General features: G+C 39.2%; 2 protein-coding genes across 2 annotated transcripts; both read left to right on the top strand.

Annotated features, from left to right (window-relative positions):
• The first annotated feature begins 2624 nt into the window (after window positions 1-2624).
• Window positions 2625-50442, top strand: jam3b (junctional adhesion molecule 3b). The gene is made up of 9 exons (XM_042499969.1): window positions 2625-2705; window positions 40869-40937; window positions 41019-41132; window positions 41217-41369; window positions 42503-42705; window positions 44055-44154; window positions 45754-45883; window positions 45991-46045; window positions 47691-50442. The coding sequence occupies exons 1-9, from the start codon at window positions 2657-2659 to the stop codon at window positions 47724-47726; spliced, it is 909 nt and encodes a 302-aa protein (XP_042355903.1). The 5' UTR covers window positions 2625-2656; the 3' UTR covers window positions 47727-50442.
• Window positions 50443-58612: 8170 nt separating this feature from the next.
• Window positions 58613-64093, top strand: vps26bl (vacuolar protein sorting 26 homolog B, like). The gene is made up of 6 exons (XM_042498975.1): window positions 58613-58957; window positions 61593-61749; window positions 62329-62493; window positions 62627-62802; window positions 62890-63032; window positions 63824-64093. The coding sequence occupies exons 1-6, from the start codon at window positions 58735-58737 to the stop codon at window positions 63959-63961; spliced, it is 1002 nt and encodes a 333-aa protein (XP_042354909.1). The 5' UTR covers window positions 58613-58734; the 3' UTR covers window positions 63962-64093.
• The last annotated feature ends 7996 nt before the right edge of the window (window positions 64094-72089 follow it).

Below are 72089 nucleotides of genomic sequence, written 5' to 3' on the forward strand. Positions count from 1 at the left end.
TTCATCTTGTCAGTTGCTAAAACGGAAGACTCATTTCTGATTGATGGTGTTGCGCAAAGACTTTAAAAAAACTAAAAAAAAAATCTTAGACATTACCCATACCCACAGTAACCCATTATTATCAGTGCCTGCTTTTAAGTCTGCCTTATTTTAGATTTGCATTTATTCAGGTTTTGACAGAGACAATATCTGCTCATATGGATGTGCCTGTGATACACAGCGTACATGAGGAAAAAGGAATGTCTGCACACTAAGCCTATTTTATGCCATACATTTTTTTCTGTGATACATAATCAATTTCCATGCATGATGAAGAAATGTATATAGTTTTATGTAACTTCGCTTTAAGTAAAGCACACATTAAGGTTCACTCATTAAACTTTTTGAGTAATTATATTTAAATTCTGATTTATTTTTTGTCATCCCATAGGAGGGTTTAGTTTGTTTATACCATTTCATATTTACCTCAGTACATTTAGTCTTCTCATGGAAAATCAAGATGGTCTGATTTCAATTATTTAGAAAAAACCTGGCTGCAATTTTTTTGTTTAAATTTTGTTTATATAATTTTTAACATTGCACACGAGAGACTGCTACATATAACACAAACCTAGAGAGCAGAGCCTCAAGGCCACAGTGTTGTCAGAATAACTACATCTGATTCATATTAAAATCTCTCCTGAATTACAGATTTACATGTGTTATGTAATACAATTCATACGCATGCTAGCATAATTAGACATAGTTCTATCTTTAGACATTAATTACCACATTAATGAAGTACACAGTGAGCATTGCCTCTTAGATTTTACTTTTTATAATGCAGTAATGATCCAGTGATTATCATGTTCATTTGTCACTGTCTGTACAACACAGATGCAGGTGTGCAGCCTTATTGTTGTTCAGGAACAGTCTGAAGAGGTCCAATAGAATGTCATAGTTTGAGGAGCATTTATATTCCAGTCTGCATCAGCTGTCATCACAGAGTTAAAACAGGGCTCAGCGGGAGAAAACTACTTGATGTAAGCAATGCATGTCAGTGGAGTGGAGGCCTGCAGAGCTGGGCAGAGCCAACCGTATCCACGATGACAAAAACAGGACTTTACAAGATTGATAAATAGGGTAAGAGAGCTCTGGGCTGACATGGCTGCACTGCCTGTCACTGCATTCCGACATATGAGCAAGACTCCGGTCCCTGACAGGGCTCTATAATTTACAGTCAGTGAAAAATGGTAAGTGAATATTTTATTGAAAGTGAGCTGTATGCAATTGGCCATGGTAGTGTCAGGCTTCCAGGCTTCACTTTTTACATATCATACCTTTATGGAAGTTCAGGTACCCCAACATGCATTACACAATGACACAAATTACACAGTGTTTTCTGTGCAAAAACTCCATCAAGCATCCCTGGAAATATTGCTTAGGAGCTCACAATGCGTCAGTCATACACTGTTAAAAGTGCTGCCTTAACCCTTTAAAACCTAGTTTGACATCGGTTTTCTTGTGCTGCTTTCAGATGCCTCTCACAAGCTATTTAAATAATAAACCTGAACAGTTTTTTTTCAATAACATTGGCAAAAAAAGGCAATGACCCACTTGGCAAGAAATTACTACATAATACTACAAATTGCAAGAATTTTAGTAAATGGTAATGAAGAAAGTGACCTGAAAATTAGTTTTAAAAATGGGGGAGAATTATTAGCAAATTATCAAAAACAGGAGGAAAATGTAAAACTTTATTTAAAATAATTATACATATATATTTACATTTATTTTAAAGGAAGAAAATACACATATATATTTTTTTAATTTTCTGCACTTTTTCGGGTCAGTTTCTTGTTCATTTTTAATTATTTGCGTTTCTTTTTTCTGCTTATTTTCAGGTAATTTTCTTGCTATATTTTGTACCTTGTGTTGTTAAGTTGCTTATTGCCTTCTCCTCAAAGAAATCAAGCCAATTTGCTTGGTTTTCAGAGGTCTAAAATTTTAAGTTGACTGAATTTGAGAGGACACGTTGAGGTTATTTGGTAGTGATTCAACTTGTCTTCAGTCACCAAACCCCCCTAAATTTCACACTTCACCTTTCTTATTAAGGCAGCACATACTAAATGTATAAAGTTAAAATAAATATCTTTGTTCTTTTCAGAGTACTCAACGTTGGATATATAGTGTAAGTTTAATAGCTTTTATTGCCTATATTGTTTAAACTTTTCATCTGTTTTTTCTCGTTTTCATTTTAATAATGAAAACTGTGAATTTGGTCTATAAATATACTTTCTTACTCATCTCTTCTATATACTTTGCGACTCATCTCTTCCAGCTCCCATCAAATGAGACTGGAAGCTGGTGGTTTCCTCTGTGAGCTCCCAGCTGCTGCTTACCTCTCAGTAGTAAAAGCCTCCCACATTGTGTCAACTATAAATTCTGCACTGTGTGAGTGATGCTTTCGGTAGCTATGGAAACCTAATATAATGCGCTCTCCCCTCCCTCCCTCTCTCTCTCTCTCTCTCTCTCTCTCTCTGTGTGTGTGTGTGTGTGTGTGTGTGTGTGTGTGTGTGTGCCAGTGTGTCTCTCCCTCTCTCCATCCCCTCTAAAGCTCTTTAGGCTACTTTGCGCATGTACGGCCAGTCACACCGAGCATTGCATCGACTCCAAGATGGCGAAAACACGTCTGGCTTGCCTCCTGACTCTTCTCTCAACTCACTGTAAGTACTCAAATCACGTTAACTCGCTGTTATTTTCCCGTTTTCTCTTCGGGGAACGTGACCGCAAAATGCTGTTCACTTCTGCTTTTGTTTGGTGGAGATTTGACGGCGCCCTCAGCCAACAAATACACACGTAGTGCCTCAGAAGAACTAACCGTGTGTGGACACAACTAAACTAAGGCAGGACTGACAATAAAACCAGTCCTTCTGACGAGGACTAAATGTAGTTATTAATTCTGTTAAAGAAATGGCACATAGCATATAGTCGCCATTTTTGATACAACTTAGTGAGCAGGACTGGCAGATGGAGCTACGTTCCAGCTCGAGCGATGCTTTAAAGCAGCCATTATTCCCCAAATCCATCCCTCTTCTTCGCTGTTAAGTCTTTATGTGGAATAATAAACTGTGAATGTATAAAAACAGCAGGGCTAAGTGACCGGAATGTTGCATCAGTTCGGTTAGTTTCAGAGAGCGGTTAAAGCCACCACGTTTGTCCTCACTCGGAAAAAAAGTTTCTACCTCTCAAGTTTGGAGAGAAACTCGGTGTTTGTGAATTAAATATGAATGAGGGCAGTTTGGTTGCTCGTGCCGTTAACTATTTAACGCGGGTTAGGAGCCGCGGTGATGGCAGGGATGTTGGAAGTAGTGATGCGAGATAACGGTTTTTCCTGCGGTGGAATAAAGCAGGCTGTCCGCGGGAGGAGCCAACCGGGCGGCCAGGCCAGCGAGGCTGCTCTCCCCCCGCCGCCTCCGCCTCCTCCTCCCGCTGCTGCTGGACCCCTTCAACCCGCAACACCGCGCGGCTGCTCAGCACCAACAGCCGGCGGAAAATCGATTAGTTTCAGTCGCCCACTGTCAAAGAAAAGACTCCGTAAATACCCCAGTGTATCAGGCAGACGGTCAGAAGCGATGGACGCACACCTGTAACATCGCAGCACTTCAGTTTCATTTGAACGCACGAGCCGACGCAGGCTAAAGTAAATTACCTGTGAAACTAAGTCAATTATTTACTTCGCCAGTGTAATCACAGTAACATCTTTAATAGAAAAGCACCGTTGAAACCTGGATCGACATCAGTTTTATTACTGCATTTAGATGCCTTTCAGGAGCTATTTAACCCTTTGAAACCTGAGCAGATTGGTTCGATTTCTTTCGAAAACATGGGAAAAAGTCAATGACCAACTTGGTAAGAAACGTCCCACAAATTGGAGGAAATGAATAAATGATGATAAGAAAAAAAAGTTTTGAAAATAGGGGCAAATTATTAGAAAATGATCCAAAAAATGTGGGGAAAAAATCTCAGAAAACCATATTTATAAGTACTTTTTGTTCACTTATTTTTAGGTAATTCAGATATTTTAGTTATAATTTAGATATTTCTGTTGTAACTTTTTTTTTTTTTTTTTTTACTATTTTTGCTAATTTTTTGGCCATGTCATGTTAAGTTGCTCCTTGCCTTCTGAAAGCAATAAAACCAGTTTGCTCAAGTTTCAAAGGGTTAAGTCACTTGTTGCTGAGCTATGTAGTGATTTTTTAAATCTATTTTTTGGATAAATCAAGATGGTTTTATTGTTCTTTTTTCTTTTCTTCTAACCTGATGAAGGGTCTCAGCTGCTCTAAGACTTTTATAGCCTTGCAGTTTTTAAAATCAGGACCATTTTAAACTATTTTTGCATAGGCTGTTGTAAATGTTGATACATTTGCTGTCCTTTATTGCATCTCTGCACTGTAAAAACTGACAAGTGGATTTCATGTAAAAAAAAAAAAAAATACAGAAAATCGACTGCCTTAAAAAAATGTACATGTAAATTTACACAAGATTTAGTTATATTGACTTGATTTTGTTGTTGTTGAAACTTAAAAGTGACAAGTTGAATTAAATCAATCTTTCTAAGTTGTAGCAACTCCAGTTAACCAAGTTTACTGTATGTTTGTATTCTTTGGTTGCAAACCAGACCATATTTGTACTTTATTAAATATGTGAAGAAAACAGAACTCACAAATCTCTGAACTTCATCATTGGCAAAATCCTTTTTGTGATGATCAAGTTGAGTCAAGTTGCTCACACTTAGAAAGAGCAAGGGATTTTTTCAGTTGAAACAACTTTACAAATTTATGTAGGCCTAAATACAGCTAAATTTTGAGTAAACTTAACAATGCGATATAAAGTAAACATAAATTATATCATTCTATTAATATTTTAAGTAAGCTCAACTTGTCAGATCTTACAGTGTGATACAGATAATATATTTTATGCCTGGCCACAGGTTTAAACATCTGAAATCCTATTTAAATTTAATTAAAGCAGGGATGTTGTAAATTTTGTGCAGTGTAACAAATGTTTTTGAGAAACAATTTAAAGAAAATTTTAGTACTAAATGTAGAAACTTTGTATTCTTTTCCCGTTAATGCATGAATGGCTGTAATAATCTTGCTACAATAGTTGGCATGAATTGTGTTGATTTTCTCTCTTGGACTTAGCAAGGTGTGAGAGGACAGACCTCCAGATCAAAGAGAAGTACAGACATAAGAACCTCCTGTGATCTCTCACGTGTGTCAACTGGCTTATTCTCTTTGCTTTAATTAGGAATAGCAGCAGAGCTTGTTTGAAATCTGTTGCTGTGCTATCAGCACTGTCTCTCCTGACACACCTCGAGGCTGTGCGGGATTTTTTTTTTCAGGCGATACATTTCAAAGTCAGTACTCTTAATGATGTTCCCCTGAGTAAATCTGTGACATGGCATGGTAGCAGCACAATTGACGTTTTCAGGAGGGGGCAGTGGGCTGGCGTAGATTTAAGAATTTCTTTTGTCTTGGCTGGACAGGGCTTAGCCATGTGGCCGACTGGCTCCCAGCCAGCAGCACCACTGTCTTTAGAAACAGGACAAATCTGGCTAAACTAAAGCTGGCCACAAGTCCTGTTGTGAGTTTCTATGTGGTACTGATACTAATAGGAACTGACTGTAATTGGAATTCGTCTTGTATTTTGGAAAAGCTCTGCTCCAAATTTAGTTTTTGATGTTTTACAACGCGAGGAAGAAATTCACAGGACGGAATGTGTCGTTTGCTTCGCTTCTTGTTCTGTAGGTCACACTCTGTGTTCCTTATGTGTCTGTGAGATGTGCTTGTTATTTTCATGACATTCTTTGGTAGCTATCATCTTAATGGGCACGTCGCCCCAGCCAGTCCAAGTAAAGGCTAAACCCAGTCCGACTCAACATAGCTGCAAATATCAGCCCAGTCATCTGTCAGCACAGCGAAAGACGAGGGCCATTGTTATTTTAAGTACGCGTGCTTCCAGCAGACTTTCCAATCTGATCTAATGGAATGCATCGACATTTTCCATTGTTGGCTTAACCAGAGCCATTTCACTTAAAATATTCCAAAGAAAGAGGTACACACTTAAAGAGGACATCTGCCAGAAGCCTCCTGCCAAGAGCATGGCCAAGATATGTGGGAGCTTGGAAGATGCTCAGACTGGATTAATACCAAGCAAATATAAACTTTGAGATCACTGCTCTCTATTAAGAAGCACCTGTGGACATCTTTCAGACTTTATTGCTGCATTTTTGAAACAATGTGGATCAACAACGTAAATCTTTATAATAAATACATTTGTAAAAACATAATTATTCACAATTAATATATGAAAAAGGGACGCACGAAATAAATATTGCTTTAAGCTTGATTTACCAGCTTTCACACTGGCTCAAGTGTTGAAACTGATTTATCTTAGTGGAGAATTGATATTTTTATGACTTGACATTATCCTTTGTTTTCACTCATGGCTGCCAGCTTAATCTAATTCAAGCCCTCTCTTTATCAGACTGGATAAGATAAGGGAGAAAGCTGTCCGCTGGATTGTTGCTGAGGCTCCCCTGTGTGCTCTCTGCCGATAAGTCATTGCATCACTTAAAGAGCTTTGAACATCCGCTTACCCACACACAACTGGGGTGCTCATCGGGTGACGTTCCCCAGCACACTCTTCAAATATTTGTCTATATTAGAGTCAAGTGTCTGCACTTCCCTCATTGTTTTGCATGTGTGGCATAGCCGTTTGGCACGACAGGAGTCGGTGCGCCCCAAGATAACTGTGGATAGTGGCTCCCTTAGGAGGTGCATGTTGTCAGATGTTTCCCTACCCACCCAAAGCTTGTGAGCAAATGTTTGGAGCACTCTCTGAATGGCATGTACGGCCCCTGTGGGCAAGTCACATACAGTCTGACATTTTACTGCAGAGACAGTAAATGGCAGAGTAAAACAGAGACAGACAACAGAAAGGAGTCCCTCGCTGCTAAGCATTTGTTTGTTACAAGTCAGGATTTCCTCTCTGCAGACACCCTGGAGTGAGAGGTGTCAGTGACATAACACATCAGCCCCATCGCCCGGAAATTGGGTTTTTTTTACAGCTAATGTGAAACAGAAAATATGTTTTTAAGGGAAAGAAAATGCTGAATGTAACCCAATCGGAAAAGAAAAATGCTGCATTGTTCATTTCTGCATTAAATTTGCATGTATTTATGTAGTGGATACATTGAGACTTAACATTCCAACAATGTTATTGTAGGTGGTTAACATGTGGTAAGGTTGGGGCACACTTGGTTATGGTTAGGAAAAGATCTCATTTTGGCTTAAAGTACTCAGTTTTGGGTGAAAAAACATGGCTGGAAAAGTAGCGATGTCTTAGTAAAAGACAACCACTTGTACTATCCCTGCTGAAAAAACAGCGATAAGTTGCTAAAATCACCCATGTTTGAGGGCTAAAAAGCAGCTGAAAAAGCAGCCTGTTGTTCTTCTTTGTATTAGCCGCTCATTGCTAACAGCTGCTTTTTAAATTTACCATGGTGGGTCGCATGCATAAACACATCTTCAAAATATCTTTCCGGCTTTGTCTTTTTACAAAGACTTTGTTTTTACTATGTCTGTTTTCAGCTCAGAGGTGAGACAAGTCTGTCCCCTTTTTCCACGATTGGACATCATATACTAGCGTGCTATTAGCGCCTTTACCTGGCAGTGTAAATGCTGTTATTGTTAGCTCATTTGCTACATCACTTAAGAAATGTTGATATGATATGTATGAAACATACAAAATACTGGTTTGCAAAAACGTACAATTGCAACATTTTCTTCTGGCCACTGTGCTGCCAAGTGAATTACGTTTTCTGTTGAAATAGTGAGTAAATGTTGATAACTAATGAACCTGGCAAATCCCCAAAATGTTGATTCTAAATGTATCCGTAAAATGTTCACTGAGAGCGTAGTTCATTTGTTTTCCGGCAAGATTGGAAATATTTTGATTATTACCTTTTTGTTACCATTTAACCAAAGTCCCCATCTTAACCTTAAACAAATAGCTTTATCTCCCTAAACCTATGAGACAGGAATCTGGACTCGCAGGATTCTGGTGACACGGTCCTGCACTTTGCCAAGTCGTCACCACAATGTGATTATGAAAACAGTATACTAATAAACCAACTAAATTTCCAGAAGACAGGGTTGAGCACATGAATCATAGCTGTCATTTTGGCCTCTACTCAGCTGTAACAGCAGGAAGGAATTCTGCAGTTCAGGGTTTGTTTATGCCTTGTTGTGTAAGGACTTTTACACAGTCACACACTTTTGTCATATTTCTCTGTTAATGGCAGTAGTCGGCCATGTGGATATCTGTTCACCAACAGTCTCTCCATGGGATCAAGTCAAAGTGGCACATGCTCTTACTGTGGAATGACCTGAAACAGCTGAGCAGGAGTGGGTGGTGGTGTTTTGAGCAGCGTGCAGGCGTAACCAGAAATATCTGCTGCGTCCCTCCCAAACCTGAGTTAGCAAATGCAGCATTCCAAATAGAAAACACATGGAGGCAGAACCCTCCTCATCATATGTGCACAGACTAACAATCATAACCACCTGTTTTCCTAAGAGATAAAAGGGCCCCCTGTTGATGAATCAGCTGAGGTCAGAGCAGAGAGGCAGAGTTGTGAAGAAAGCTCAGCAGTGTTGCTGGTCGAAGGCGTTCAGAAAACAAGCAGGGTGTGACGGTATACTTCCAGAGAAAGAGATCCATTTTAAGTGGATACAGAGGAGGCTTCAGCTCTCTGTCCTGCTTTTTCACTAAGCTACAGCAGATGCCGAGGTTGAAAGGCAAACACTAGCGCGCTCACGTATGGGAATGGCATGTGCGTGCTTCAAATGTCAATAAGACTGCCATGTGAAAGAAGCATTGGTCATAAAGCAGAAGCAGCCTCCAGGCAGTACAGACTTACTAAAACTCTACATGAAAATATTATAAAGCTGTGGGTGTGGTGAGGGAATGTTTCTTGTCTGATTTACAATCAGAGTTTTGCAAAGGAGAGGGATTCACGCTAAACATAAAGTAATCGTCGTCCTGTTTAGGATAATGAGGTTTTGGAAATGACGGCTCTTCCTGAAAAGGAGGCTAAAGTGCTTGTTTGTTTTAACAAGACATGATTACACTGGATGTTTAGGCTACTCCAGATCAACAGGATAATCTCTAAGATGCCTCTGTGCTGTGTGCCTGAGCTCAGGGCAGCACAAGAGAGGTTTCCTGTTTGATGATCTTTATCTGTGGTCACATGTTCCCTGGAGGGAGGAAGCGCCATCGCAGTCCTGCCACTCGTGTGTTTGTTGGATACTGACTCAGTACATCAATAGGTCAAAAGAGACCGCCATTGATCAAACATTGGGATGCTGTCAGCTTAGTGAAATAATTAGGGGTTTCATTAATGACATGGTGTAGGCAATGAAGTACATGTGGCTGAGTTGCTGTCGCTCTGAGAGGAAAAAGCTCGAGGCTGCGCTCCCGCTGAGAGTCATAACCAGATAATCGCTCCGGATTCATCTTTTGTTTACCAGGCTGTAACAAAAGGGCAATTACTGTCTAAAAATAGCCACAAGGCAGAGTCATCTGACAACCTCAGGTGTTTGATCACAGTTCATTCCAAACCATTGGACCCACCATTAATGCATCTATAGTATGAGCTGAACAAGATCTCAAATAACCTCATCTTCTTTCTTTTTTTTTTTTTTTTTTGTTGTTGTTACTTTTCATGTCCAGGAAACTTTTTATTTAAATGTAAATGATAGCAGCTACTATGGAAATAAAACTACATAAGCTCAACCCAACAATGTAAGGCCCTCCGAAACCTGGATCAACATCATTTTTCTTGTGCGATGCCTTTCACAAGCATTTAAACTTTAGAACCTGATTTTTATTTATTTTATTATTTATTTTATTTTATTTTTATTTTTTGGAAAACACCTGAAAAAGGCAATGAGCTATTTGGCAAGAAATACCCTGCAAATTACAAAAATAAGTACATTTTGATATCGAAGATTAAGTTCAGAATTAGTATTATCTTTAAGCACTTTTATGGCCTTTAATTGATAAGACAGCAAGACAGATGTCAAGAAATGGGGATGAGAGAGTTTAGATGACATGCAGCAAAGGGCCGCTGGTCGAATTCAAACTGTGATGAGGAGGACACATAACCTCTGAATATGGGGCGTGTCTTCTATCAACTGAGCTACCCAGCGCTCTATTGTTTTTGTTTTCTACTTTCCTATTTGTTTTTTTTCCTTTCATGTGCATCATCAGGTCATTTTCTTATACTCCCTGTGTTTTTAAAAGAAATGAAGACAGGTTTCAAAGGGTTAAAGGACTAATAATAAGACCCAGGTGAGCTCTAATGTCAAACTGAAATATTAAAATCAACTCTAAAGGTAGCCTGTCTGTCTAAAAGCTTTGCTGCTGCGTTCTGAAACAGCAGACAGGCTTTTAACCTTCCTTTGAGTTGACAGAATTTCAGTTACGAATAGAAATAAAACTTTAGGACATTAAGGATTAAAAATTACTTTTAAGGCATTTCTTGGCAAAAGGAAATATGACTGCACAATCTTTTTGACCTGTTTGTCCAAAATTAGATGTGCAGTCTTTAATTTAAAAAAATCCTGCTTGTAAATCTCATCCTCTGGATTAATAAACCACCAGTGAAATAGAATTTGACTCATCTGATGACACATTGCCACAATAATTAGAAGGGGGAAGCGTGGGGCGACCATAAACACAACTGTGTGTATGTGTTGCCATGGAGACAAGACCCCAGCTCTCCACCTACAGCTCCCAGAGATGCTGAACATTATGTCCTGCCTCTCATTACAGGTTGAGGAAGCTAAAGAATGACTTTTGGCAGATGTGTGTGCAGAGTCTTTGGGAGTCCCCTGCTTTTTTTCATAGCTTTAGAAGAGAATAACAGTGTGGTTCTTGTTTACAGTTTCAACATTTTTAATATTTTTGAGGCAATAACAGACAGGCTGCAGTGTGTGGAGATCTTAAGCTGGTATACCACTACAACAACTTCCTCTGTTGATCAGGAGCAGTTGTGTTAAAGCTAATTTCCTTTTCTTACACCTGGTAGCTCTGGGCTTTTCCACACTAACATCCACCATCTTTGGGTTCATGTCAGGCCTGAAACACGTGGAGGCTGTGAGGAGTGTGGATGCACCTGTCAGACATGTGGCTAATAAAATAAAAAGCACATAACATCTCCTTTTCTGAAATAATTGAATAATTGAACATGCTGTGATGTCCATGTGTAAAACAAGGCTGTTTGGCAGGAGATCGTGCTAATAGTTTGGGGTAAATCCAGCCAGTTTAGCAGTGACACTTAATGTCAGACAGGGGACTTGATGTGAGTTACTGGTGTCCTCCGAGGAGGCTGAGCCAAATAGGTTCAAAACAGCTTAGGGCAGGAATGATAGATGGGGCACGGTCAGTGAGCGAGACCTTGATACTCTCAACTTAAAAATAAAGAAAAAGAGGAAATTATTTATTACATGCAGGCAGGCCTGGCATTCTCAGACTCAGCAAGCACCCAATATAGCTTATGACAATCACGTCCAAAAATCCTTCCTTTCTAATTGAAAAGGACAAAGTAAACATGATTAGAAATGCATGTCACACTCTGATCTGAAGCCTCATCTCTTAACAGAGGGACTCAGTAGCTCTATACTTGGATGGACAGTTTGCAGAGAGGGGATTTCAGAATGCTTAGGGTCAGACATGACACAGAAATCTTGGTGCTCATCCAAATGAGTTATTAGTGATGATTAACTTGACTTGTGTGTGTGTGGACGTGTGTGTGTGTGTGTGTGTGTGTGTGTGTGTGTGAGCGCGCGTGTGTGTGTGGGGGAGAGAGTAGTAATGATGACGCAGTTGATTCCTCTGTTAGATGGTACTTGCTGGTCCTCTGTCGGCTTTGTGGCTTCATCAGCTCAGGAACACCTTCACTATTTGAGGTACAATTAGGTAAAAGCTCAGCATTGTCCACAGTCATTCTTAACACCAGCTCAAGTTCATCTTAAAATAATATAGGACATTGCTGACTGTCCAAATAAATCACAAATTAGATTTTGGTTCAAATGAGTTTGCTGCCTCAGCCTGCTCTGCAGTTTGATACTTTATTTCTAACCTAATGGAATTCAAATGTCACTCTGACCATTTGTGACAAGTCCCAAGACATTACACTTAAGAGCTCAGGAGGCCTTTCCTGTTTGGTCCGAAAGATATGTAGTCTTCTACGAAAGGAGTAGCTCAATATTTTCACTTTCTGGCAGAGAATTACATGAACAGATCGATTTGACTCTTATTACTGTCATATAAAGCTACCACCATTTAAGCTTCATATTAGGGCTGGGCGATATGGCTTTAAAAAAATAGATAAAACTGCAATATTTTAGGATGTATTGCAATACACGATATATTCTCTAAACTAATGTAAACAACTAAAATACAAAATTATTTATTGAACTACAGTTATAATAAAGTAGCCACTACAATACAAGTTAAATAAACTATTGCTATAATTAAGTAAATACAATAATGTTATAATGAAGTTTTAAGTGCTTTTATAGTAAAGCTAAATAATGTTTTGTTAAATAAATGAAAGCGATACCTATAGTAAAAAACTATAAACTTACCAGTTAACATGGTATGTCTTACTGTTGACCACAATTCTCCATTTTACAGGAGATTATTTGATGGTGGGAGGACTCTTTCTTGACTGGGAGCTTAACTTTCGGGAGTCTTCCAAAAATTTTGAACTATGCCCTTAAAAGTTAATGAGAGTAGACTGATATGACTGATATACAAGTAATATTTTGTCATGCAAAAAAGCGCACCAGTACCGTCAGACGTATGTGTGCTTTCAGCTGACTACACAGATAGAGTTGGCAGATTGTAACCAGACCAACTGGCCATACGGTGTGAAGGCTATCCCTTCTGGGCTACTTAGTGATAAATATGTTGAGATTGAACTGGAATTGATAGCACTGTTATGCTATTTTAGAGCTTGCCAAATTATCTTTTGGTACAGAGTGATCCAAATGGCATTGATCTGAATGGTATTGATCTCTTACACCAGTGGCTTCAGGTCAAATGGTGAAAACAACAGGATGATCATGGAGAACTCCATGTGAGTCCTCTCCCTCTGCGTCCACTAAAACACTCACATGGGCCGTGTGAAGAAGTGTCCTCATTCAAAGCATTGTGAGATGGAACAGGAATAAATAGTTAAAGCGAGGTGAAATGGGCGATATCTGGGAGCATTAATGGAATTTCTTGATTCTGTCAGAAAAGATCACGAGTGCGCGAGTCAGCCATGCTTTTTATTCTTTGCTGTGAATCATGCTAGAGGGAGCAGCTCAGCACACACAGAGCTGTTGCCACATGTGTGTGAGGGCATAGTTGGGGTAAGTAAGTGCCTCAGATATTTGTCAGGATGCCAGACATAGGCGACGAGTTTGTAACACGGTTGCTGGCCCCTGTCTGAGCTCCAATCGAGGGGGCTTTGCATGTGCTCAGTTTCTGTGTCATAGAGAGCAATAGAGGGGAAAGAGGAGAAAGCAATTTGGGTGGATTTCATGGTGACTCAGTGGTTTGTCAGGCATTTGTCATAATTGTAACAGGTCACTCCAGATGGCCAAGCCTCAGAGCTGATCACAAACTTTAGTATTAAATTGTGTTCGTCCTATAATTTTATCTACAGAACCTACATGGTGACTGAAGTTACCATTAACATAAACAAGACTGTCCACCAGGCAGCAGCGCTTAGAGAAGCAGAATGTTTTAAATCTGTTTTCAATATACTGGACTCTGGATTGACCTAAATGATGGAAAACAGGAAATGACATTACAAGAAACAGAGGATGAGCCAGTAAAAGTTCCATGCCCATCTGTGTTAAGGGATTTCCTGGTTCTTTTGCCATTAAGATTGTAATTAACCTAAATTGTCAGTTTCTCAACATTAACCCTCATATCCTGTAAGAGAGCAGAGTCATTCCCAAAATGACCATGTTATCTACTCTGCCACTTCCTTTCACATGACTGCTCCAATTCCAATCAGAATTCTATATTTATATAATGGTCATTATCAGAGCTTAAAAAGTACCCATGAGTCGTATCATTTGGGATTTCAGCCCGTTCTCATTCCAGAGTTGTTAAATACCACTGCTTTGTCAGTTAATTTGGTGTAAGATACTGACACCAAAAGCCACCTTTCTCTGCGGTATGATACACCATCAAGCACAAGAGTTTGTAATGTGGACAGAGAGAACCTGTCACGGTAGTATGATACACCACTTGACATCATCAGGTTGAAACGCTGCTGGTAAAAAAGCTGCCGCTAAAAACCTAATGTAAGGAGCTGGAAGTTTGCTACAAGGCGGACGGGAGGGTTGGTGGATTGGTCTAACCAGCTCCGGACTTTCACCCGGGAGCTCAGCATTCTCTTCACATATAAATGTAGAGCCAAACTATGTTTTTTTCTTAATCTAATGATGTGCTTTTGCTGTCGTCAGGCATTGATTGTCATGTACTAGTAAAATAGGCTCATGTCTTCTTCTTCTTCTTCTTCTTCTTCTTCTTCTTCTTCTTCTTCTTCTTCTTCTTCTATTGTTGTCATGCTTTTGTTGCCTAATCCTAACCATGTTGAAATGACTTGGGATGATTTTCCAAAACCATCCTTACTGTGTGGAAAGATGCAAAATAAAAACAAATGCAGTCAAATCTATGTAATTGTAATGACATTCAGAGCGTATGAACGATTCAGATCCTGATTCAAAGGTTGTCTGTACACGTGTGTGCGTTGCAAGTGTGTGGTCACGTGTCACGTATAGAGAGAGGGAGAGAGATAGAGAGAGTGAGTGAGTGTGCGTGCTCGGAGAAGAAATGAACAGTAAAGTCATCAGGTGTCAGTTTGTCCATAAATACATACTGCAGCTCCTCAAGACAAAGTAAAGTTGCTTCCCATCTGCTGGGTAAAATGAAGGGGGTCAGCACTAAGTGAGCATCAACGTCTGATGCTGAAATGTTATCAACGAGGCACTGAGTTATCTAAATATTTTATATAGGAGGAGTGTAGTCGGTGTGCCCTTTAGTTTATGTTAAATGTTGCAACACAATGTACCTAAAAGAAGATCAAGTTTAATATTAATTTTTCAATAACAATAATAAAATACACACTTGTTAGCAGATAAACTGCTTGACATTAAAATCCTAGCTTTATCAAGTCTTGATTGAAACTTGAGAACCACTTGGAGTGATCCTGGTGGAGCTGTTTCACCATAGAGCACCTACAGGACAGTTTTTACACTTAGAAACATAGAAATTGCAGAGACACAGTTCTACCTTGTTCCTCGGGTGTTTGACTAATATCTTGATTAGTTGCAATCTGCATCTTGACTTGCTCATATATACAAACAAAGCCAAATCTCAAAGTTCTCCTCTTGAACCCAGGAATGCAGAGAGCACAGATGTGCGCTTCCTAAAATATTCAGCATACAAAAGCAAAGAGGCAACAAATAATTTATTGAGAAAATAAAAAACAACTGCAGAAAACACGAGAACAAAAGCCATTTAGTCGGCAGGGGTAAAGTTTACAGAGCACACACGAAGCCTCAGAATATGTGTGTGCCTTCTGTGGGTGGTGAACAGGAGGGAAAGCATACAACAGGACACCAACCCCTGCACTCTCTGCACTCCACCCTAAAGTTGAACTTGGAGCTCCCTCACAGCAATTTTTTTTCTAGCACGGTCTGGTTTGGGCGAGAACAATGATCTTATGGTTTCACGAGCTTCCACCACACTTTCAGAGGGAATCTGTATCTCCGTGCTGAGGAGCCTCCTTTCGGCCAGTGCTCGCTGTAATGAATCACCCACTCACACCCCCGCCGCTCCGTCCTGCCCTTCCCTCGCCGAGGATCACTCATGCAGAACTGAGCGACTGCACAGTTTTATCTCAGATCATCAACACTCAAGATCATCAGTGTTCGCATCTGTGGGCGGCTTCCTTTGGGGCGATTGTTAGTGTGGTAAGAGAAGCTGAGCTCTGCAGAGAGGGATGAGCAGTGAAGGGCTGCTATGATGTGCTGGTATCCCAGCTAAAGGTTGCAGTCACATCTGACCACAAGTCCTTATGAATGGGACTCAGGCACTTATGCTTGCTCTATTATACTGCTTTCCTCTCAGCATCGAGATGGATGCGTTTAAGCAGATTGAGCCTGGCGTCGGGCCAATCAGTGGTAGTCATGGCTTATCAGGGCTGGGCCTGCTCAGCACACTTCCATCGGATTCACTGCAGTCTGGATGTTCCTTACTGGGGCCAACAGGCTGACTAGTGACTCGGTTTTGCTTGCGGTTTCTTATTGATGTAATATTCTGCACACTGTGGCTCACTTGTAATTAGTTAACAGGCTATTTTGCACACGACTGAATCATTACTCATTTATGCTGCATGTATCTGAATGCTTTTGGCAGAGATAAACTTCATGAGGTGAGGATTTTCTGGATAAAGCACCCGATATGTGCAGGATTTGTATTAGCATGTAAACACCAGAAATAATTTATTTGTTCTTTTAACCTTTTGCTCTGTGCGTCTGTTTGTCCATGTTTCTGGATGGTTTTAGTTATCCATTTTTTCTGCTTTTGGTATGATTTAAAAAGGGCTGTATCCTACTAGAATTATGTCAGTCGAATCGGATTTGGCTGCTCACTCCAAACATTCGCCAGTTCGTTTTGTTTTCCATACAAAGTGTTAAAGTCTGAACGGGCTCAGCAGGACACTCAGTGTGACAGCAGCAGTTTCATAATATTGTAAACAACGGGTAGTAAATGTGTGACAACATTTTTTGTCAACACTAGATATCAAACAATAACCAGAGACTGTATCGTATTAAATTGCTTTAAAGCAGAAGGTCTCTCCTCTCTCTTCCTCTGTGCCGCTGCCTGCATGTCTGCAGCTCCACTGAGTAGCGTGGAAGTCAAGAGCACTCATTTCACAGCAAAATCTGGGGACCAAAACATCCCCAGAAGTACAATACACAGCACACTGACTAGCCAAAACTTGACTCGAAGTTGTTTCACTCAACCGAGGGTCTCTGACCGATGATGCAAATTTCCAAGTTTCAAGGGGCAGCCCAAGATTTTACTGTTTTACACATTCCAACCTCAACAAGACATAGACATGGTCGCTTCTCTTGAACATGGCAGTACCAGCCCTCCCTGCAGCCTCCATTAGCAGTGGCACAGCAAAAACACGACAGCAGCTCTCATTCCCACTGTCACACAGTCCTTATTCACTATAAAGCACACTCCTCTCCGTCTCTCCCAGAGTCCTCTGCTCCGTCAGACTGGGGTATACAAAAAGCATCACCTAGTTGTATGGCGCTGTCCAGGATTTAGCCAAGTTTCAGTGATCCAACAGATATTACAGTTCTTAATATCTTTTTGGGTGTTTGCAAATTTTGACCTGGCTAGCTAGTAGATAACTAGCTAGAAGTCATCAGAAGGAGAGTTTACAGCCTCGTGAGTTGATTTCCTCATCCTGATGAGTGACTCTTAGCCACACACCACCATTGACTAAAGTCAACCATAAAAAGCACCAACACTTGCAAACACTTGCACATTAAGCAAAAAATTAGCAAACATGTAGCACAAATTTAACAGAGCTGATAGAGAGGTGACTAGGAACATTCAGATCTGCGTTATAGAAAGTGCATTATAATCTGTTTAGTAAATATTCCAGCATTCTTAGCTCCAGGAAAAAAAAAGATTCAACTGAAAAAAAATTCAAGTAACCGCAGAGCAGACCTGTCTGACGCAGGCACAAACAGCAGGTGAAGAGGTCGCCAGCTGTCCTTTATTCTTACCATGAAAGCACTTTGGAACTTTGCCATTGTTTCCCGGACCTGTAGGTCACTCTGTGACTGTGTACAGCACACCTTCACTTCCTGTGTGAGCGTTCACGTGGTGCCACAGTTCACGTTTGAGCCTTGAAACAGAATGGGAGGTATGAAATGTTCCTACGTTGGGCTGTCTGATGCCTCTGTCTGGTATTTCCCACGGAAACCCATCAAGGATTCCTCTGTGAGCAGGTGATGGAAGCGCGGCTCCAGTGGAGGGGGGTTGGAGGACGGGGGGGCTCAGATGCTTTCCCTCCCCAGCTGTTGTTGAAGCAACATTCCCTGTCTGAAAGCTCAGCCAGCCTGTGCAAACTATGTGAGTGCAGAGTATGCCTTTATGCACATTTGTTGTTGGAGGGGGCTTGCTGGTTGGCAAATTCTTGCTTAGAAATTGCACACTTTGATGTCTCAATATTTATTTTTGTTTTTTTGGACATGAATGGCAAAGAATGTCCATAAACAACTGTCTTTTGAAATGAGTCACAGTCATTATTTATCCTCAGTCATGTGTCTTGCAAAATGGAATTTGGAGGTCTGTTTTCAGTGGCTTATGAGAATGCAGCTCCACCCTTTTAATTGGGAGTTATGTCAGTGAATAAACAAGTTCAGACTAGATACAAACTTTTATGTTTATATCATTTAAAAACATGTAGAAATGTTACATTTTTAATTGCAGTGGTTAAAATAGCCAAGTCAATAAATAATTGTTTGCACATCAACCAGAAAGCTTTCCAAAATAGCTTTAAAACAGAAAGTTGTTTGTCTTTTTCTTAATGATCATACCCTTTCTGCCATTACTTTCTCCACTGAAAGTCCTGTTTAAAACATGTGGGGGCATTAAGTGACCCCCAGCCCCCTCGACCACGCCTGCCTGTCAAAGCTCATTTCACCTGTGACCAGTCATCCCCACACGGCCACACACTTTTGGCGACCTCACATTCTGCACTCCTCCTCATGTACTCCACAGTAGCGCTTACTAAGGAACAATGAAAACTGTTAGAATTGCTTCCCACAGCATTATACAACATGCGGGCCAGTTGCCATAGTTTGTTAGGGGCTGCTTTAAAGGAAATCTTTGTCAAAGAGTAAATCTGTGCAGCAGTAACTTGTTTGACCTTTGACTCTTAGCTTGACCATGCTGACTGACTGGATTTTTTTCCTCACTAAGTCAGCAGGCAGTCCCTTCTGTGTGGTATGGAACATATTAAAATGTAATCAGCAATCAGAGGCTGATTACATTTCTTTTCAACCTGTCTTCTCATTTTTATTTCTTTAAGCAGCTTTTAGACTACATTCGAATGTAGAGCCCTCACTAATGATGGACCTTATTTAAACTGTATATCAGCAATAACAGCTGTACCCCACTCAGAATTATGCCTGTCGACTCAGATTCAGGTGTTTGTTTGTTGTCAGAATTTAAATTTAAATTCAAACAAGTGCGCAGGGCTCTGATGCAAATTGTACATAGTGGCCAAAAGTGTAATTACACTGTCCGGGTCTTCCTTTTCCCCTTTGACTTACATCAGGAAAGAGACGTCTGTAAATCAGTAATACTATGTAATTTTTGTAATAATTTTTGGTGAAAACTCCTGCAAAACAACTAATTTTACTGTCGAGATTTAAGCCATCCAGTCTGATAACATTTGGAAAGTCTAAAAGAGCCCCAAGATTAAAATTTTTTAAGACCGCCATCTAAGATAGCGAAGCGCTAAACAGGAAGTCAGTGGCTCCGCCAGTGGAAGTTAGGTAGCTGGGGCACACTTGGCCATGCTTGGCTGCGCTCAGCCACTATAACTCTCTAGTGTGCATGGGTCAGTAGATCCGGGTATTTTATACACAGAAAAAAAGCTTTTTTTGTTTCACCAATGATCAGCTCTCAGATAAATGAACAAGGTCTGCTTCCATAACTGTATCCAGATTCTTAATACATCCATGGATTCAGCGGGACATTCAGGGGACGTTCAGCGGGACGTTGGTTGGTGGTTAGCAGGGCGGTGTCAGTTCGTAACAGGAGGATAACGACAGTTTACTAACAAAGCGGCAATAAGTGACAACTTGGAATGAGAACATGGTGACTGTTTGCAGCTCCCTGTACCAAAGAGTATCGTCAAGAACGCTCACTCTGTGGCAAAATCTGGGGACCAAAACTAGCGACAAAAAACAATAACTAATACCTGTACTAGACTTGAAACATCTCAGTCACCTTAGAGGTCTCCTGACTGATCATCATGCAGCCTTATGGGAAACACTCAAATCCAGTGGCATGTTGTGTGTGGTTCTTAGAACATAAACAGGTTATTTTAAGAGTTATGAGTCATCTGTTGGAAAAATAAAAATCACGCCAATTGTGGTGACATAAACAAGAGCTCTAAGAACACATTTTTATGGCTCGTAAACCTGTGAAAGAGAGGCTTTCTGAAATGATCAGCTCCATCAGTGATCAGACATGCATCATGTGAATTATTGCTGTGCTTTTCCAGCATCCCGACTTCCACTGCACAACATGGCTTTTGTTCCAGAGAGAAAACAAAGGCTGGTTAATAAGCTGGGCTGTGGGATGCCACTGTTATAAGAGTAGACTTTAGTAACAGTGGGATTTGTCCTGGGTCTGCTGTTCCCGAGCTGATAGCATCTTGATGACTGTGCTGAATGCTGCTGGGAGCCCCTATTATGAAGACTTTATAAGCTTCCTGCTGCCATCTCACACATTATGCTCCTGAGTGCTACAAATGTGCAACTACACAGCTCAAGACATGAGTGCATTTGGCCTCGCTCTTGTTGTGTGTGTTCAATGCACTGTTTCATTTGTCTGTTGGCATTCATGCCTAGCTGCTTAGTGTCATTTAGCTGAGATGACTCCCAGTGCAGACGCATTAAAAAAAACACTGAGCTCCTGTCCATGCTGGAGAGACGTGCAGGTCGGGGGAATATAGAACTCATGAAAACAGTTAAAAAGAAAAGTCAGCAGAGTTGTGTGTAAAGTTAGTGTGTCCCTAAAGGCTGCACCCTTTCAGTTCAGCTCTTTTCAGCCCACAGCGGGCATCCTTGGAGCACGCAGGAAGCGAGGCAGATTAAACCTTTTGGACCTGCTAAGTCAACATGTCTCTGCTGTGTGCTGTTGTATTATTGTTCAGTTGTCAGTTGAGCCTTAGCTCATCGTGGTCAGCTACGCTTACTGTCCACGCACTCAACAATGAGCGCTTATCTCTGCAGGCTGTGGCAGAGTGGCTCAGCTTCCCCTCATCTCTCTGTCAGTGTGCCGGCCCAATGAACATTATTAGGTAAAAGAACTGCTGGCTGGTCAAAAAAAAAAAAAAAAAAGAAAAAAGAGCCATGTTAATATTCCAGCATCCAGATTAGCCCGATATCTGCAGATGTGAGCGTTTCCAAATCTTTCTATGTTATAGAGGAATTATTGGTTAATCCTTTGTGACATGCTGATGGAAAGCTTTAGGAAAGGGTGAATATTGAGGATTGAATGTGTGTGCGTAGTGTAGTGTGTGATTGAGGGTGTAAGTATACGCGGTGGGGGAGGTTTTGGCATATCTGGTTGAGAGGACAGGCAGCAGCATGTTATCCAGGGATTTACCATCATGTCTTATTATCTGACCATTGTTGACTCGCAGGGGGGATATTGGTTAGTGCACAGTAGCCATAGTCACCTATAAAACCCTGCTCTGGTGATTGATTTAAAATGCCGTCACAATCAGTAGACTCCTGGAATCATGAGATAATACTACCCATAAGCCACTGCTGCAGCCGTACAAATGTTTATTTTCATCACGCTTGAAAAAGGCCTGCGTGGAAATTGCATTCCTAATTAGGATTAAGGAAGGGGTCAGGCAGCCTGGACTAGAATGTGAAGCATTTGCAATGAGCGCCGCTGATGCCATCTGTGCAGAGTGTGGTGAGGAGCTAATTCTGGCACAGAGTGTGGCGTGATTTAACACAGTTTTTTGCGGTAGCAGCTCCAATTCAAGCATGGGATTTGACTCTGTGACTGCAGCCCAAAAAACTGTTGCAGCGAGTTGAATTTGCCCCCACCCCCCTCCTTTAAGCTGACGCCACGGAGCTCCCCAATTCATTTGGACATCCAACATGTGTGGCATGTCAGATTGTTCGCATAACAGAGATGCTGCGCCAGGGGAGGCCCGCTCACCCTCTTGGCCTCATGCTTCGATCTGTTTTGACAAGGCGTTCTCACTGTCTCCCTCAAGAGGCTGACCTGGGTGAGAGAAACGAGCGGCGGATTATTTGATAATGAAGTATGGTCAAGGTTTCCCTGTGTGCCTGTGAAAGGCTGGGAGAGCTACCGCTGTGTACACTTCTTACCTGGGGGGATACCAATTAGCAGACAGTGGGGGGCTCTGGCTGGTGCTGACAGCTGCTATTAATAGTGTCCTGATATTTGAATGCTAACCTGTTCTCACTGTCAGGAACATAATTGCAGAATATTACCCGCAATGGTCTGCATCATCATTAAACTGCTGCGGCATCAGCTGGAGTTTCAGACTGACACAGAAATTTGCCATGTGTCACTACTGACAGGTTTTTTATGTCCCATCCAGCTCTTGTTTTAGATTTTGTATGGACCTCACCATAGTCACTGACACAGTGAACACATAGTATGTACTGTTTTATAAGTTCATAATGAAACACCTTGTAATTACACAGTGTGTGTGGGTGATGTATCAAATATACTTGATGTATCGCAGCTTGTTCCACGTGGGATGTATTAGATGACTTTATTACGAACATCAAGTAAAAATTGTCACATAGTGATTTTCATGCCACTGGCCTGAGACTCGCTTTGGTTCTCTCGCTCACGTTTAGAGCTTGCTGCCTCTCACACACACAAAAAGCAGTGCTTTTGCAGCGCTCCAGACCATGACTATTTAGTCACATTTTGCAGCATTGGAGCACCGGTGCAACTTGCAAATACTATTAAGCTTACAGCTTACAGTAAATAAATTATCACATTAAACAGCACCATGGTCACAGTAATAACTTAATGAGTTGTAGTGGTGGTAATGTGAGCACACAAGGTTTTCGTACGTGCAGAGCTCCGACTGTGACTATTTAGTCACATTTTGCAACCGCGGTGCACCAGTTCGACTTGCATATCTTTGAATAAAATGAACTGGAGAGCTGTTAGTTTGTTGCCTGCTTACAGTGACTGAATCCTCACAGTTAAAAGCAATGCAGTAATAGTTAAACTTTCTACTTACACTAACATTAAACTGATAGTCTGGTAACCTTTCCAGGCTGCACCTTGCTGGGATAGGCTCCAGCCCCCCTGTGACCCTTAAGAAGATAAGCGGTTACGGATAATAAATGAATGAATAAACAATTCTTATTTTCAGGTGATTATAAACTAATGAAAGCATAATTAAACATAGTCATGATTATTCTGTTTCAATTCTGCCCTAATCCTACACACTGGACCTTTAAATTCTTGCATTTGGCTTCCACGAAACAGAATTCATATCATTGCACAGGTGACAGACTTAGTCACGTTGCTAATAATTCAAGTTCAGACAGGCAGAGGAGGGGCCGCAGTGTTTCAGCAGAGAGTGCAATACTGAAATTACACTGCATCTCAAATATAACTCTGCAGTATCATGTTTTCCATGAGCGCCTCGTGACAGCATTTTTCGTCAATAGATTTAGGTCTAACTTCCACGACGTATGGGGTCAATGGTTATTGTGTCCTCAGTCACAACAGCCTTCAACCATTGTTCTGTTTAATTAAGCATTCATTCACTCCATACTGCTGCCTGAAACTGTGTCACAAAACAAAGGTCTCCATTGGCATGCATGACTGCTGCGACCATACAGCAACCAGGAGCAGACTGTCTCACAGCCAAGATGGCTCACATGACTAAATGAATGAGTAATATTGTCATTGAACATCTTTCAGTAAACATCAGCTGGCAGGATGAGAGGTTACACAGCTAAAGATCAGGAGCCTCATGTTTAAAAGGTTGTACACTGATTGTCCAAGTACAATATTTCTTTATAATGTTCATCAGCAGACTGTGTGATCAGTCTTGCAGTTATGTTACAGCATGTGTAATACAATATTAAAGGGATTAAAAGAATTATATTTGTACAACAGCATATAAAACAGTGATGTAATGCAAATGCCCAACATGCAGTCAGTCAGTGTCTGTTATATAGTGTTACAATGCCACTTCCATCTGTTTTATGACTGATATTGCAGAAAGTAGACAGTGCATCCTGTCAGTGCATGTATGTTTTGCTGGCAATAGATATGGAAAAACTCAATGAAAAAAAAAATCATGTGTGACAGTAGGCAGGTTTCCAGTAACCTGCAAAGTGGGCCAATTGAAATTGTAAATATAAAATAGGCCTAATGGAAACATGTCAACATGTTCCCAAAAAACTCCCATCTATCACAAAAACATGTTTACGATCACATGAGGTGGTATTTCAGGCAATGTGAAACAGCCATATTTGGCAAAACTGCAATGGAAACACTTGTTTGGGTGGTATAGGTCACATGATGCTATGGCTATGTGCTTGTCACTAGGAACTGGCTCCTTCATGATGCAGCAGGAGCTACAAGAGCTGTTATTACATCACATAACTCTTCAAGTTTTGAATCCACAATTACTCTGTGAAATTGTGGACTATCAGCTCCCAGAAATCCCTCATACGTGGCTGCTCCCACATATAAGGGGCTCGCCATCATACACCTACGTGGGCTTGGATTGTACATAATGACGGCTAGTGTGGTGGCTGCAATAGAAATGAAGCCGCTAATGTTTGAACATCCATCACCATGCTTCTTGGAATGTTATCTCCAGAAAAGACGTTGCAGAACATCACTCAATGGAAACACAGTCATCTCGTCATTGTGTTTTATTGACATTTCAGAAATATTGCTCAAGTTGTGTGCAAATCTGTAATGAAAACCTGTCTTGTGTTCAAGATATTTGTCAGCCTCAGATAGATTAAAGGTGTTTATATGGACATTCAGAGGTACTTAAAGAACAGCTGAATCTTCTGCAAGAATGGGTCAGAATTATTCTTTATGATATTGACAAGTCCAGGGTTTAGCAGTATACCAAGATATTTCATATTTTTATAAACCCACTGGGATCTCCATTCATGGTAGTCTTGTTTTTTTGCAGTATCGTGATACTGGGGCACCACTTCAGATTTATTCAAATTCGACTTGAATTTACCCTGAAATTTCAGAGAGTGTATTCACTGTACAGAGTCAAGGGGCAACTGAGTCTTGGGAGTGTGACATTACAACCAATATATCATCTGCAAAAATCAAGCGTTTGTGGTCTTGGTGCAATCTTACTCCTTTCATACCAGAGTTGGCTCTGATTGCTTCGGCTAGCTGTTTACTGCTATAATAAATAGCAGCCCTGTTTTGTTCCCTTGCAGACCTGGAAAGAAGCTGACCTCAGTCCATTTTTTACAGACACTGCAGCTTTTCCAATGGAAATTGTACCCCCGAAAGTGGGGATTTTAATCCAAATATGATCTTTTCTTAACCATAACCACGTGGTTTTTGTGCTTAAACCTAACAACCCAACCTCAGTATTGGTGAAACATAAAGTTTTAATGTATCTGCAACATAATAACATGCAAATGTAGGGAAAGTGGTAGGAAGAGTGGTTGTTATTCACTGTGACATCGCTGCCTCTCTAGTGGTGATTATGGCCCCAAAACCATTCAAATTAACAGCGCTCCAGTTCATATTTTAAGCCAAATCATGATCTCTTCTTAACCATAACCAAGTCATTTTTGTGCCTAAACATAACCACGTTAACCACAGCATTGTTGAAATGTAAAGTATCAACATATCCACTGCATAATAATGTGCAATATCAGTGCTTTGCAGAAACGTGTGTTACAGCATGTTTAGTATTAAAGGGAATAAAATTATTTTATTTGTAAAGCAGTATATAATATAAACAGTGATATAACGCACACTCCTGATATCCAATAATGTCAGTGTCTGTTCTATATAATTACAACTTTGATTCCAACTATTTTAGGGTGTGCAGAGAGTGGACAGTAATGCTGTCAGTACATGTTTGTTGGCAACAAATATGGCAAAATTCAAGTTCAGTGTGTAAGATATTTGTCAGGCTCTCAGGAGTTGACAAGAAAATAATATTATAGGCATTTTTGGAGTCCACCTTTCTGCTTTGAAAAACGCCTAAATGGAGAATAGAGCAACTGAATTTATTCACTGAGAAGATATAGAACTGAGACCTGTGTCCTGAGAGAACAATTTCAAGTTTTCATGATAAGTATTTTTAGACATGCTTATTTCCTAAACAGCCATTTAGTGAATATGGAATCATTGAGTTTCCTGATGTGAAGTGATGGCTAAACACAGTGACTAGCATGGTGGCAAGCGAAAGGCGCTGCGTGTGAGGTGGGAGAATAAAAGTTGCTGTTCTTACTCTGTGGTCCAGTCCTGTGAGCTAGTCGTACTTAGCTTGAGGTCAAAGTGAGAGCGGGCCAGATGTAGACGCTAACACTGACACAAAGTGACAGGTTCCCAGGCATTCAGTGACACCATCAGCTCCCCCCTCCCCCGTGCTCTCATTGGCTCGGGCCGAGTCTTTGACCCTGCCTGGATCAGAGGGCTCACTAGCAGTAAGGCACATAGGCTGCCCCGGCCTCACTGGGCTCACAGATCAGGGCCTGCAGCGGCCTCATATGGAAATGCAGAATAAATGAATACACAAGGAGCCCTTGTGGGGAAAGCTGAGCCGTGTCTGAGTACACCTGCAAAAGATAGCATGTGAATGAGCTCCTGATACCAGGATACAACTTTCAGTCAGACAGAATGAGTTTATGCACCGGAGGTACAATCGTGTACCTCAGGCGATTCTTCCCAGCTTAACATCATATAAATGCAACTTTTTAGATGATTAAAATGTAACTTTTGCAATTGCAGTACTCGTTTCTCTTGACCTCCACCTGCTCTCCATCTGCAGGTCTTTACTTAACTCTTGTGTTTATTAAAGCTGATTGTATGCAGACCACTTAGCATTCTAAACACAATGTTCTGGCTGCTCTCATCTGTGAACATTAGAATTCTGCAGGCTGTATGCTACATGTCAACAAGAAGGGGCACTGTGACTCTAATGTCTGGACTGTAAATATGAAGCTACTATGAGTTAGGGATGGGGATCGTTCATTTTTATTCATATTGATACTATTATCGAGACTCCTTAATGATGACATTTCTGTTATTTAGTGGAAAGACAAGCTGACAATACATTTTCAACAGGACTGGTCTAGCTTTTATTGCTTAACAAGTGACTGTTTCTGAACAGAACAAAAAAATGATTGCCTTTAATAAACATGGAAGGAAATGTTTTGTTTGTGTTTCAAAAGATAATTTCATTGAGGGTCTGGCTTCTTCCTCAGTCTCTATTTTTCTCTTCTTAAATTCCTCTGTCACCAACCTCTTCCGTCTCTTAGCCTCAGCCATTGTATCAAACTACCCCCAGACCAGCTAACCTACACAAGATCATTTACAAAAATGCATTAAACTCATACAGCTATATAGGAGCAAACTTGGTTTATTTTAGCTGAAGGCTGGTATGTGCCGTATTGCTGCAAAACTGCACGCACATCTTGTATCTTCTTCTTCTCATATCATTGTTCATAAAGTGACATAGTATATGAGCTGACATTGGCACGTAGAGGGGAGGGTTGATGGGTTATTACCTAGGTGTGTTGCCTGTTAAGCTTACAGGCCACTGCAGACTGTTGTTCAAGACCAACAAACAACAGCACCAGCTGTGATTTAGCGATTCACTGCTTTGTTTCCAGCAGCTTTTTGGGTGTTTGTAGCCGCCAGTCTTTGTGTTTCCAGCATGGAAATTGCCACGACATGCAGCTGTTGTTTTTTTCTTTCACTGAGACATCGCTGTGTTTGCTGCCAAGATACTACCACAGAAAGTGGTTGTTTTTTACTGAAACATTATTGCTTTTTCAGGGGGGGCAATAAATGTGGGTGTTCTGTAGCAACCCATCACTGGGCTTCCAGCTGGGATAGTGCCGTAAAAAGCAGTTGTTTTTTACCGACACATTGCAGATTTTTCATTGGGAACTGTACCCCCAATACTGGGTATTTCAAGCCAAAACATGATATTTCCTAACCATAGAGAAGTGTTTTTGTGTCTGAACAGACCATATGTTAATCACCTCATTGTTGATATGTTAAGTTTCAGCATATCAGCCACATCATAATGTGTAAATAAGGATAGTTGCATGAAAAGTGTTTTTTTTACAGACATTGCTGCTTTTCCAACAGTGATTATATCCCTAAAACCAGGTATTTTATACCAAAACATGATCTTTCCCTAGCCGTAGCCAACTGTTTTGTGTGCCTAAACCTAACCACACATTAACCACATCATTGTTGAAATGTTAATATGCAAAAATGGTTTGCAGAAACCCGCGATACCAACAGTTTTTTTGGCCATTGGGTTGTTAAATCTCATTTGTTGAATCTATGCATAAACTAAAGCGTAAAACCAACAATTTGTATTTTTTAAAACCTGCAAAACTATTATTTGAATAGCTTGTGTGCCAATATTGTGTTAAATCATCAATATTTTATAGTCATGTTTTCCAGTCAAATCTCAGACAAAAATGGGAAAGCAAAGTAACGTCTCTTTCCTGTCCTTTACAGGAAACCTCTCAAACTTTGACCCAAATACCAACATCATGAACATAGCAAACCATGGGTTTACTGGACCACTTCACCCCTGTTCAGCATGTGATACATTTATATGTAGGTTTTATATAGCTGCATATCTTACGTGCACTTGACAGGCTGCTCTGGGTCCTTCCATTTATGCGCTCAAACATGGTGACATTTGCTCAGCAGCTGAAGGAGCATCTGATGCATTTATACCACAGAGTCTGACTTATCTTTCTTTTAACCACTCGACATGTCCCTCGACTTAATCCTTTTGACACAATTTTGGAGGTTTTGCACATAGATTGGCAGCTCTCCCCGAGGCTCTTTAAGTCATGTAATAGATAAAGTGAATGTAGACTACAACGTGACAACACTCCAGTACTGGGTAAACGCCTTCTGCTTGTGTCTTAGATCATTTTGTAGTTCAGCTGTAGCTCAGGGGAACAAAATCTGTCGTTGAAGGCTTCAGTATGCAATGAAAAAAAGAACTAAATTGTTTTTCTTGAACCAATAGAAAGTGATTTCCCCAGTTGATCAAACAAAGAGATTACTCAGCCTGAAATCATACCATGTTTATTTTATCTCATGAACAGTTGGTCTGTGGTAATCTGGTGCGTTTCGACAGAGCTGTGCTAACATAGAGACAGCAGAAAGGTAAAAGTAGGTGTGAGAGGGGAGAGGAAAGTTGAACATACACTTGTGGATGTGAAGAGTCCGACACTGGTGGATGAGCACAGCTGTGACGATACAACCTGGGGTCATTCTTGCTACCAGCTCAGCCCTAAAACCTCTCCCTCGTTGTCATTATGTCACCAGCTTACTATTTTCATGAGGAAGACCTCTGGGGTCTGTTTAGTCACTTTCTCCCACAGCTACCAAAACAGGTGGGATTCTGTCTGTCGTTGGTCACTGTTGGGGGTGGAAGGGGAAACAGCAAGTAAGACAGAAAAAGAATCCGGTTACTATGGAAATACCAGTGATATTGCTATGGGAACTGGAGCAGCAGAGCATGCTTTGTTAGGATCTCGCTGTAATCGTCTCTCAGAAAGAAGCTTATGGTAATATGTGATGCTCTTATGAATTAATTTGTCAGGCTTTGTGTCCCAGCTGACATCATAGACTTTTATCAAATGGAAATTAGCATCTCCTCAGGGTAAAGCATGCAAGACGTGAGAGGGCTGCGGCAATACGCTACTCAACTTTTTCTTTGCCTCCAGTAAGCGCCCTAGTGCCATGGTGCATGGTCTATATGTCTCTAATCAAAGGGCCCTTTCACTAATGATACACAATCATATTCATACGTTTATAATTTGGCATCATATTCCACTTGAAGGCTTCAGTTAAGTGCTTAATTGTAATACATTTGTTTACAGTGAATAACTTCTTTCAAACGATAATTAACACTAGGTGGGTTTCCATTAACCCTTAAATTGTGTAAATTAAAATTGCAAATATAAAATATGTAACGTAAATGTAAATAACGGAAGCACATCAGTTCTGAAAAAAACTTCCATTTATTGCACATTTTTTTATGTTTGCATGAGATTGTATTTCAGGGGATTCGAGACAGCCATATTTTATAAAACTGCAATGGAAACACTTTTTTTGCCTCTATAGGTCACATGATTAAGGAACTGGCTCCCTCGGTCATGATGCAGCAGGCGCTACAAGAGGTGGTTTTTTTTGCATCACAGGACTCCTAAAAGTTGAGTGGATAATCTGTTTTGAATCCACAATTCCTCATATGTGGCCGCTCCCAGGTAAAAGGGGCTTGCCTTTACGTTATGGCTCCATAACACGCCAACGTGGCCTTGGATTGGAAATAATGATGGCTAGTGTGGTGGCTCCAACAGAAGTAAACCTGCTAATGTTTTGAACATCCATCACCATGCTTCTTGGAATTTTATCACCAGAGGAGAAGCTGCAGAACATCATTCAGTGGAAACACAGTCATCTCGCGATTGTGTTTCATCGACATTTCAAAAATATGACTTAAGTTTTAAGTGATATTCTTAAGTTTTGTGCAAATCTGTAATGAAAATGTGCCTAGTGATTATTTCAGTTGTTCTTGTGATTAAAACACTGTAGCATAATTCTCTACACCCCACACAACAATTGGCATGGTTTTATCTTTTGTTTCTTCCGCTTTTCCCTTACAACACTTTGGATATAACCCTTCCCTGACTTGGCTTCATTGTGCTCAGGGCTCACACTGAACTTTGGAGGACTGTGACCAGTAACTTAGGGGTCATGAGTGCACTGCCAAAAATACTCAAATAGTTTGGAGGAGAACACAAACATTTACACCCCTTAGAAGATATTCTACAGAGAAAAAGGAAACATAAGTAAAACCTCACAGGAGACATGGCAATCACATCGTGAATTGTGAAAAGCAGGGCTTTAGCCATCTATTCAGGGTTTCTTAAACTAGCAAGTCATAAAGTCTCTCTGAGGGAATTCAATCACAGGAGTACATGTCATCTTCTGAACTTTACAGACTGCTCTGTTATTTAACTTTACCCACTCCGTCTGATGTCGTGTACACTATAAAAAGATTATATTTGTTTCAATTTATAAAAGTTAGTGTTCGGGCCAACTTAAAGTTTTAAGTTGACTAAATTTAAGACATGGATGTATTATAGAGAAGTCTGGATACAGCCATGGGGGCAGGGCCTCCTATGGGAGCTGCTCAGTGGCGCATGCATGGATGTATTACAGTGAAGTGGATTTAAGAAGACAAGCTGGATCATTACAATATTACCTCAACTTGTCTTCTAAAATTAATTCAACTTCAAGTTCAAAGGCAGTTCAGACAACTCTTTTAAGTTAAAGTTAGTACATACATTACCGCTGACATTTACAGTACTGTTTAAAAGGTCCATAAATAGATGAATAAAAAAATCTAATAGATTAAATCTAAAATTCAATTATTTTTTCACAATTTCACATGAATTTGGACTTTGTTACTGACTTGCTTTTTTATGAATACTTTTCATTTGATTATTCTAAGTGTCATAACTTGTCAAAACTGCAACAACGTTTTGCATTGCTAATGACCTGACTGCTTGCCTGTGTTTTCTTGTTGACTTTGGTAAGCTTTTAATGTGCTGATGATCATGTTTTGTTTTTTTTTTGCCTGTGTAATCAAGATTCATTATTCAGAATTTGTGGAAGGAACGAGCAGCATGAGGTGATGATTTAATGAAAGATGAACTGGTGCGTTCAGTTGAGTCTCCCCCACCATTTACATTTCTCCACCTCACTCCTCGCAGCAATACAGTTGTTTGCTCCCTTGGTTCACTTGTTTACCTTGTTTAAATTGGAAACATGTTGCTGAATACATATCATGGGTATCTAGGCCATGTTATTCATGTAACATTAGCTCCACGCTGTGAATATATAGTATACATGTTATTATATCCATGCACCTGGCTCTACACGTGTGTACAGATGCACATGCTCATTCAGCTTAAGGTGAGATGTCCCTAAAAGGACAGTCCACCCATAAATCAAAACTAGATATTTTTCCTCTTTCCTACAGTACCTTACCTGCAGTGCTATTTATCAATCTAGATTGTTTTGTTGTCCGTTACAGTGTGTTGGAGATACCGGCTGTAGAAATGACTGCCTTCTGTCCAATATAATGGAACTAGATTGCACAAAGTGCCAAAAAAAATACATTTTTAAAAACAGCAATGTCTCTTTCCAGAAATCATGATAAAGTTACTCAAGATAATCTCTCAATAATCAGACCTTATTGTGAGCAGTTTCATGTCTACAGGGCTGCCCTTTGAAAGTCTGAGATTTAAATCATCAGTCAGAGACCCTCAGTGAACTGGGATTGCTTAAAGCAGAGCAGTCGATTTTTTCCTATGCATTATACTTCTGGGGACGTTTTGGTCTCCAGATTTTGCTGTGGAATGAGTGCTCTTGACTTTCACACTACTCTTTGGTACAGGAAGTTGCAGATATGCAGGCAGCAACACAGAGGAGGTGAGAGGAGAGACCTGCTTAGAAGTGGTGAATTTTCAGCTCACAGCAACTTTATACAACACATTTTCTGGCTTTTGTTTGATGTGTAGTGTCTGCAAAAACTATTGCTACACATTTACAACCTTTTGTTAGCACAGTTAGCTTGTTTACTATGACATGAATGCTTCTGTCACACTGAAAGTCCCACTAAGCCTTTCAAACTTTGTATAAAAAACCAAACAAATTGTTGAATATTTGAATTGAACAAATCTGGTATAATTCTGAGTAAGCCCAGGTACAGCCCTACTTTCTATTGAACCACACCCACAACCTGAATTACCACGCAGAAGGAAGTGTGTATCTACTCATGGATGAGAGGCTTGTGCTCATGACAGTGCGAGATGTGAACATTAATGATGTCCTCCTCGGGTGAGCTCTAACATTAGTTTGCTCAGTGGTGCTAAGTGAGCTAGCAGTAAAGGCACACTTCCTTCTGTGTGGTGATATGGTTTGCAGGTGTAGTTTATTAAAAAGAAAATAGTTCCTACATCAAACTGCTCACAACTGCAGTTTTTCCATTTATTTTTATTTTATTTATTTATTTTTTGGTGCTTTAAGCACCACAAGCTGAGTACCATCTAGTTCCGTTATGTTGGAGATATCTGCGGTCGATATCTCCAACACTCTGCAACTCACACCAAAGGTTATCTAGATTGATAGATAGCATGTAGGTATGAAAATATATGTATTTTTGACTTGTGGGTTGACTGTCTCTTTGATAAAGCGCAGAAACTGTGTGACACATACAGTATATTCTCTCATGTTGTCATTTTTATGAACTGTTAACATTTGGAGGACACAGCCTTGGAGATGTCAGAGGTTGATCAGGTGTTTTATTGGGGTGACCGCTCATTTCTGTTGGACTAGGGATGAAATGAATTGCTCAAACTGCTCCTATTGAACACACTGCACATACAGAATCAGTTGAACCCAGCAATTCAATAAGAGAATATTAACAGAAACCTGTTCAGTCATGTAAACAGCACGTTGATTTGCAGAAAAGCAGGCTTGCCTGCAAGGCTGCGTGCAGCTCAAGCAGCACTCAAATACGTGAAGTTTCCAAACAGCCACTGGTTGATAGTAAGTGAAACAGGGTGCTTGTACTTTGATGTGTGAGCTTCCAAAGGGGCGTGGGAATATTCTCCACAGGCACGAGGCAGAGATGCTCCACAGGGAGTAGCACTAGGTTGCTTAATTGAACCTTTCTATTTATGGTAGCGGCCTCACCTCTCTAGATTCAGCAGGCAGCAGTACAGGAAACAAGAGTGCTTTCCCAGGAGGAATAACAGAAAAAAGGAGGGATTCATTACACAGTGCAGGCATCAGGAAATACCCAGCTCCTCTGTGCCTATTGTATTATTCAGTATGTAAAACCTGTGGGCTTTATGAGGGCATTACACTAAGATTACAAACAGAACCCTGCACCCATCATGACCAAGGAGGATTAAAAAAAAAACTTTGGTGCAGATTTTCAGATTGCCAGATCTCACACAGCTGTGACCAAACAAGAAGGAAAAGATAGAGAACAGAGACATGAAATTATTGCCATATGTAGGTCACTGAGCACCTGCATGGTTTAAAAGATAATAATCTACATAACACACATCTTACACACACACGCGCACACACAGTCGAATAAGAGATTTCACAATGCCATAGTATGCAGTTATCATTGGTTTCACTGGTGTAGGAGATGAGGGCAAGACCTTAGAGGCTATTCAAGGAGACACAAACAGGATGAGTATAACATGATCAGGGAAGGATGTGTCAGACAGACTGGAGGAGAGATGGGAAACACTGCTCTCATAACACACACTCAGCACTTCCTGAGCTTTCATCAGGCTCAGATACTTTACTGGACAGTCCAGCTGTTTCTCACCGTTGGCCAGTTTGAAAAACAAGCAAGCTTAGCTGAAATGGTACCCAGAGGAAAGCAGGGGTTTAATTGATTTCTCAAATATTTGGAAAAGGGGAGTCAAAATGTCATGATCACTGCTATCAGCATCACGAAAAAACACTTCTAATGCAGTGTCGTTTTATGTGTTCATCCACGCTTTACTTACTGTCTGTAAATGATTAGGGAGTCAGCCTGCCCTGCCTCAGAGACCGCAAATTATAGGGCTGCTTTAATTATTTTCATCAATCTATTCATCAATTTATATTTAATAACTGACTTTTTCCCCACTTTACACATTACTTAAAACTGAATGTTGAGCTATACAATGACTGTGGTAATATTTAGTGTCTTTAACCCTTTAATACCTAAGCAAATAGGCATGATTTCTTTCAGAAACATCACAAGAGGGCAAAAAGGAACTTAACAAAGTACAGCCTAAAAATAGCACGAAAATGGTAAAAAAGTTAGTCATTTTCTGCAACCGCTTGTCCTTGTAAGGGTCGCGGGGGGGCTGGAGCCAATAGTAAAAAGTTATAAGAAAATTAAAGTTAAAAAACAAAGAAACTGCTAAAAAAAATCCAGTTATTTTTTTCAGTAACATAACTGTAAATATATAATCAAGAGAATATTAGTGTAATTTCCCCCAGTTTTTGATAATATGTACCATCATCCCCAGCTTATTTTCATATAATTTTCTTTTTTGCAGTTTCTTTCACATTTCTTTCCAACCACAAGCTGAGTGTCATCTATTTCCATCATATTGGTGAGACGACAGACATCTCTACAGTTGATATCTCCAAAACTTTACAACTTACACCAAAACAGTCTAGACTGATAGATAGCACCACAGGTATGAGGAAAAATATGTATTTTTGACTTGTTGGTGGACCGTCCCTTTAAGGACATCACACCTTTAGCAGCATGTGAATCTATACACACGTGTAGAGCCAGGCGCATGGATATGAGAACATGCATGCTATATATTGCCTGCATGGAGCTAAATATGAATTTTTGATTTGGGGGTGAATTGTCAGCGTGTTGCTTTTTCATTGCACTGTCCTTTAAATCGAGAATAAGGTAAAAGGGTGACAGTTTAATCAGTGATAATAAATAATAATAATAAACTTTATTTATATAGCACTTTTCAAAACAGTTACAGAGTGCTTTACACATAAAACTGTTAGAAAGATAGAATATAATAAAAATAATACTTGTGATAAGGATGCTAATAACAACAATTACAATAATTATCAATATTGTCAGCGAATTCAATAATTCGAACAAAATAAAATTGTGATAACGATAATTGCAATTACAGCCTGAGAATGCTAAACCAACCCTGAGAAATGTGAGGAACACAATCAGCAAGAATTCAAAGCAAAAGTGAAATACAACAGTTAAATAAAGATAAACGCACCAGAGGAAAAATGAATATGACAATATTACTAACGAACAGTCACTGGAACTTAGCAGTTATATTTTTAGACAAAGAACCAAGGTGAGTCGTAACCAATGATGAGCCTGGGCCAAAAATCATTACTTCAGTTTTATTGAGGTTTAGTTGAAGGAAATTTTGAGCCATCCAGTTTTCAATGTCTCTTATACAGTTATTCAGTAGGTTATCACTGTTAAAATTATTGGGATTAAAAGACAAGTACAATTGGGTGCCATCTGCATATGTGTGGAAATTTATATTGTGTTTTTGAATATGTCCCAGGGGAAGCATGTAGATTGAGAAGAGTGGTCTGAAGACATACCCCTTGGGCACCCCGCAGTTCAGCTTTGCACATGAGGACTGTGAGCTGCCTAAAACCACACTAAAAGATCGGTCATGCAGATATGAATAAAACCAGTTTAAAACTGAACCAGGCCAACCCAGTGTTCCAGTCTGTCCAGTAAAAAAAATAGTCGACAGTATCAAAGGCAGCACTCAAATCTAAAAGAAGTAAAATAGAAGATTTTCCAGCATCAGCAGCAATCAGTAAATCATTAAAAACTTTAAGATGGGCCGTCTCCGTGCTGTGTTTTGCTCTAAAACCTGACTGAAACTTCTCAAAGAGTTTGTTTGTGTTTAAAAAAGCGATAAGTTGTTCAACCACAATTTTTCTGAAACTGGGAAAGAAAAGGCAAATTTGAAATCAGTCTAAAATTTTCCAGGGAGTTTGGGTCTTCATGCATCCTGATGCTGGAAACTCTGTTTACAAAGAAATTTAAAAATTCTGCACATTTCTCGGGAGACGAGTCCGTAAAAACACTTGTAGGAGCTTCTGTGACATGATTGATTACACTGAAAAGAGTCCTTGAGTTGTTTGTGTTTTTATCAGTCATATAGCAAAAATACTTTGCTCTTGCATTTTTTAAATTAAATTTTTTCATACATTCCTTCAAGATGTCAAAGTGAACTGTGAGTTTGGAGGCTTTCCACCTGCGCTCTGCTTTGCAGCAGTCCCTCTTTATGGCACAGATACATATTGGTACATATTGCCTGCTTTTTCTTTTTCAGTGGTGATTTATGGTGTAAAATTTATGTACAGTTCTTATTAAAATCATTTAGGAGCACATCAACATCTTTACAGGGTTCTGCATTAATTGAGGAGTAAGCAAAAGCATCTATGAATTTGGAAGCAGAGCTGGAATTAAAAATACGAGCGCATACATAATTCGGGTTATTTTGTGTTCTGATTGCTTTGGACACAGGAATTAAACATGATGCATTTATGATCAGACAGAGAAAAATCATTGCACAGGAAATTTTTCAATGTGAAACCATGTGTGAGGACCAGGTCAAGAATGTGGCCTTTGCTGTGGGTGGGACCAGTGACCACTCTGCTTAAATTAAACGATTCAACAATATTTAAAAGCTCATTAGCTAAATGATTATTGGGACAACACACATGGATGTTAAAATCTCCAACAAGTAGAACTCGGTCGTAAATTGGCATAATAAAAGAAAGAAGCTCTGAAAACTGATCGGACCTGACACAGATAAAAAGCAATAACCAGTTAATCTTAATTAATCTTATCATAAAGTCACTTCATTTTTAAGATGGTGTCACTTTTAAGGAGTTGGAAAACATCTGTGCCCTCTTGTTCAATATATTCAAAAGTTTATTTTTAGTTTATTACTGTAACATTGTGCAGCATCATATACATTCAGAATTATATCAATAAAGGAATATTCTATTCAATAAAGGAATATTCTATAATGCAAACATTTAATGCTACTTTCCAATTTTTTTTTTTCAGTAAAACAATAATTGTGATGATTTTTTTTCATTCAGAAGTCATTTGAGGTTAGTTCCTCTTGTTTCCCAGCTTGGATTATAATGTAGCTGAAGCTCGGTGCCTGTGTTTCTGAGTGGGGGTTTCATGTGTTTTCCTGGACAGCTGTTTCCACGGCAGACCTCTCCAGCTTTTCATGTCTACGTCAGGCTCACTTAGGCACCTAATCTGCACTAATACTCTCCGAATTAAGGAGGCACACTGGGACAGAGGGTAAACTCCATTAGCTCTGTCAGATTTATCTGAGTGATGCATTTAATGGAAAGTCATGGAACTAAATTAATCACCTGGAATAATTTATTGTCAACTTTGGATTCTATTTCATCACGTCCTATTCTGATATTTTGGACTCCATGCAAACTTGGCCTAGTTAGATTTGGTATGAAGTTACACAGTACATGCTGTAGATTTGCAACTTAAAGCCAGAGGTAAACACTGACATACACAAGCTTTTGTCAGAAACAGCTAAAGCATATTTCTCCATGCTCATGGATGAATAAGGGTTAACTGACAGGGATTCTTATTTTCTGCACTATTCTGTAAACGTGGATTCAGTTATATTTCTACCTTTCGGTGTAAAGAACACATTACCCTTTAGTCACTTTTCATCAGAAGAAGTTTGCAGTAGTACAAGCAGCTCTCAGAAACACTGGAAGTTGAAAAGCCTTCCTGCTCTGCACACAGCTTTAAACTGCCTGGGACTGTGTGCATCTCTGCATGCAGCACTGCGGAGAGAAAACTAAATAGGTGACAGGCTTAGACGGGATTGCTGCTGTTTTGACTGTCACCCTTCTGACAAAGAGTGCAGATTCTTGTCTGTGCTTCTTTGCAGATCTTTGTTGAAGTTCTCCGTTAGAAAAAAAACACTACTTTTTTAGGTTGACACAAACTTTTTCATTTGCTGCTGTAGAGATAAAGTTATTCCTCTTGGGATCAAACTTTGTTGTCTTTGCTGCTTTTGCACAGTACAGAATAAATCAAATGATTTGATGCAAAGTCAAATCAAATATTAATTGAGTAGTAGCATGTAGCTTCAAATTATACTGCAGTATTTTAGGGAAATGGAAGGTCAGTGATTGTCAGCTACAGAGCGGCTCCCTGGAGCCTGAATGTTTGACTTATCTGTAAACTTATTATTTGTCATCATCATATTTGATTTCATGTGAAAAAATTGCATCTCCGGCTTCATGTAGAATTAATCCCAATTAGCACATACATAAGGCATGTAAAAATGATTTACAGTGTCAAAAACATTGTGTCCAATACAAGAATATTAATAAAGTCTGTGCACAAGCTTCAACCTTAAACTTTCCAAGCATCTCCTGAGGGTAGATCTTCTATTGTCAGACATAGGTGTGACCTACTTTTGACCTCCATGCAATGTTATTACTGTCAGCAGCAGCTAAAAACAAGCTGTCGTCTTGTCATGATCTCCAGAAAGACTGTAGGCTAATCAGCTTACCCTGTCTGCTCTAGCAGGTGACCCATAGACACTGCTGGGAATCCACATGGCAGTTGGTGAAGTTTTTTTGAATGAGAGGCTAATTAGTAGAAGACTACAACTATATACTGTGTGCACCATTCAGGATCCCTTTGTGGTCATATTGTGCCTCTGTGGTCGTTGTGCATCCCTTTGGGTTCATTTTGCATCCTGTGGTCATTTTGTTTTACTTTATGGTCATTCTGCATCTTTTTTGTGGCTATTTTGTGTCACTTCGCAGTCATTTTAAATCTCTTGGTCTTAAGTTTGTATCCATAAGTATTCATTCCACATCTCTTTGCAGCCATTTTGCATCCCTCTTTGGTCATTTTGTATCCCTTTGTGGTCTTCATTTTCTTTAATTTTTGTGATCATTCGGTGTTCCTTTGTGGTTATGTTGTGTCACTTTGTGATAACTTGGGATCTCTTTTCAGTTATTTTACACCTCTTTGTGGTCATTTTAAATTTCTTGGGAGTCATTTTGCATCCCTTTGTGGTGATTCGGCATCCCTTTGTGGTTTTCTGTGTCACTTTGTGATCATTTTTTGTCACTTTGTGTTTCTCTTACTTTCCAGAAAGAGATGTTAAGTCCCATTGAGAGGTATCACAGCCTGAGTGGCCTGTGTGCTGTGATCCAGATGTACATGACAGCAGTTATAAATCATTTTGTAATTAACTATAGCTTCTTTCTGAGCCTCAGCCAGGGGCTGGCAGCAAAAATGGACACTGTGCATTCCATAGATTTGTCAGTGAAAGTACAATCAGCACAAATGAGCCTGCATCCAAGAGCCAGAGCATCATTTTATGAAGTGTTCATGAGCTTGTTCTCAGTTCACATTCATGTGGAAGTGACTTTGTGTGTGTTTGTTTGTGGACCACAGGCTCAGGATGATTCAGCAGTGCCCCCTCCCAAGGCCCTAGCCCTCTACCACATACCAACACAGATCTTTCCGGGGTGCTTTTGCACCATTAGTCCCACATAGGCAACATCATCAGGCTCAGAGTGAGAGAGAGAGAAACAGGGACACTGAGCAAGAGAGAGACAGCGAAAGAGAGAGAGAGGAGAGAGAGAGAGGAGAGAGAGAGAGAGAGAGAGAGAGAGAGGAGGAGGGGTGGGAGAAAGAGTAGGGCTCGGCAGGCAGTTGAACTACTGGCATGGTGAGCTTGCCCTGAAAAGGGCACATGCCTCCCTGCGCAATTATCCACTGTGCATAGAAACAGCACCCCCACCCTCAACACACACATACACACACACACACACACACACACACACACAATTGTTTGACCACACAAATAACAACACAACTTAACATTTACCTTCATTTCGATTGTGTCTGAGAAATTTAAGACGAGTGAATTTATAACAAACATCTTCAAGGAGAGTCTTGAAATGAGCACATGATCGGACGTCAGCGGGGAATGTGCATATAGCATGTGATCATCACTGTATCATGAAAATTCATGTTCTGCAGAGTCTCATGTTGCCTCTTGTCTCTTGTTTTGCAGGCTACTATAGCGTGTTAGCAGTGGTCCTGAAAACAAACAACGAGTCGCCATGGACTGATGAGTTTGACAGTAAGAGCTACTGAAGAAAAACTGTTTCTTTCTCATCAGGCTGAAATGAATATAAAATACTTTTTTTTTTCTATCCTGCAGAAATCGAGTTGTCTTGTTTGATTGAGTCCATTTCTACAACCAGCCCTAGAATTGAGTGGAAGAAGATAACAAATGATGGACCAAGTTACGTGTACTTTGACAAGAAGATCTCAGGTAATGTAGAAAATGCACAAACTTTCTATTCTCGTTTTGTGCACCTTTATCGCTGACACTGTGGAACCTGTTTTCCTCTGACAGGCGACCTGGAGAACAGAGCGGTGATCAGAGAACCTGCCACATTACTGATCACCAACGCCACAAGATCAGACACAGCCAAATACCGCTGTGAGGTCACCGCCGCTGATGACCAGAAGTCATTTGATGAGATTGTGATTGACCTTGTTGTAAGAGGTACTTTCAAAAATATGAGCAAGACATCTGAAAATATGATAAAGATTCTTCTAAAAGCTGAAAACCAGCCATTATCGTGGCCTTCAAGAGAGACATTGGGCTTAGTGATTCACACTTTAGATGCTGTAAGATGAAACCGTGTTGTAGGTCGCACCAACCCTTTGGCATACATACGAGGATGTGTTATGACCAGACCTGCCCAGCTGCAAAGGCGTGTTCTGGGCTATAAGAGGAAACCTCTGAAACTGCATCTGCTTGGAATCGCAGTGCTAAAGAAAGCAAGCGCTGCGTGTTTTGGTGGCGTTTTTTGGCACGGGACGAAAATCATGTACCCGTCCGCTCCTGTCAATGCTTTCAGTCCAGTGAACCATAAGTGGTCAGGGTGACACTGTTTTTTTTTAAAGCATCAGAGTCAATCATAGACCAAGCAGCATCATGAAAGAATGTGTCCATTTGTTTATCGCTGTGATGCTGACACAAGCAGGGTTCACAGGGTTTATAAAGTCTTAAAAGGTATTACATTCATCAATCTATAAATAAGGCCTTTATTGACATTAAAATGTCTTAAATCAATCTCTCAAAAGTCTTAAAAAGGCTAAAACATGTGGCCTTTAAGAATCAGTTTTTTTTCTGATGTTACATCAGAAAATCTCAAAACAATTGGTAGTATCTTTTTTTATATATATAATTTACCAATTTTAATGGCACGCAGATCAGAATAGAGGAACCAACACTACACACATAATACACATTTACAACATTCAAGATATCCATACTTATATGATAATATATGGTCATTGTTTTCCACGTGTTCCACTCTCGAAAGTTTTAAAATTTTAGGTAGACTAGGTAGGTAATTTTAGGTAGACCATCTAACTTTTTAACTTGACCAGAACAGTCATATTTTATGCTGAAGTAAAAAAAAAAAAAAGTTGTCTCTATACCAAATTAAATTTTTTTCTTTAATTTGGGTTATTGTAAAAAAAGGTCTTAAATTCAATTCCAAGTGGCTTTAAAAAGGTCGTCAATCTAACTTAAGGTGTAGGAGCCCTGACATCATAACACATGTGAGGTGTCAAGCTTCCCATGAAGACTGCGTATAGTGATGATGATCATGTTTTCTCTCACTACAGTAAAGCCAGTGGTGCCAAAATGCAGTGTCCCAAAATCAGTGCCTTTTGGGAAGTCAGCTGAGCTGAGCTGTGTGGAGGAGGAGGGCTTTCCCAAGTCTCAGTACCAATGGTTCAAGAACAGGGAGGAGATTCCTGATGACCCAAAGACCAGCCTCAAGTTCTTCAACTCCTCATACACGCTTAACGCAGAGACAGGGACACTGGTGAGTCTGTGTGTGTGTGTGTGTGTGTGCGCGCGCGCGCATGTGCGTGCATGCATATGTTTGGACAAGGACACGCATGAGTGGCAAGGGCGGGGCAGCAGGGACGGTGGCCTGATGCCCAGGGGTGGGGGCAGATATTTTGGGGAGACAGTTGATGGTGCGAGAGGGCTTAAGCCACGAGGGGAATCCACTGTCCTCGTTTGCACATTCCTCAATTCTCGCCTGCTTCCCAGCACGGCTCGATCCGCTTGCCGGCTTGCCTCCAACACTGCCGTCAACCTTCACGCTGGCCTCCAAGATGTGACGCACCAAAGCACGCTGCTGTTTGTCTCTGGTGAAATTCTTTTGCAAGTGTTCCTACAGACGGTTGAAGTTTGCAGTCCCAGCTATGAATCAGTAAGATTTGAAGGATGTTTCTTGTAATTAACTTATCTCATTTTGACTGTTATTTTTAGACCCTTCACAGAAACACGCTTATCGCTCCTCTGCTACTCCCATATGAAGAAGTATTCCTCACCAACCAATTTAGAAATCTATTATTATTTTTGCATTAGATTAGATTACATTCTTTTTCCAGGAAAGCGTTCTTATTTTTTGGAACCTTGAAGAAAACAGAAAATTTCTTGTTTATTATTTAATTGACATTTTTACTGTAAGAGACCACGACTTTATGGTTTGCATTTTTCTACATAGTATTATTTTGCTAAAATAATAATTACATGTTTTTGCTTGAGCTTGAAAAATTTGTTTTAAAATAATGAAATAAGATAAAGATTACAATAAAAAAGCTAAACAATAACCAAAAAGCCCTAAAAAAAAAATCTTGAAAAAAACAACTAAACATTCACATAACTGTGCATGATCACAAAATAGAAGAGGGGAAAAAAAGAAAAAGGAAATATATAATACAAAGCATTTCTGATCAAACATGAGTTTGGCTGTCATTACACAGAGCAGCGGACTGCCCAGTTTTATCTGTTTCTCCAAGGCTAATGTAATGCAGCACCATGAGCTTTTATTATACATTGCCTTCGCTGACAGCAGCACAAAGGGGTTCATTTTATAAAGCGTGTAAAGTGAAGCTGCATGTGAACACCTCCTCCTTCACTGAATCCCGGAGGATTTGATCTGATATAAATAAAGAACTCTGATCACTGAGCTGGTTCATTGTTTATAATTTTATCAGAAACAGACAGAAGTTGATCAAATTCTGTATCATCCTTATATTGATCACAATCCACTATGTTCTAAAAGCCTCTATAAACAAGCTCTGACTGAACAGACACGGACATGGTGAGAGTGACGGCTTTATATTAATCAGATTTATGTGTGTGATTTCTCGGATGCAGAAGTTCATCGCAGTCAGAAAAGAAGATGCGGGCGATTACTACTGCCGAGCAAAGAACGATGCAGGATACTCTGAGTGTCCACCCCAGAAGATGGAAGTCTGTAAGTGTGTCACACAATATGAGGCCTCAGAGACACGTTGATGTTTTGTCATTTAACCCTTAGGGCACGCTTTAATATTACACTCACTCGGATTGCTCTGCGCAGAAAATGCGCTTTTAGAAATCAAGCTTTAAGAATATCATACATATGATTTTCTGCTTTGACATGTCAATGATCAGCAGCAACATTGATTTTTGTACATTATTATTTTTTGTTCACTGCTCTGCACATAAAATGTACTTTTTATAATCAGGCTATAAAAAATATCAAATATTCATTAATTTTCAGAATTTTAACACTTTAAAAGCCAGGTTTTTGTCATGATGCCACCATTTTTTCAAAGGATTTTTTTTTTTTTAAATATACTACATGCAAAGTATTTTTATTTGCTGATGACAGCCTGGGAAATGTTTAGGAAATGATTAGCAGCACCATTGATTGTGACAGTGCACCTAGTGGAAATAGCATAAATTTTCATCATATGGCAAATATGTTAAAAATGATCATCATGTGGAAAATAGTAAAAAGGACAAATTCCAAGGCAAAACTCCAAAATGACACCCAGAAATAATACAGTGCATGTTTGTATGCTTTGATGGCTATGGGATCAAAAATTTCAGTTTGAATGGGTTTCAATGGTGCATTTTTTTCGCACTTAACAGTATAAATGTAACAATTTAGTTTCCACGGTGTATCCAGGTTCCACGGAAAACTCCAGGTTAAACAGAAATACACAATCTTGCCAATGAATGCTATATGCATGAACACAGCCAAAATTATCAAAAAATGAAGAATGAAATGCACCAAACAGTCTCTAGTGTGGCATCAAGCAGTGATTATTACAGACTGCTACCAGCTAAAACTTCTCCTGGTTAGAATTCCTTCAGTGTTGATTGTTTAGGAGGTTTTTAAGGGGAGCCTAACTATCTACAAAGGTCTCCTCTCTAAAACAAACCAGCCTAATACCTGAAACTCATAAAAACACTGAATAATGCAGCTTCATGTTATACCAAGCAGTGTTTCTCCATAACTGTTCAGCATATCACAGACGGGCTCCTAGCTCAACACCTGTCTGATCCAGATGTTTAATCTGTTTTTACACAGAGGTCTCTTCTTCTCCAAAACGGACCGTTCTGGTGATTTAAACCAATAAAAATACTGAAAGCAGTTTTTTAGGTTAGAAAATCAGCGGATTATTCTACGCTGCAAACTACAGTGGCCAACGCAAAAACAAACATGAATGTCCTTATGTAGAGACAGTGGTTTGTCCATTTTGGGCTATGGTGGAGACATGGTGGTGAAACATGGCGATCTCTGTAGACTCTGTAATCTGTAAACAGCTCATTCTAAGGTAATAAAAACACAATGATTCTTATCTTCAGCGGATTTTACACTAAAGAAAACAGACTTTTATATCATATTCCATTTCTGCCAGTATGTCCCTCTAAATCCGACACACTGGAGCTTAAATTTGATCATCACGATTACTATCTCTCTGTCTCTCCGTGCATAGAGGTATTTAGTTATGTATACTTACTTAATTTGAAGATTAACCAAAAATCAACGCTTAAATTTTCTATTCTCACTTGAACTCCACAGATGACATTGACGTTGTGGGGATTATACTGGGAGTGCTGGTGGTGGTCGTGGTGCTCTTATGTATAACAGCGGGGATCTGCTGTGCATACAAGAGAGGCTACTTCTCCAGCCAAAAACAGACGGGGAACAAGTAAGACATCAGACGTCCTCCATTTCATATGATCGGCAAATACTCTCATTCCTGTCCAACCAGCAACATGTCATTCAAACAACCATCGTGTGCTCTGTGTCTTCTAGTTACAAAGTCCCAGCTAAAGGAGACGGAGTGGACTACGTCAGGACGGAGGACGAGGTGTGTAGAAGAGAATGTAATTCAGTTTAAAACTGGTGAAGGACACTTCTCTTATTGTTTGATGTTAAATCAGTCTAAAAACTGTAATATAAGGTGGGGAGACAGAATTAGAATGATAAGGTTGTTAGCCAGAGTCACAGATTTTTTTTATTATATTACATTTGATTTATTTATTTATTTTTACAGCCTACACAGCAGTTTGTAGCATGTCAGTCAAAGGAGCATTTATTAACTCTAAGGTTGGTTCAAGGTGCTTTAGTTTCTGGAAGTACTTGAATTTGGCACTCAAAAGCACTGAAATACCTTGAAAATCAAACATTTTTTGACTTGGTCCTTGAAAAATGTCCTTTAAAAAGTAGGAGAGCAGAATGATTAATTCTTTTGAAACATATTTGAAAAATGTTTTAAATCAGAAAGCAGAGAATGGCTGTTCTTGCAATTATTTTTTCAATGCCATATGTGAGGTACGAGATGCGTCCTGCTCTGCGCTCTGTATATTTCCTGCTTTGTTTTCCTTTGCCAGTCAGATGCCTTAACTTCATAAAAATAACCAGTTAATTTGAAAAAAAATAAAAACCTTACTTTTAGGCCTGGTAGCATGTGTTTGCTCCCTAATGAATGCACACAATTCTGTTGGAACAGAAGTTTATAGAGAAAACAGTTTCAGCCTTAAAAATCAAAATGAGTGCTTGAAAAAGTAATTGAAAGTCCTTTAATTTAACCTGTCCTTGTCTGTGCGAACACACAGACGGACAATTTCAGCATTATTTTATTGGACGCATCATTTTATTTCCTTGTGTTTATGTTCCTTGTTTCCTTTTATGCAAAGCCCTCTGGAAAGCCTGTCATTGAATATTTCTCTTGATGTTTATTATGAATGTAACAACCCTTTAACTGCTGATGATTTATCAGCCTAATGAAGATATTCTTCTATCTGTCTTTGTGCATACACACAGTTTTAGTGTAAAACTACACTGAGGTTTAGACTATTGCTCATCACCTACTGTGCTGTATGTGAAATAAAGAAAAGTCAAGCCATCACAAATTCACATTTTACACAGCAGTACAGTCTCTCCCAAAATACAATCAGAATATATATTTAAGGCTTTACGGCTCAGAATAATGGCAGTCAAATCAGATTTGGCTCTTCAAGAAAAATTTTTGCAGATTCTTTTTTTTTTCATATACCATATGTATACCAAATTAGTTCTGGTTCTTGAAGTGGTTCTGTTCAGGATTCTTGGAACCTTGGTGTGAAGCCAGAGACTGTATCATAATAAGTTGCTGTGAGCTGTAAATTCACCACTTCTCAGCAGAAGGCAGATGATAACGTTTTCTCAGAGCCTTATGGTGCAAAGTCTCTCCTCTGCTGCTGCAGGGTGTCTGCATCTGCCTGTACCAAAGAGCAGCATGAGAGTGGTGAGCGCTTACTCCGCAGAAGAAAAATAAACTGCTTGACATGAAGCTGCAGTAGCTCAGTAACCTGAGGTCTCCCACTGATGATTTGAATGTCCGACTTTCAGGGGGCAGCCCTTTATATATTTATTTAAATGTGGGACAAAAGTAAAAGGATAATATCTGTATCACTGTTGAAACGCTTGTGTAATATGAATTGTTAAAGCTTACTCCTGTGTGTCGTCTGCAGGGGGATTTCCGACACAAGTCGTCATTTGTGATCTGAGGAGCAAGCGGACGATGAGGAGCACTGTGCTGAGTGAAAGACGTGACATGTGGGACGGCCTCCACGCTGTCTGACCACGGAGCTGCCACAGTTCATGCTTGGAGCTCTCAGCATGACTGAAATCCAACTACTCAAGTTTGCCAAAGGTGACAAGATTTTACAGGACAACAACATGTCAAACACATGTAGGGACTGACATTCATCCTTCTATCACCCACAACTGAATTCTTTTGCTAAATTATGGAGTTGTTCTTTACAGTTATTGCATGGTTTGAAACACCAACCGAGGTGAGAAAATGAAACCTTTCTTTCTTCTGCCAGGTAGAAAAGGAGGCGTCTCTGTCCTCCACAGTCAGTCTATCATGACACCTTTCTACTGTTGCTTCAAACCTTTTGTCATTTGTATAACATTTCTTTTCTACTGTTGAAATTTGTCAGACTATTTTTGATGGAATATATTTTAAAATGCCTATAGATAAAGGTTTACTTTTTTAAATATTTGTAAAATACTAACATGTGTTGTTTTTTATTTGGTTGTGGATAAAAAGATGTAACACTTTAACCACTTTGCATCGAGCTGTAAGCATTTACACCTTGCAATCGGAAGAAAGAAATGAAAAACGACTTGTATCAGCATATCAAGACGTGCTTCTTGATCAGCGGTCTTACATATTTAATTTTTTCCGCTGGGGGCGCCCGCGTTTCTGTTTGTGAGAGACTTCCATGTTGATGTTTGTAGATAGTCTTAGTACGAGGCTTTGAAGAGTGCCAGTCAAATGCTGTGAAACACTGCACACAATCAGTGCTGCATTCTCTTGATTTTAAGTGTCCTTCTATGCTTGCTGTTCATCTTGTATATATTGAATTTACTGTCCGGGATAGAGTGTTGCTGTCAGATGTACGTTCAGTATTACACTATAACAATGATAATATTAATATTAATAATAATACAGGGTTTGTAAGTTAACCTTCCAGACCCAGACAGAACTAGAGGAAACTTCACATGGAAGGTTGTAATACTCAGCATGGTACTTTGACATCTGACTGTGTGAATGCCTCAGTTTGAGTAGTTAATAGAAACAAATTGGATGAGCTGATCCAGAGAACAAAGACTCTGTCACTGTGAGTGACAGCTCAGGACTTTGTTATTTTAACCCTGACTTACAATTACGAAAGGTATCAGCAACATCAGTGAAATGCCCAAACTCTACACTGCCTATTAGTCAGGTTAAGCACATTAAAGAGATAATTCTATTTTTTAGGTGCGTTTGTATGAGGTACTCATCAATAGTCAGTATATTACATACAGTAGCTGTCAGCTGGCACACTCCTAATTTGGAGAAACAGCCTGAAGTCTGACACGGAAGCTAAGCAATATACTGCTGTGGAGGGGTCAGCAATAAAATGTATTTTAGCTTCTTAAAAAATTCATCCAAATCAGTTTAAGTATATGCCATATTGAGAGTACTTTTACTGCTTTACCTTAATGTCAGACTGTGATTTCTGCTGTTATATCGCTCTCTTGAAAGCCAGACTCCACTGAGAAAAACAGTGATTTGACATCACTGAACACAGGAGCTGCTGCTCTACTGCTGCCTTGATTGGTTGGTTGGTTAGTTCGTATTATAATGTGACTTCGGCGTTAAAAAGGGTTAGTTCAGATTCACCAAAGTCACACAATAACAAAAACGAATTAACTGATCAATGCAGCAGTGTGTTCAGTGAGTTAAAATGTTTTTCTCAATGGAGTCTGGCGGCTTTGATGAAAGCATAGATGGGAATTGAGCCTGTAAATGGCTTCCCCGTCAGAATAGGCTGTCTGACAGAAAGGTGAAGCCATGAAATCCTCTCAATATAGTATACATTTAAACTGATATAAAAAATTTATGTGGGATTTTTTTTAAGTGGCTAAAACACATGTCTGTGATCCTCCACAGCAGAATATTGCTCAGCGTCTGTGTCAGACTGTACTTGGTTACTTGGTTACTGTGTGTAATACCCTGCCTGTAGAGAAGAACACAATACAACTCCACTTAAAAAAAAACTATCCCTTTAAATGCACTAATTATTCTTTGATATGACTCCAGGTTGACATTTGCTGATATCCAATCTGTTTGCAAACTATTTTTGCTAATATTTGTGCTCATTAGAGAGTAGAGCTCATTTAACATTTCTAACCTTTAGATGTGACTAAGTGTTTTAGCTGGAAGAGAGATCATGTTTGGTTTGAGTGAAGCTCATATTGTTGTCACTCCTCTCAGCCAAGCTGAAGGCAGACGGAGCTGAGCCGACGCTGCAGTGTGACGTTGATGAACAGCCGGGGTCTGGAGGGTTAACAGGTGTACTGATTGTATATAGATATTTGTATTTTCTCTCTCTTTCTCTCAAGATTATGTTAAGTGGTGAAAAAATGTAAAGATGTCCTATTTGAGGCAATATGAAACTCTTTCCATTTGTAAGACTGAGAAAAGGTAACATTTTATCAGCTCATACATAACACATGGTGAACGAGAGCTTCTGAGCAGCAGCATGGCAGATTCAGGTTCAGGCTCTGTGTCAGTTCTCACAGCCAGCAGCTCACTGTTTCACTGTTCTGTTAGTTTTGGCTCCTTCTCGTCATCTTTCTGAGCTCCGACCGGATCAAACAATCACACACCTGATGTGGATCAGAACTTCCATGCAGCTCAGATGAAGCGCTTGTTCAGCTGTTATGAATGTTTTGGAAATTGCAAAGTGTGGTAAAATGTTAACCAAGTATCAGTCATGGTAGAGACGATCTGCCCAACATTTGCACAGAGAAGAAGAAACACTGCTTAGTCTTTCTCCAGGTTGCTTTAACCCTTTGAAATCTGGATCGACATCACTTTTCTTGTGCTGCGTACAGACGCCTTTCACAAGTGTTTAAACTTAGCACCCTCTCTTTGATTTTCTCTCAAAAACATGGCAAAAAGGCAATGAGCAACTTGGCAAGAAATGTTTTGTATATTATAAGCAATTAGTAGATTTAGAATATTACTTTTGATTTGAAAAAGTTTAGGAACAATGTCCAGAGCTTCATTAAAATTATTTTTACAGAATCATCATAATTTTTATTATATATATATTATTTTTTAAGCCTTTTTGTCTCTCTTTTTCTTTTTCTAGCTTTGTTTGTTTGTTTGTTTTGTGTGCTTATTTTCAGGCAATTTTCTTGTACTTTTTACTAATTTCTTCCTCATTTCTGGGTCATTTCTTCTTAAGTCACTTATTGCCATCCTCCCATGTTTTTGAAAGAAATCAAGCCAGCACAAGGTACAAGGTAGATTTATTTGTCATTTTTCTTAAACATGGTTTAGGAAGAAACCCAGTTTTCTTGGGTTTGAAAGGGTTAACGAACAAAGAGGAAACATTCAGTGTGCTATTAACCCAATCAAGTTCATCCTGTTCCAGGTAACATGATCCGGTGAGGTACAAGTCACAGATGCGTACAGTTCCCCTCCTCATTTGTACAAATTTCATTCCTCTTAAGTGCCTTGAGCCTTTGCAGCAGTCCAGTTCCTGTGCGGCCGTGCTCTCTCCAGTTGTGCATTGCTCTGATACTGTCAGAGGCCTCATGTTTTGCTTTCATTTCACCACAAACACGGCGTTTGAGAGGAATGATGTCACCGCAAATCACCAGTTCCCTTCTTTACATACGTATCTGCAAATGTGTAAATAGCTTTTTTCATAGATTTGAAGGTGTAGACATGTTGAAGTAGAAATAGAAATATATTAGTGCCTAAATATAGTGGGAATTATTTTTGGTAAAGACACATAGCACTATTAGGCAAAAGAAAAAGACGGATCCCCAATGCAGGGAGGTTTATATACAGTCTGAGCTCTGCTTTATAACACAATTCAAAAGACGCACTGAGCTATGTTTTTCATTTAGAACCCCGACAGCCGGGGGAATTAGATTCTGAAACCCACCACTGCTCCACTGCTGTCAGCTATGAACACAATGTTCAAACCAGGAGTGGACTCAGTATTCATGAAGGTGCCATGCAGCTGGAATGGAGCTCTATAGAATGATACAGGCCATGTGAGCGTTTTATAAAGCAGAGTTCATGCAAAGTGTCAGACTCAACAACAAACAGGAGCTACATTTAGTCCACAGACGGTCCTCAACAGTCTGTCTGAAGTCTGCTGGATGCTTGTGCACTGTCAAATCTGAATTTGATCTTGCTTTTAATAAAAATTGAAAAAAAAAAAACGATTGCCTTGGAAAATGAAAGGAAAAATAGCTATGAATTTTAATATATGTTTACTTTAAGTTTAAAGCTTAAAAATTACTTATATTTGCTTAATTTTGTGAGGTTTTTGCAACTGAAAAAGTCTTGAAAAGTTCAATTAAATCAATCTTTCTAAGTTTGAGCTACTTCAGTAAACCAAGTTTACTGTGCTATATATCTGTATTCTGCTGGTTACAAACTAGTCAGTCATAGTTGCATTTTCTTCAACATGTTAACAAAACAGAACTTGCAGATCTTCTAACTTCATTATTGGCTAAATCCTCTTTGTGATGATCAAGTTAAGTCAGACAAATGTAGTTTACTGAAGTTGCTAACACTTAGAAATGACAACATCATTTCACCTGTCATTTTTAAGCTGCAACAACTTCACAATAATAAGTAAATACAGCTAAATTTCAAGTAAACTTAATTAAATGTAATGTAAGCATATATTAAAAATTAATATATATTCACTTTACTTTTTCAAAGCATTCAATTTTTAAGATTATTTGAAGTTAAATCAACATATGTTACAGTGTAATGCAGCGGTGACAGAGATTATGTTCACATGACAGTGAGAGTTAACAGTGTGTGTTCTGTGTTTGGGAAAAAGTGAAGCCAGCTCACCTCTTTCTCTGCTGTGGGCTGGCAGCGCTCCACAAATCCAGCGCTGTAACACTGTTAGATGCTGACGAGGTGCAACATGGAAGAAAACGTGATTTTCTAAACCAAACTCACAAACAGTAGAATGTCCATTTGGGGGCTGCTGGGGTTGTTTTTGTTCATTTTAGAACCACTCTATTTGTGATTATTAAAACTCACTTCAAATATTACTGGAGACATTTGTGTTTTCTTTTTTGCTGTGCTGTGTGTGTGTGTGTGTGTGTGTGTGTGTGTGTGTGTAAGTGTAGCAGTAGAAGTAGTAGTAGTGTAGTAAGGACTCAGCATCTGCGTTGCCAGTCTTGTCATTTCATAATTTCTCTGCTATTTCCAATCCTCCTCGACTGCTCCAGAATGTCCCGCTGTTCGGGGAAATCCTATTCAGTATGAAAGTCCATCAAATATCCCACTGACAGCATCTTTGTTGATCTAAAGCCATAATCTATTAGTGGAGTTAAGCCATTTCCGCTCTCTACGCTGAAAACAGCTTTCTTGTTCCTCTGTGGTCACTGTGCCAACTGGCAGTGAGTTCCTGGATAAAGAGCCTTTGAAACAAACAGCTCAGCGAGGTCATATATTGTAGTTTGGAGCAGAGCCAACACACTCTTTTATTTCATACACAGGAACATCCACTAAAGCTTGGGACACCTATTTCTTTCTTCTTCTTTTTTTTGAACAATTTAAAATACACAAAATGACAAAGAAAACATAATATTTAGTGAGAGAAACAGAAAACCCAGTGGGTCTGTTAAAGCCTCCACCATAAAGTGTTAAAGTTTCACAGTATTAAAGGGAATGCAAACATTAACATACAGGAGATAATATGACAGCGTAAAAGTGATGGCAAGCTAATTTCAAAAATATATACTACGGCATAAAGTGCAGTAAAAAAAAATAATCCAAAAATTATTTTAACAATAATTTAATAAATAATTAAATTACATTAAATTAAAATAAATAACAACAGGAAAGTATCTTGGGGAAAATGCTTTAAAATTATGATGTACATTTTTTTTATTTATTTTTTTTTTTATTATTTTTTTATTTAAACAATATTTATGTATGTATGTGTGTGTGTGTGTGTGTGTGTGTGTGTGTATGTACATATATATACATACACATACATTTCCAACCAAGTTGCACATTGCCTTTTTCCCATGTTTTTGAGAGAAATCACAGCCTTTGTTCAGGGTTCAAAGATTTAAATCTTTGTGAGGGCACCTGAAAGCAGCAAAGAAAAAGGTTGTCACTCCAACTTTCAAGGGGTTAAAAGCAGAAAGAGAAATTTGGTTCAATAAAAGAGGTTCAGTAAAAAAAAAAAAAAAACACTCCTCAAATCACTCCTCCTCTCAGAGTCATATTTGTGTCCTGAGTTTTGAGGCGTGTGCTTGTGTAGTTTATGAGATAAATGATGAGTTCCTCAGAGTCACAGTCACAGTGTCCTGACAGACACATCTGTGGTTAACCTTATCATCTGTCCTGTCCATCATTTACTGTAACACTGTCACTCTGCAGCCCTGCATCCTCCTACTACATCACACTTCTTAAAAGCAGTTATACAACATGTTGGCTTTAAGAATACACCCTGGTAGCAACACTTAATTTAACATAAATGTGTTTGTGTCCAAGAAAACTCCACATGGTGCCGTTAACAGTAAAATTTGAATACCACTGAATTAATATGGAAATATTTTGTTTGAAAAATCATCTCTCTGGATCAATGTGTTTTAAAAGTCTAGTGTGTAGGATTTGGGGGGATGTATTAGCAGAAATGTAATATATAATGTAATATAATATTTTTGTAAGTCCACAGTATAGTCATCTGAAAATAATAAGCATTGTGTTTTTGTTACCTTCAAATGAGCCATTTATATTTATATCAAGTGTGGGTCTTCCGCAGAGTTTGCCATATACAGTAGTTTCTACAGTAGCCCTGAACGGACAAATCAAACACTGGTTTTAGACAGGGCCATTTGTGGTTTTGTGCTGCCAGCCGTAGTTCTGCAGCATCACTGATGGATGCCCCTAAATCCTGCACACTGGAGATTTAAGTTTCTACCTTTCTCTGAATCTCCAGAAGATCAGTTTGTGTTGTTTTTCAGTGTGTTTCATACAAAACTGGCACAGGGGTGACCTGGTTATCTGTGGGTTCAGGTGCTGACCATTAACAGCTAGTGTCAAATATTTTAAAAAAAAACAAATGAATAAAATAAATCAAATCGAAAACACCTGTACTGAAGAACCTCAAATTTCGTCAGTCATTTTCAGACCTAAAAATTCAACTCTGTTCAAAGTGTGCTCAGATTGGATTGGGGACATTCAAAAGGCAAAATTTAAGCTGAAAAACCTGAATATCGTAAAGCATCGTTAATTTCAAGATTCAATCATGAATTCAGACTAGACTAGACTTAGTGGTATTTATGTTTCCAAGGCAACTGCATCATGATATTGTTTGAAAGTATAAAACAACTCCACCACATGTGACTTTCTTTAAGTGCAGCAGGGTAACCTCCTGAGTTTGTTGTGAGCCAATATGATGCAGCTGATTTATCATTCTGATATCAAGAAGCAAAATAGCTAGATTGCAGTTTTTGTGTTGAGGTATGGCAGCAGTGATCACACAGACAGAGCTACAGACAGAAGTGTGAGCAGAGCAATCACAACAGTGAGGAGAAACAGAGATGTAAGAAAATCATACTTGACAGAGAGATGAAGCCTATTTAGAAAATATCCCAGCATGCTGTGATGAGGTGACACGTTGACATGATATCTGTGTGTATGAGAGCATGGCTGCAGCTGTACCTCCTGCTCCCAATGAACAATCAGTTTGAGCTGTGAGGGCTCGGCTTGTTAAAACTTTCAACTCATTTGTCCAAACATGAGAGGGAGTCAGATGTTACAGCAGGCCGCTGACGGACAACTTACACATCTTAAACTGACTCGATAGTGAGTCGTTGCTCAGGGAGAACATTGTTACAACATTTCACTGTTTGATCATAAAACTAGTCACAAGGGAGGATTATTAGAATCTTTTCATAAGTCACCACAACTGAATACAGTTATGAGAATCTTCTCCCAGAAGAGCTTTGTAATGAGGTACCATGACACACACACACACACACACCACAATAACTGTTGTCATTCCTCTTTGCACATAATAGTTCATATTGCTGTAGTCAGTGGTGTCTAATATAAGTGTGAAAAATGCGGCTGAGCGGTGCTGAATTCATTGACTGACATTTTCCTGGCATATTTGACAGATATTTGCTAACAGGTCAGCGGGGGTGGAAGAAGTATACAGTTTCTTTACTGAAGTAAAAGTACTAAAACCACACTGTTTTTATATTTCATATTTGTATCTTCTATTTTATCTGGGGTTTTTTTTCTATATTTATGTTGCACCAACCCACCAGAACAAATTCCTCGTATTGTGTTAACTATACCTGGCAATAAATCTTTTTCTGATTCTGATTCTGATTCTGATTCTGTGAAAATACTCTTTCACAAGAAGTCAAAGTCCTGCATTGAAAATGGTACTCAAGGAAAAGTAAGTAAGTATAATCAGGAAAGAGTACTTACAGTATTAAAAGTAAATGTGCACAATGCAGAAAAATCTAATTAACTAAAAATAAAAACAAAAACACACACAATATTTATCAATAAGTTGGAGATGAATTTTCTGTCAATCATCTTGTTATAGTAGCATTAAACTGTATAAACTGTTTGGTAATTCAACAAAAAAAACTAAAGCTGTCAGATAAATGCAGTAAAGTAAAAAGTACAGTATTTCCCTCTGAAATGTAGTGGAGTAAAAGCATAAAGAGGTATGAAAGGATAATACAGTACAGTACAGTACAGTACTTAAGTAAATTTGCTTAGTTTCAGAAGCTTTTCCATCCTGTCAAGATAGAATAAATAAATGAACAAATAACTTTAGGGGGAAAAAAAGAAGAAAAAATCCAGTGGATTGGATTTATTCAGGCATTGAAATGTTAAAACGTTGAATAATGGCATCAAATATCAGGAATGCAAAACCCTTTCCTGGAGGTGAACTAAGGTGGGCCCTCCATGGGGCCCTCAGTTTGATGTGTCTCCTGTTGTTATGTCACTCTGCCCTCTAGTGGTGCAGCTCTGCCATCACACAGCTGATTCATTTATTCATTCACTGGACAGACCTGCTGAGCAGGAGTGAGTAACTTGAGTGTTAATGTTGGTAATGTTAGTACTTTTTACCTCCTGAGTTTTCCCGCCTTTTTGATGACCTCATGTGTTTCACCTGTGTCTAGTTTCACTCACCTGTGTGAGTCAGTAGTTGGCCCTTGTGTGTTTAAAGTTCAGTGTTTCTTCCAATCAGTTGCCAGATGTCACTGTTGCTGTTTCTAGTTTGATTTCCCTCAATGGATTGTTCAGCCTTTGTTGACATGTGTATGGCCCCTGATCACCCAAATAAGATTTTGGATCAGATAAACTGTTGGTGTTTGGTGCTTCTCTCTGCATCTGAGTCCCAGTTTCATACTAAGTTGTTACAAAAATGACAACAAAGAGACAAAAACAACCAAATGACACAAGATGAGACACAGAATCACTAAATGACTTCAAAGACACACAAAATGATGACAATTAAAGAAAGACCAAAAAATAACTGTAATGTTATGCCCAGCTCATTCAAGAGCATAACAAAGAAAAATGAACACACAATAACCATTTTAATTAACAATGAATTTATTAAAGATAACCCAACAAAAGCAAACCAAGATGTAGGTCAGTCATCAGTGGTGAGGTGTGGGTGTTGGGTGCATGAAGTGTTTAGGTGTTAACTCAAACCATAAGGAAACAAAAGACTCACCAAACAAACTAAACAAAACAAGAGTAACAGGGACATCACAATAATGAGACAGAACATTACGAATAAAAGACACAAAATGACTTCAGATAATCAAAATGACTACAGTGAAACATAAAGTGACCTAGAGAAGAAAAAATAACCACGATGAGGCTCAAAATTACTAAGAAAAATATAAATAAAAATAAAAAAGACATAAAATGACTACACTGGGGCAGAAAATGACCTAAAGAAGACAAAATGACTACAAAGAGACAAAATGACCCAAAACACAAAATGACTAAAGTTAGACTTGTTGAGAGAAGTTTTCCTTCTTGGTTCGGGTCAAGGAAATATATAGTGGTTTGGGTTAACACTGTGAAACCTGAGCAGATTGCACTGATTTCTTTGTAAACATTATGAAAAAGGCAATGACCAAAAAAGTCCCACAAATTGCAAAAATAAAAATGATATAAAAACAGTCTTCTCAACATGTTTCCACGTTTTTGGGCAGATAATTTTCTAATAATCATCCCCTTGTTTTAAAACTAATTTTTAGGTAATTTTCTTGGTACCTTTATTTATTTAATCATCATAATTTTATATTTAATACTTGGTTATAAAAATAGTATTTAAAAAAATACATGTACAATATATATCCCTTTTAAATTTCAGCACTTTTTAAAGTCATTTTTTTTAAATTTGTGTGTGTGCGCTTATTTTCAGGTAATTTTATTGAGACTTTTTCACTAATTTTAGCTCGGTTTTGGTCCATATCTTTTTACGTTACTTGTTTCCTTCTTTTCGTGATTTTGAAAGAAATCAAACCAATTTCCTCAGGTTTGAAAGCGTTAAATGGAGAAAGAAAGAAAAAAAAACAGCCGGATACAGTCCCTGTAAGGCAGTACTCGGGGCAGCAAGATCTCATGAAAGCAAAGTTGTTTCTTCCGCCTGTTGATACTGCGCCAATAAAGTGCGCCAGTATTCAAATAAACATATTACTAATATATAGTTATTTTAGCACCGGGAGTGTAATTTCTGTGAAAAGTTTAAAAAGAAAAGAGAAAAGAAGCTCCTTTGGTAAATAGCGCTTTCCTTCACGTGACTGTTCACGCATGCGCACTGAGCTGGTTGTAACTCGAAATATTCAATAATCTGGGAAGCAGTTTTTTGCTGGACATCGGTGAGCAAAGCGAGCGGAGTGTCCGGGCTGCTGTGTGACAGAGCGGGGTGTGTTAGCGACAGGAGCCGGTGACAGCCTGACGGAGCAGCAGCCATGAGCTTCTTCGGGTTCGGTCAGAGTGCGGACATCGATATAGTTCTGAATGACGCCGAAACCAGAAAGAAAGCGGAGCATAAGAGCGAAGACGGCAGGAAGGACAAATATTTTCTCTTCTACGATGGGGAGACGGTGTCGGGGAAAGTCAACGTGACGCTCAAGTACCCGGGAAAGAGGCTGGAGCACAACGGCATCAAGATCGAGTTTGTCGGGCAGATAGGTGAGCGGCTGGCGGCCTGCGGCTCACTGAGAGCCCGCTGACACCGGGTGCCAAAGTGTGACAGGAGGTGCTGGGGAGCTGGGAGCTAGCTACAGCAGCTCTCCGCTTTCATACACACTCACCATCTACTCGATTACATGCTTCTGTTATAGTAACGCGTGAACCGCTTCCACACAACACCGGCCCACCGTACTAACAAGTGTCAGTTGGAAGTGTCGGGTCTCGTGACAGATGTGGGCGCATGCTGACGTCAGCTGACACAGCAGCCATTGGCTAGCTGTCACATTGACCTTTGACCCTTGTTTTTGAAAAGGTAGAGCTGTTGTGTCTCGTTGCAGTGGGAGCTGTCATACTGAAGGAGTTAGAGTTTACAGAGGACAGTTTAGAGCTGATGGAACAAAGAATGCAGATAGTAACAAAGCAGGTTACAAATAAGTGTTGCTGCTGTGCTGTTAGCAAACTGATCTCAAAGACACCTAATCCATTTCTTGCTGCATGAGTCTCACAGGAACAAACTCAAGTTGAGTGCAGCAGTATAATAAATGGAAAAACATACATTTATTTAGAAATTTTGAGCAATGTCATTTTTCTTTCATCTGCTTCACCTTTAAACCCCGAGCACATGTAGTTTCTTTCAAAAGCATGTGAATGAGCAACTCAGTAATAAATGTTTAAAAGCTAATGAAAATTGTCTAGGGAAAAAAGAAAGTAGCTATGAAAAAAATACATTTATAATTATCACAAATACAAATACTTAAAATTATGTTACAAAATGATTCTACATTTTTTAGCACCTTTTCCAGGTCATTTTCATGGTTTTGTTTTTGATCATGTTTTATTTTTCTTAATTTATTTATTTTTACAAAATGTCAGCTAATTTTTGTTTTTACTTTTATATATTTTATATGATATGACATTTTTGATATTTTTTAAGCACAGGGGAGGGAGGTTTTTTATTGTTGTGTTTAATTTGGCTTATGTGAGGCACATTCAACTTTAAATGGTTGTATTTTGTATTTACAGATTTGAATGCTTTCACAACCGCATTTCAGGTTGCGCCAAGAAAAATCATGCACTGTATTTTTTTAGTAAAAGTAGAGTGCATTTATTTATACACACCCAAAGTCTGTGTCATGAGTTTATAACAACACCAGGATGTGTTCTTTAAAGCATTCGGTCAACGTTACATGTTGAGCATTCGGTAAAACAGTAAAACATTCACTTGAAATCCGCAACTAAGTGCACACAGTTTTGGCTGTGTAAAGCCAGCGTGTAAAGCCAGCATCAGGGCCCACTGGATGAAGAAACATTGGTCTCTCACTCAGTTCAGCTACAGCTTTTAAAGGTCCATACTGCTCTGGAATAGACAAACATTAGGCACTTATTTGGAGTAGGAACAATTGTACTTGAAGTTAAAAATCCTTTTTTCAAAACATGACTACTTGCATTAAAACACCAACCTGTTTGGACCCTAAACTCTTCATTTTGCACCCTGATGAAGACCTCAGGGGTCGAATCCAGGTGATGTTTTAATGCAGGTAGCCATGTCTTGGATAAAAGCCTTTGATTTATGTGCTTTTGTTCCTGCGCCACACACAAGTGCCTGAAATCTGTTTTTGCCTCTCATGTGATCACCCTTTTCTTCAAGTGCATATGCGTTTTTTTCTCGAGTTTCACAGGAAAAAGACGGTCCTCGAGCACGCCACTGCCTTGTTCTCACACGTACATACTGTTCGATTGTAATTTCTTAAAATGCAGTCTGCCTAGCTAAGCCCAGCTTGCAGCAGCAATGAGTTCCTCTTCCTTTGTCCTCTCTAGACTCTTAGAGCATAAATGCATCTGGACGTTTTTTATCAGTGCTGCACTACTCCCTATTCCCTTTTTCTGTTCACTGCCATTTGTCTCAAATTAAAGAAGAAGCAGAAGTACTTTGGATTAAGAGTAGAAGGGCAAAATGGTAGCCAGAAAACTGAGATAATATGGTTTACACAAAGGAAGCCTCACTTCAGATTGTTTAACAACAACAACAATAATAAAAAAAATAAATAAATAAATAATAATAATAATAATAATTATAATAAAAATAGTAATAATAATTATAATCCTTCTTTGTAGAGCACTTTTCATGCAAATGCACAAAGGATGGAGAATACAAACCAAAAGAAATAATCATAAAAAAATGCACATATATATATATATATATATATATACATACACACAGAATTACATACAAATGTATGCATATATTTACCAAATGCCAAATGCATACACATGCACAAAATAACCCAATTAAACAAAATAATAAATACGTGAGATAGAACGGTAAAATAATGTGTATCAATTATTAGGAAATTATTAGGAAAGTCTTTATTAAAAGTATGTTTTCAAACGTGCCAGAGCCGAGAGAAGCCGGCACTGCAAAAGCTCCATCAACTTCAGTGTTTAACCTAGACTCTGGAATAGTGAGAAGGTCCAGACGAGCAGACCTGAGGGACCTGTTTGGACAGTACAGTGTGAGGAGCTCAGTCCTATACTCCGGTGCCAGATCATTCAGAGCCTTGTGTGTGATTAAAAGCACTTAAAAGTGCATTCTTAAAGAAACTGGAAGCTGATGCTGTTAATGTGTCTTTTCCAGAACTGTACTATGACAGAGGAAACCACCACGAGTTTGTGTCTCTTGTGAAAGACTTGGCTCGGCCAGGGGAGCTCACACAGTCACAGACGTTTGACTTTGAGTTTACGCATGTGGAGAAACCCTACGAGTCTTACACCGGTCAGAACGTCAAGCTACGGTAAGCTCCGCTGTGTGCACTGTGTGTGGTGTGCATGAATTATTTGCAGCGTGTTTTATGTAGAGATTACACACATGCATCATACACTTCTATTCACCGGCACTGTACATAATAGTTCATTGCAACATTCACGTTGGCAGGCCAAGGGTTTCTACTGGGTCCAATGTTAATTCTTAAAAAAGACCTGGCATCTCGCCTCCCCGGAGGACCACAGTGGAAATAAGCCACTGTTTTATTGTGGAATTTAATCCTCCACAGTATTAGATGTATGTGATAGCTGTCTTCAGATGGAGTGGTTTTATGTGCACTTCATGATTGTCTAATAAATCTATCTACTGATCTGCACGCTCAACACTATCCCTGACCAAGTCCAAAATGACAGCTGAGTCAGACCTGTTCTACTGTGGACATGACAAACTTTTGCAAACTTATCAAGTTTCTCTTTCCACTTTTCATCCATCCAACAGCATCTGTTAGTTGTGTATTGAGCAGCACAGGCTGAGGCAACCACTCAGTGCTTATACTGTGACAGTGTTGTCATTTTGTTTTATAGCAACATGATGTTCTTTTGTCTTTCAGCTACTTTCTGCGGGCCACAGTGAGCCGGAGACTGAACGACATCAGCAAAGAGCTGGACATTGTGGTGCACACACTCAGCACCTACCCCGAGCTCAACTCCTCCATCAAGATGGAAGTGGGGATTGAGGACTGTCTACACATAGAGTTTGAGTACAATAAGTCCAGGTATGCTTTTCTTTGCACAAGAATCGACAACCTTAATTCTGAGTTTGAGTTCTGTGGTTTCACTGTTAATTGTTCAGGTTTCTCAGGAAAGACAGAGTGCTTGGTTTGTAAAGATAATGCTGTTTGCTTGCAGGTATCACCTCAAAGATGTGATAGTTGGGAAGATTTACTTTCTGCTGGTGAGGATCAAGATCAAACACATGGAGATTGACATCATCAAGCGGGAAACAACAGGCACAGGGCCCAACGTCTACCACGAGAACGACACCATAGCAAAGTATGAGATCATGGACGGTGCACCAGTCAGAGGTAATGCTGAGTCTGTTTGCAGTCTGCAGTGAGCTGTGTTTGTGTTGTGAGTTCATCTGTCACACACTGTGTCTGTGTCTGCTGCAGGAGAGTCCATCCCCATCCGGCTGTTCCTCGCAGGCTACGAGATGACACCCACCATGAGGGACATCAACAAGAAGTTCTCTGTTCGCTACTACCTCAACCTGGTCCTCATCGATGAGGAAGAAAGACGCTATTTCAAACAGCAGGTACACAGACTGAACAAACGGGCTGGGAGTTATCTGTGCTTCATGTGTTGACTTATACAGGGACTGTTACTGGTCTGGAGTTTGGTAATGCTGTGTCACTCTCCTCTACAACAATTGAAAACTACAAGCTGCAGCAGAAGGATATTTCTAAATATTCAACAGGCATTCTACTGATCTATGCATTAAGCTTAGTTTCCTCATCACGAGAAGAGGAGGAGCAGGAGGATAAAGCAGTGTAAGTCTGCTGTGGTTCTGGATGAAGCTTTACAAAGTATGAAAAAAACTAACCCTGATGATGTCAGTAGGGTTGTAGCATGAGCCTGAGAGTGCACTCCAAACTGGAGGTATTGAGTTTGAAACAAATAAGCATTCAGAGGCAGGAGGGATCTAAAAGACACTACTAAACTGCTTTATAGGAAATGTAGGATCCAGTGAGACTAAAATTTCTGCCTCTGCTGCCGCCACCTTGATGGTTCTTTTATCACCCAACAGTATTGCATACCCCTCTAATCTGTTGAATATAATGTATCTGTTAATGCAGGCGCATGCTTTTCCAGCTGCCTCTCTGTCTAACTGTCCTTAAGCTGCACAAACATATGTCCTTAAGCACATATAAACCTTTTACAATCATAGCATTTGTCTGCTGAGCGAGCAGACGGTTCACAGGATATATTCTACATCATTACTGTGAAGGATTTTCTACAGTTCAGTATATGATGAACATGCCCTCGCTGTGAGAAATCCTCTCTACCGCCGGCTGTATCCTTAGTCCTGTTGTGTGTGTGTTGCAGGAGATCACCCTGTGGAGGAAAGGAGACATAGTGAGGAAGAGTATGTCTCACCAAGCCGCCATCGCCTCCCAGCGCTTCGAAGGCTCCTCCAACCCAGAGAAGAGCCAGACCCAGAACAAGGAGGAGGACGACAGCTAGAGCCCAGCATGCACTGCACCCTGCTGTTGTGAGTGTGTGAGCAGACACAGGGCCGAACATGTCAGCACATTCTGAATGTGAATTCCATTTGTTTGCATTGAGATTGAATGCACCGCAGTGTTTTTCAGGATGGGTGTGGGGGGGGGTGGGGTGAGAGAGGGAGAGAGAGAGAGAGAGAGTGAGTGTGTGCGAGAGACGCTTTGAGATATGACTCTCTGTGTGTGTGTGTGTGTGTGTGTGTGTGTGTGTGTGTGTGTGTGTGTGTAAAGGGAACAGTCAGACTTAGACTGTAGTTGCAAGTGATTCTGTTCATTTTAACCACCTTGAAGTACCAGCTGGGTGGAGTTTACCACATTAAGACTGATTAGAGAGTGTCAGCTCATTTCTATGTCAAAAAGAAACTGCACAAAATTGACTTTGAAGTGCTTAATTTAATTCTCTGGCATTTATGATACAGTGCAGTGTGGCAACCTTCACCCATTAGATGCACTTAAATATAATTTGCAAATGTTGTTCGACCAATACCTTGAGTTAACGTGTGTATGAATGTAGAGTGTGAGAGCTGCCACGGGTATATTTCTAACACAACCTTTCCCTTCAACCCCTCACATGACTGGAAGATAGCGCTGTGCAGAAACTGTAGTCATACAGGAGGTTTTTTAAAAAAGTGGGTCAACTGTAGATCTTACAGTTCATTTCTGTCTGCGTCCTCAATGGAATGTGTCGCTGTGACATGAATTCACTTAACATTTTTTCGCTGCCATGCCCAATGCTGAGAAACAGCCCAACTCATTTGGTTTTAGTTTTTTAAAAAAGTGAATTTTGTTTACCTCTTCATTAAAAGAAAAAAAAAAAGAGCAATGACGCTTAACCCTTTGAAAGCTGATCAAATTGGATTGATTTCTTTTGAAAATATGAAAATAATGCAATGAGCAACTTAACAAGAAATGACCCAAAAATTAGCGATGAAAAAAGAAAAGTTGCTAGAAAATAAATTAAATTAGCAACAAAAAGAAAAAGAAAAGTATCTAAACAAAAACAGGAAATGACCTGAAAGAAGTGCAAAAATGAAGGAAAAAAATCGTTATTATTATTTAGTAATCATATTTTAAATACACAATTATAAATATAGTTTTCTTTTTTTTTTTTGGCTAGTTATTCATTTTCAAATGAAACTCATTTTTTTGCACTTTGTGGGACATTTCATGTCAAGTTATTGATAGCCTTTTTTTTGCCATGTTTTTCAAAGAAATCAAACCAAACGCTGTGCAAGAAAACTGATGTATGTCCAGGTCTCAAAGGGTTAAACACAGAAAAAAATAGGCGACAATAAAATGCAAAAGAAAAACAACTACATTTGCATATTGTATAAGACGATGCTTAAAATATTTTCATACATTCCAAGGTTCTCCACAGAAATAGGCGTGACTGTAGAGTATTTATTTTTTAACAAAATTCCACCTTGAACCAGCATTTTCCATGTTTGATGCGTGGGTCGGGTGTGGCTCGGTGTCAGGTGTTGCCACTGCTGCTAAACCAAACGTGGCACTTGTGAGCGTTGTGGGATTTTTCTTCCATCATATCTGTAACAGTCTGCAATAGTTTGGAGCCCTGCTTTCTTCTTTGCACTATGATCTCATTCAGCTTTTTTCTGCTCTCAGTGCTGTTTATAGACTGGACTCATGGCAGGGTTCGGGGATGACTTGAGATCTAACATGGACAGTATTACACCTGTGTTTGGCGACAAAGTCGACGTAGATGCTTGTGAGTCCTGTCGGGACTGACTGCTCTGTCTGGTTAGTTAGCTTTGTGCCTAAAGGTTAATTGCCAAAATGTTTCAGTGCAATACTCGAGTAGAATTTCCACTGCTGCGCCCTCTCCTCTCACTCAGACTGTGCTCATCACTTCACCCACCACAGTCACTCTTCATGAAATAAAAATGGGTTTAGTGTCAAGATGCTTCATTTGAATAATATGAATGTATAAGAAATGCAGCTCTGTTGTATCAAGTACTTAAATTAAAATTCAGAACTAAAGAGTCCCAAACTCAGTATATTTTCTAAATAAGCATTATCATTTTTTAGCTGTTTCTGGTCAGAGTGTAGATGATTTGTTTCGGTGCCATTAATCCTTTTTATTTTGTGTCCTTTTCTAAAAATCTGCTCTAAAAAAGTGCACACATGTGAGTGCACAGTGTGAAGCCCTAATTCTGAAGCCCAGTCTGCCATCCCTATATTAACCCAGCCTGCCACTTTTAGCTAGTCAAGCTCACGCTGTGCAACTTTGCAAAATTTATCAGTGTATCATATTCAAGTGTGTGTGTGTGTGTGTGTGTGTGTGTGTGTGTGTGTGTGTGTGTTGAGAAAGAATAGTTAAAGAAATAATATCACATTGCACCGCCCCGTTGCATCCCTGTGTGCTCCGCAGTGCACAGAAAGCCAGCACAGTGTCAGCAGGCTTGGGTGGTTTGTAATATTTCATACCTTCCTGAAATTTTACTGGGTGTACGGTATAAGTGTTTCTTTCAGCTTCAGACTAATAAATACACAATAAAATCCCACAAAAGGAAGGAAAGGAAAGTAATATTCTCACACATATTTTGCAGTTATGATCATTATAAATATTGTTTTCCCTTGTTTTTTTTCCTTCTGGGCATTTTTTTCTTAGCTTTTTAAGCATAATTTTCTAAATCTACTAATGTCTTGCAGTTTGTGAAACATTTCTTTACACCAAGTTGTTCATTGCCTTTTTCCCCCATGTTTTTGAAAGAAATTGCACCAATTTGCTCAGAGTTCAAAGGTTTAAATACTAATAAAATACTAAATAAAACAAACAAGCAAATGTTCAGCATTGGAAGGTCTAAACACTTGTGAAAGGCATCTGAAAGCATCACAAGAAAAGTGATGCTGAGGTTTCACAAGGTTAAAGTGCAGAATAAAATGAAGGTGTGAATAAATGGAACGCTCTTAACTGTGTTCACACGGAACACTGAAACCATGAGGCAAAAAATAGCCTGTTCACCTTTATGATAGAGGACGTGCATAAAAGGCAGGTTTTTGACCATTTAGTCTTTCGTCTCACAGGAGGAAGATGAAAACAATATCTGGGGCATGGAAAAAAATCTTGTTTTAAATATATTCTGCACTATTTACTTGCTGGGGTCAGCATCCTTTATTTAAGCTGTTACCTCCAGCTAAGACCAACACTGACATTTGTTCAAGAAATAAAGTACCAGTCAAGAAACCCAAAGCAAGATCAGAGTGTACAATATGTTTTATGTTTTTGGTTTTTAATGTGTCTGTGATTTGAATAGTTGGCAGCGCTGGTGCGGACACACAGTAGCTAAACTAACCCAGTATGTATCAGAAAGTAAACAGAGATTTAAATGGGGAAGAATTGTGAAATGTACAGTGTAAATGTACATTGTAAATGCAAGCCTCCTCTTTTGTTTGTTTTCATGACATCTTTTATCTCCCTGTCTATAAATGTTGATTTGACTCATTTTATATTCCTGTTTTATTTTGAATTAAAAGGGAGTAACTGAAAACTGCAGGTTCTCTTTGTCGACTGATTATTCTCCTCATGTGTGACTGTCTCTTTCTGATCATCACATTTATTGTTTCAGTCACGAGTTTAAGATCTTCCCACACACTGTATTTCAGACACTGTAACAAAGCTCACTCGGTGCAGGTACATCAGAGTTATGTTTTTGTGTATTTTTAGGCCCCCAAACTGGCGATATATATGAGGATGGTATTGAAGGAGTTTCTTCAAATTTGGCACAAATGTCCACTTGGACTCGAGAATCTGATTAGAATCTGGTGATGGAAGGTCAAAGGAAAAGATCACGGTGACAACATAAAACATGTTTTCGGCCAAGAATTCATATACTCAAATTTCACGCAAATGTCAAAAAGGGTGAATGATATAGTTCTGACATTTTATATCCAAGAAATCAATTGTGACATCATAATGTTCTGCAGAAACACTTTTCTGTCCATTACACAACATCATAAGTCAGGAACAGAAGGGGAGACATTTGGTCAGATACTGAATTGATGACACTGATCTGTAAACTGTGCTGATTGTAGAGATCTTCTGTGCTGCTGGAAGATGTGTGTGAAGAATCATGTTTCCACAGACTTCACTTCAGTCTGCTTCTCCAAACTGGGGGCGTGCCGACTGACATCTGCTGTAGGTGATACATTGAGTACCCCACACAACCCCACTTCAAAAAGATCTGAATTAACCCTTAAATGAATATATAATAATAATAATATATAATTATATTTATGAGTATATTATAAATTAATTATCTGTTTTTAAATGTTTGCCATCCTGACTCATCTTTACCAAGAGGAAAATCCCGTCACAGCAGCCGCACAGCTCAGGTGAATACAGGGATGTCTCTTGGATTTGAGGACATTCAGGACCAGCCCGGGCCTCTGTGGGGAGTCTGAGCAATCCTCTCTTGGCAGTTTTTATTTTATTTTGTTTATGTTTTAAGCCAGCTCAATTTTGATGTTTTTTTAATGCATCCTGACATCTTATTGACATTCACATTACAAAAAAAATAAAATAAAATAAAAAATCCCAGGGTGAATCAATTTATTTTCATTATGAATTATAAAATAGTCACCAGGCCAACTGGCTCCCTGTCACCATATGTTGAGTTTCATTGCCGGAAGGCTTGTCGCGGGGCGAGCCTCACTGTGTGGAGCAAATGCCGTCACTAGAGGGCAGCTTTGGATCAGATTTCTTTCTGAATTTGGAAAAGAATGATATAATTTTTAGAAGTTAAGGCCATTGTTGCTGCACTGTTTTAAGGGTAACATGAGTAGAACACGGCGATAGGATTACCTGATCAGTGTAAAATGAGAAGAGAGGAAGCAAAGCTGTTTTTCCTCAGAAATAAAGCAGAAACGTTTAGTTTCCAGTGACTCATTCATGGTGTCAATCAAGAAGTGAAACTAGCAGTTGAGGAGAGTCCACAGGAATGATATTGTGGCATGGTATTATGTGATGAATGTGCCCTCTCAGTATCTGAAAAGAATGCCTGCTATGTCATTGAAAACCCTGCTGCCAATGAAAAAACGTTCCCAGCTGAATACAGAGTGAAGTTGTGTTATCTAGTGGCACATCTGGGACTGTCAACTTCTTCTCAAACCCCTGTTGGTAATTAGAGTTATTGTTTAATGACACAAGGAAAAAGATGGCCATCATCCAAACACTCAACCATGTTCACAGGACACAAGCAACAACTGTCACCTCTGAGTGTCAGCTGAAATGGATTTAGTTTACTTTGGAAGGTAACTGAAGATCTTTTGTGAGCTTTTCCTCCTCGCATGGATCATAACAGTTATAACACATCATGGATCATAACACAACAAATGTCCAAACTGTGACACCTGTCTGACTTTGCTCTCATGGCCTGAGGGCAGCAGCAGCAGTTTCTCTGCTAGTTTGATCTCAAACATCATCTTTGCTGTGAAAATGAAGAAATGTAATTACGCCATAAGTTGCGAGAAGAGAAATTCACATTAACGCTTTAACATCCTGCTCAGCCATTTGGTAGAGCACATTTTGATTCACTAAACCATAATGAATTTAATGTTGAATTTAATTTAAAATGATTGAGCCCTCTGTACTGCTAGGTTTAGGTATGATATGCTAAAATATTCCAGGAGATGTCCCAGTTTCTTTAAACAGACTACCTTTTCAGTTTAACTCTGAAAGGAAGTTAGTAACAATCACAGCAGTCATGAGAGCTGTGTGTGGTGGGATTCTCAAAGGTAAGCATGTTTATTCATGTTATAGCTTTAAATGATCTTACTGAAAAGATTTATGTAACTTTATACAAAAACTAAAAATCTAAAAGGGGTCAAATCATTTTTAAAAACATGCTTCACCAAACACTTGACTTTTATGGCAAAGGTACTGAAGCTGAGCCAAAGAAATTTAAATTGACTATTTGCTAAGATATAAATCAACTTCTGGTCATTCATTGTTGTTAAATGGTTAATTTCATCCATTATATCTACAGTAAAATAATTTCAGTATGATATTTTACTGAAGCTACTAAAGCCATGTTTTACCAAACAGCTGAATTGGCCTTTTATGGCAAAAGCAGTGATGTTTAGATAATAAATTTGCTTTTTTTAATGGAAAAAAGGATGAATGTTATTGATATTATAGAATTTAATTTCATTCCATTATATATTATATCATGTTATATGTTTGGTTATAGAAATTATATCAGTGTTTGTTTTTTTTTGACAATTTCTGAGACCTTTTCAAAGTACTGTCTGCTTTATATATAGTGACAGAACACTTACATATATACTGTAAAAAAAATCATTTTCTAATTGCAGCACTGCTGTATGTGTGTTGTCCTCTATGACAATTCATATATTTTGTGTTTGTGTTGCAGTTAGTGAAAATCTTTCAGCAAATGTATGGAATGTGTGACAGAATAACTAGATTAAATTAAAAGATTAAACATAATTTATGTTGGAAATGCAGATAAGAACATGGTACACACATGCATGCATTATGGGAATGACCTAAGCTTTCTCCCCTGTGGAGGAACTTTCTAAACTATACTGGTGAATGGTCAGAATGTGAACTTCCCAGTTTACCAAGATAATGTCTCCTCTGTGACAAAACTGTGCTGCCAAAAATAAATCAATTTGTATTTAGAATATTAAAAACTGGACTAATGTGTGTGCCCAGCTGATTCTGGGTGTCAAACTCCTACACTGAATATGTGGAGAGTTCAAATGATGGAAACATTTTCATGAGAAAAGATGGTGGGCGGACTGTAGTGAAAAAATGACATGGTTAATGAACCACGGGACAGTTTCAGAGGACATATGTCGGGAGAGCACAATCTGATCATGTCAGGACACTGCTGATGTGGTGTACTACACTTGTGAGTGACACGTTGCACTAACGCACAGCACACTGTGAGAATAAATAGCTGTAGTTCTGATCATTTCAGACTCCACTGTTGTACATTTACTTTATGCCTCAGGTCATTTTCTGTGTGTGACATCACCTCTGTTCGCTTTCACATGACAAATATTTCTGCTTTTACAGAATGACAGCTTGTTTCAAAGAATAGTATGATCCAGGATCAGCTTCTGTTTAGTGCTGCTGGCTAAAAAAACAGGACAGACGGTGAGTGACATCGGTGAGACAAATACTAGGACAAGAATACAGTTAAATTGTTCATTTGACTGTCTAGAAGCTGCCTTTGCAGTATGGCTGTACAAACTACAGCACAAACACTAAGCTGTTGGGAAAACCGTGATAAGGTGTTAATGCAGACGCACTGCTAGTTAACTCTCTGGAACATGAGCAAATTATCTTGATTTCTTTAAATACATGAGGCAATGAGCAATAAAAGAAGAAATTGTTCCAAAAATGAGCAAGAAATAAGCAAAAAGAAGCCTCTTCCATGCTACGAACAAAATATTTTAACTCAGATAGAAAATAAACCATAAAATAGCCAACAATTTATTTTTATTTTGGTGAACTTTACTATTCTATGCTGCCTTCAGGTGTTTCTACCTCTTACTTTGTACACCTTTCTTTCTTTTTTCCTCTGTTTAAGGTATTTCAGGTAATCTAACAGTCAGTTGGAGGTGAAACCTTTGGGGTCATAGTAATCATGCATGTGTAACATGTCTTTGCATATCTTGAACTCTGACTGCACATGGTTTATAGCCTGTCAGCGCTCTGTCTAGTTGGTTATTGACCATCACTCCCCAAAGAAAAGCTCTATCTCATGTTTGACACAGTCGACACAGCATTCAGGGCAAAGTGTATGCAGCGTTGGTGATTTAATTTACACGAAAGATTATTTCAAGGTGTAAATGAGTGATCAGTCTTGGCATATTATTGGATTAGTTATCCAGATGAAGATGGTTAACTATATCAGAACTACAAAGCCATTTGCTTATTTTGATTATATCGTTTTCTGTACTGATCCCCAAAGGGAAAATTAAACTGACCCCAGTTTACAAAAATACAACTGTTGGTTTGTTTTAGAAATTAAATTACCCTAAGACAGTGATAATCATCTTACTGCCCAGGGGCCAAATCTGGCAATTAAAAAGGCCCGGAC

Source organism: Plectropomus leopardus, chromosome 13 (genome assembly GCF_008729295.1).
Source record: "Plectropomus leopardus isolate mb chromosome 13, YSFRI_Pleo_2.0, whole genome shotgun sequence".
Classification (NCBI taxonomy): domain Eukaryota; kingdom Metazoa; phylum Chordata; class Actinopteri; order Perciformes; family Serranidae; genus Plectropomus; species Plectropomus leopardus.

Excerpts from the sequence above, each read along its gene's own strand:
- jam3b (XM_042499969.1), top strand. The coding sequence starts at position 2,657 with ATGGCGAAAACACGTCTGGCTTGCCTCCTGACTCTTCTCTCAACTCAC. Across the intron at positions 40,938-41,018 it reads ATGGACTGATGAGTTTGACA|AAATCGAGTTGTCTTGTTTG; the intron begins GTAAGAGCTACT and ends TCTATCCTGCAG. Across the intron at positions 41,133-41,216 it reads CTTTGACAAGAAGATCTCAG|GCGACCTGGAGAACAGAGCG; the intron begins GTAATGTAGAAA and ends TTCCTCTGACAG.
- vps26bl (XM_042498975.1), top strand. The coding sequence starts at position 58,735 with ATGAGCTTCTTCGGGTTCGGTCAGAGTGCGGACATCGATATAGTTCTG. Across the intron at positions 62,494-62,626 it reads TTTGAGTACAATAAGTCCAG|GTATCACCTCAAAGATGTGA; the intron begins GTATGCTTTTCT and ends GTTTGCTTGCAG. Across the intron at positions 63,033-63,823 it reads GACGCTATTTCAAACAGCAG|GAGATCACCCTGTGGAGGAA; the intron begins GTACACAGACTG and ends TGTGTGTTGCAG.